Genomic DNA, 72,089 nt, shown 5'->3' on the forward strand with positions numbered 1-72,089 from the left:
CTTCACTTTGCGGAGATTTGGCACCATTGGTGCCGGCTCGTTTGGCGGGACGCCAGTTGCAGGCCGCTCTAGGTGGCCGGGTCGCTGATTCTCTAGCCCGGATTGGCCGATCAGCCTCTTTGAAAAGGCAGAATCCACCGCCGCCATCCACACCTGGTCGCAGCCGGAGGGACCTTTGCGTGCAGGGTTGGCGGGCAGCCTGTGGGGGGGGGGGAGGAGGGGGGGCTCCGACCCCGGAGGGAGCCACCGATGGCACCGGGGATGGTTTAGCTCACTGGGCTAAATCGCTGGCTTTTAAAGCAGACCAAGCAGGCCAGCAGCACGGTTCAATTCCCGGACCAGCCTCCCCGGACAGGCGCCGGAATGTGGCGACTAGGGGCTTTTCACAGTAACTTCATTGAAGCCTACTCGTGACAATAAGTGATTTTCATTTTTCATTTCATGGGGCCTGGCCCGTGATCAGGGCCCACCGATCGGCGGGCCGACCTCTCGCTCCCCGGTCCTATTTTCTTACGCGCCGGCCCCTGAAATCACGCGGCATGTTGCGATGGGGCCGGTACGTTGAGGGAGGCCACTGCGCATACGCGGGTTGGCACTGGCGCCACTGCACATGTCTTTGTTGACGCCGGTGCTACTGCGCATGCGCGGGTTGGCACAGCGCACATTTTGCGCCGGAATGGGAGGTTGGAGTGACGTGAACCGCTGCAGTGCCGTGCTGGCCCCCTGTAGGGGCCAGAATTGGTACTCCCAATGGCCCGTTCACGCCGTCATGAAACGCGACAGTGTTTCCGATTGCGTAGACACTCTGCCGCCGAATGGGAGAATCCCACCTCTTAACTGTCCCTCAAAGCTGAGTGACCTTTCTCACAATGGGCATAGTGGCAAGCTCGCTGCACGAGGTTGTAACTGCATTTCTGCAGCAATTCTGACAACTGGGATTTGAGATCAGGGTCAGGATTCTCCGCTAACCGACGGGGCGGGCTGTACCGATGCAATGGAGTGGCGTGAACCACTCCGGCGTCGGGCCACCCCGAAGGTGCAGAATACTCTGCAATTACGGGGGCTAGGCTGGCACTGGAAGGGTTGTCGCCACACCAACTGGTGCCGAAGGTCTCCGCTGTCCGGCGTGAGTTGGCACATGCGCGGGAGCACCAACGTGTTCTGGCGCATGCGCAAACTGCTGGCGTGATCCCAGCGCATGCGCAGGGGGTTTCGTCTCCGCGCCGGCCATCGTGGAACTTCACAGCGGCCGGCACGGAGGAAAAGAGTGCCCCACGGCATAGGCTTGCCCGCGGATCAGTGGGTCGCGATCGCCACCGTGGGGGCTCCTCCCGGGGCCGGATCACCCTGCACCCCACCCGAGGCTCCGCAGGCCGCCCGCAGAGCCAGGTCCCGCCGGTAAGAACCTTGCGTAATTTACGCCGGTGGGACTGGCCGAAAACGGGCGGCCGCTCGGCCCATCGTGGGGCGGAGAATCGCCCGGGGGGGACGCTGCCCAGCGGCCGCCGACCGGCACGGCGCGATTCCCGCCCCCACCAAAAGCCCGGCACCGGAGAATTCGGCAGCCGGTGATGGGGCAGGATTCACGCCACCCCCTGCCGATTCTCCGGCCCGGCAAGGGGTCGGAGAATCCCGCCCCAGGGTTATCACTGCATTTCTGCAGTCGATAACCCACTTCAAAACTCAGAGATTAATTCTGTCTTTTGGACATCATTGTAAGTTTAATGACCATGGTAAAACATATAAATTAAGCATTTACAGAAATTGATCAATTGGATTATATAAAGAAATTGAAGAATTAAATTGATTAAAATAATAAGGGAACACATGACTTTAAACGCGGTGGTCTTAACTGGTTTTCTAATTGGCAGTTGTAAATCGTTTACAGATCTTTCCGTGACCTTTTGCTGCTGATTATTCAAATGGCTATGTTCTGTAATCATACTGCTGGCGCCTGTCATATCTCAATCTGAAAACTGAAATAATTCCAGGTAACTGCATCACAAAAGTGTATGTTGACAACTTCCACACACACACAAAGAAATGACCTCTTTCGCTTCATTTTCTTTTAATCATTGCTCTCTCAAATTGCAGCTATTTCCGTGAAGAAGTGAACCCAGTTATATGGAAATAAGGCTTTTATTATTTTTAAAACTTGAATGTGTTTCTTTCAGTCACTACCCTTCTAAGTGATTTCCAATTGGCTCCATGCAGCCATGCATTGAAGCAATTGATGGAAGTATGTCGGGCGTGATATTCAATGTATTGTCCATCATAACACCAGAAGACATAGGAGCAGAATTTGGCCACTCGGCCCATCGAGTCTGCTCCGCCATTCAATCATGGCTGATATTTTTCTCATCCCCATTCTCCTGCATTCTCCCCATAACCTCCGATCCCCTTATTAATCAAGAAGCTACCTATCTCTGTCTTAAAGACACTCAGTGATTTGGCCTCCAAAGCCTTCTGCGGAGTTCAACAGATTCACCACCCTCTGGCTGAAGAAATTCCTCCTCATCTCTGTTTTAAAGGGTTGTCCCTTTAGTCTGAGATTGTGCCCTCTGGTTCTAGTTTCTCCTACAAGTGGAAACATCCTCTCCATGTCCACTCTATCAAGGCCTTGCAATATCCTGTAACTTTCAATAAGATCCACCATCTTAATGAGTTCAGACCCAGAGTCCTCAGCCGCTCCTCATATGACAAGCTCTTCATTCCAAGGATCATTCTGGTGAACCTCCTTGGAGGTTTACCTCCAGCGCATGTAGGTTTGCCTTGTGTGGTGTTCGGGTCTCAAAGTAGGGTCGAAGGTCCGCATACCAACTCATTTGTGAATGAATGGGCGCTACAATAAAGGTTGTGAAGAAAATTACAAATACAAATTGCATAGCAGAAAGATTGACTGTAAGTCAAAGGAGTCATGGGGGTTTAGGTTGGTGTGACATATCCAGCAGCTGCAGGGTCAGCGTTGTGAAGAATGGAAAGTTGTCCTGGCAGCCACTCACTGGTCATGGTGAACTGCACTGCATCTACATGCATTTGCTTGTTCCTTGGTCACCAACTGTAGCCATTTCCTGCAATCTTTACTGTCTCATGCCCAACACAATTGAGCTCACAGTGATTTGGTATGGCAGCTGGAAACCAGGCACTGAGTCATCAGATTGGATGATGAGGAAGGTGTTTTTTACAACAACAGAATCTAATCCCTATTACCTTCACCATAATGGAACGATGCCCACAGTGAAAGTGGTTGATAGTATCATCGAGATTGATCTGCTCATGAATCAATAATGAGAAGTCTGTCATAATATACACACACGTATATGATGGTGCACAGACAGACATTGATTGACGCACAGGGTGACCAATGAACACACGGACAATCACCAGACAGGACACGGCCACTATAAAGCCAGAGGGCACTAGTTTTCCCGCTCTCTTGGGGATGCAGCCTCTGAGACAGTCAGAGCCCGTGAGCAACAACTAGAACATCCACCATGTGGTAGTAAGATAGTCTGGTCAGGTTATCCTCAGGTCTCCAGTCAACTCAGCATAGTGTCAACCCACAGTTAAAGTATGTTTAATAGTTAAGAGTTCAATAAAATAGAGTTGCATTTCTCCAAGTGTTGGAAGCCTGTCTCTCTTACTGCTATGGTAAACACAGTCCTCGCAGACCCAGCATCATCACATCAGACCCAACACATCAAAGTCTATCGCCTATTTTTAAACATGTGGCAGGCGTGGTATCACCTGAATTTTCCTAAGGAGGTTCCTCGCTTTCAATATGATGCCTGATGTTAGGAGGGGACTGGTAGCCAGTTATTGTGAGCTGGGTCTTATAGTCCCTGTTATTACTCTCTTTGATTTTTGTGCGGGAAATGTTTAAGGGGAATATTCCCAAAATGGGCTGCAGTTAATGTCAAGCTACACAATCCTTGCAAATTAGCTGTCCAAATTGAACCTGAGTAAAGCAAATTTTCCACTTGAACTTCAGAGCTACTCTGGTGATGTTATTTTACAATCTCGAGCTGTTCTTTGACATACTGGCTTTGTGACATGAGCTAGACAATCTCCACACAAGAAGCTGCCAAACTCTGTGAAATGTTGGCATGATTAAAATGGGAACATGGAAATACAATCTTTGAGATACTGGGATTAAGACTTCACCTTTCATAATAATTACTGATGGCTGACAGGGTTTGTTTCAAGTTGTCCTCAAGCATACTGACGTCTCTTGAAGTCAGGCAGATGTCATCAACATGCTTGAATAATCTGGCGATAATTGGAGATAGATTATTAATTTGACCTCTACATAAACATTGTCACATTACACATCAGTGTGCTTCCATGCTTTCCATGAAGATTGTAATTTAGCATTTTATAGCCGACTGACAAGGACTGACATTTTTTTCTCAGAGATCAATATTATTGACTTCAAGACACAAGTTCTCTATTCCTGAGCAATTTGCAGCTGTCAGGCCCCCAATGTTGAATTGATGGATGAAGAGTACTCCAGTAGCAGTGTAACCAAGATCATGGTTGCCCAGATTTGGTTTGTTGCTTCCTGCTTTGATTTCCGCTGAAGAGTAATCATAGAAATATTATGAGAAAATAGCAGCAGTGTGCCCCATCTGCCAAGCCGCCAATCTCACCCAAACTCCCACAGAAACATGCCAAGTGGGCAGCCATCCAGAAATGTCCTTTTGACATTATTCTTTACAGTACGTCTGACCAGGGAAGCCATATCATTCACAACAGAAGGAAGCCACTCAGCCCACTGAATATATGATTGTTCCTTGTGAAGCAATCCAGTCAGTCCCACTGCCAATCCCTGTATCCCTGCAAGTTTATTTCCCTCAAGTGCCTCCCCAACTTCCATTTTAAACCCCATTGATTGTTTCCGCTTCCATCACCCTCATCGGCAGTGAGTTCTAGGCCGTCACAACATGCTGTGAAAAATAAATTGTTTGTCCTCGCTTTCCCCCTGCATCTCATGCCCAAAATCTTAAACCTTTGTCCCCTAGTTCTTTATACCATCAGCTAATGTGAAGATTTTTTTCCTTGTCTACTTTATCCAAGCCTATCATGATTTGGAATTGGATTTGAATTTGTTTATTGTCACGTGTACTGAGATACAGCGAAAAGTATTTTTCTGCGTGCCGCTCAAACAGATCATTTAGTGCATGAAAAGAAAATACATAACAGGGCAACACAAGGTACACAATGTAAATACATAGACACCTGCATCGGCTGAAGCATACAGGAGTCTGTAAGAGGGTCATTTAGGAGTCTGGTAACAACGCTGAAGAAGCTGTTTTTGAATCTGTTCGTGCATGCTCTCAGACTTTTATATCTCCTGCTTGGTGGAAAAAGTTGGAAGAGTGAGTAAGCCAGGTGGGAGGTGTTGTGTTCTGCTGCTTCGGATAACACAGGCTGCTATTTGATGCAGTCTTAATTAAAGGATGCTCCAGACTCTGAATTGAGTTCTACGTGTTTATTTAACTATTAACACAGTTCTCAAATGAGTTCGACTCTCTGCTAATCTAACTGTAGTAACTCAGTCTAACTGTACCAGCTTGCTCTAAGCCACGTGCTGGGGTGTGATGCTGCTGATCAACCCTGTCTAACTCTCTGGATGACTGTCTGTGGAAAGAGGCCGGGTGTGAGTGCCTCATTCCTTTTATAGTGTTTATGTCATGCCCCCTTGTGGTGATGCCACCTCTGAGTCTCCTGACTGCCCATTGGTTGTGTCCTATTCTGAGTGTTCATTGATTGCATGTTTGCATACCATGACAGGAAGGGTCTTTGATTATGCTGCCTACTTTTCCAAGGCAGCGGGAGGTGTGGATAGAGTCGATGGATGGGAGGCAAGTGTGATGGACTGGGCGGTGTTCACGACTCTCCGAAGTTACTTCCGGTCTTGTCCAAGCAGTTGCCATACCAGGCTGTGATGCGGCCAGGCAGGATACTTTCAATGGTGCACCTGCAAAAATTGATAAGAGTTGAATTCCCGGGGGGGGGGGGGGGGGGGGGGGGAAGGTCCGAATCCCTCCCAACCGCTGGCTCCCCTATTCTCCGGCGCTGTTTTTCATGTGCCGGCGGGATACCCGCTGTGTCGGTCGGGGGCAGTTGACAGCGGCCCCCCTGGCATTTCTCCAGGTCTGATGGGCCGAGTGGCCGACGTGTTTGGCCCAGTCCCGCCGGCGTGACTTACTCACCTCACACACAGCGGGACCTGGCAGGTAAGTGTGCGGGGCCGTCCTAGGGGGGAGGGGGGGGGGCCTGGCAGGTAAGTGTTCGGGGCCGTCCTGGGGGGGAGGGGGGGGACCTGGCAGGTAAGTGTGCGGGGCCGTCCTGGGGGGGAGGGGGGGGGGGGGGGGGACCTGGCAGGTAAGTGTGCGGGGCCGTCCTGGGGGGGAGGTGGGGGGGGGGGGGACCTGGCAGGTAAGTGTGCGGGGCCATCCTGGGGGGGAGGGGGGGGACCTGGCAGGTAAGTGTGCGGGGCCGTCCTGGGGGGGAGGGGGGGGGGGGGGGGGGGACCTGGCAGGTAAGTGTGCGGGGCCGTCCTGGGGGGGAGGTGGGGGGGGGGGGACCTGGCAGGTAAGTGTGCGGGGCCATCCTGGGGGGGAGGTGGGGGGGGGGACCTGGCAGGTAAGTGTGCGGGGCCATCCTGGGGGGGAGGGGGGGGGACCTGGCAGGTAAGTGTGCGGGGCTGTCCTGGGGGGGGTGGGGGGGGACCTAGCAGGGCCGTCCTGGGGGGGGGGGTGCTGGATCCAACCCCAGGGGGTGCCCCCATGGTGGCCTGGCCCGCGATCAGGGCCATCGATCAGCTGGTTCCGTGGGGGCCTACTTTACTCCGCACCGGGCCCCTGTAGGGCTTCGCAAGATTGCCTGAGGGCCAGCGTGGAGAAGGGAACCCCCGAGCGGAAGTATGCCAGGCGTTCCGTGCCCGCGCAAACTCGCGCCAGCCCTTCGGCGCCGGCTGGAGTTGCGAGAACCACTCCGGCGTCAACCAAGCCCCCTAGAAAGGGGAGAATTCCTCACTTTCAGGGGCTGTTGACACCAGAGTGCTGAGCGGCGGTTTTCACGCCGGCATGCGGACATAGCCCTATTATTGGAGAATCCTGCCCAATGTTTCCTGAGGAAGTATAGGCTCTGTTGTGCTTTCTTGGTGGTAGCACGACGTGGGTGGACCAGGACAGATTTTTGGTGATGTGCCCACCTAGGAATTTGATGCTGCTAATCATCTCCACCTCGGCCTTGTTGATGCTGACGGGGTGTGTGCAGTACCTTGCATCCTGAAATCAATGGCCAGCTCTTTAACTTTGCTGGCATTGAGAGAGAGATTGTTGTCGTTTGACCACTCCACTAGGTTCTCTATCTCCCTCCTGTATTCTGACTCGTTGTTGTCAGCAAACTTGTAGATGGAGTTGGAGCCAAATTTTTCCACGCAGTCATATTTGTATAGGGAGTATAGTAGGGGGCTAAATACGCAGCCTCACATGGCCCTGGTATTCAGGACTACCGTGGAGGAGGTGTTGTGGTTTATTCTTACTGATTGTGGTCTATGGATCAGAAAGTCGAGGATCCAGTTGCAGAGTGAGGAGCCAAGTCCTAGGTTTTGGAGCTTTGATATGAGCTTGGCTGTGATTATGGTGTTGGAGGCGGAGCTGTTGTCAATAAATAGGAGTCTGATGTAAGAGTCCTTGTTGTTGAGATCTTCCAGGGATGGGTGTTGGACCAGAGACATGGCGTCTGCTGTGGACCAGTTGCGGAGGTATGCGAATTGCAGTGTATCTCGGTATTCTGGGAATATGGTGTTGATGTGCCTCATGTCCAATCTCCCGAAGCACTACATTACAATCGTGTCAAGACCACCGGACGGTAGTCATTGAGGCACATTACCTGGTTCTTCTTTGGTACCGGTAGGATGGTGGTCTTCTTGAAGCAGGTGGGGACCTCGCAACAGAATAGGTAGAGGTTGAAGATGTCCGCGAACACATCTGCCAGCTGGTCTGCGCAGGATCTGAGTGCACAACCAGGGATCCCCTCAGGACCCGTCGCCTTCCAAGATTTCACTTTCAAGAAGGCCGATCTGACTTCGGAAGCTGTGACTTGGGCACCAGCACTCAAGATGCTGACGTAGGCTCCTGGTTTTCCACTGTGGTCGCCACCTAGCAGTGTTGGCCTTGGTGCCATACATTGTCGGCATTATCTCCAGCACTCGTAGCCTTTGGGATTCCTCCAATCAGCAATGCACTCATTGGAATGGGCCGGACATCCCCTCCAGATTGTCACAGCTCTGGCATCATCTGCCTCATCTCTGGGAGGACCTTGTCCAGAGGCTCGGCATCTGACTGGGACCCAGCTGAGTCTGGGATCCAGCAGACCTCCGACTGCTGGCTCCCCTGGATGTTCCTGCCCCCGCCTGATGTGCATCAGCGTCTGTGTGGAGCTCACCAGATAGTGCCCCAGAAACCTGTCCACTAATGTCAATCATCGAGGTGTGTGTCTCTCTGATGGTGGAAGGTGTGGGGGATAGCTGTGATGCATCACCAATGGTCTCCTCAGAGCTCTCCTCCAAGGTGGTTTCCTGGGTGCTGGGGGGGAAGCCTCCAGATGGCCCGGCCCCATCAGATGGCGATCCTGCGAGAGGCTGGACATGTGGTCGGTGAGAGGGAAGGGGCATTTTGTCTGACGGGAGTAACTCACTTGAGACAGGTCATCTGTGTGAAGGGGCAGTGGATCCTCACGTCTGTGGTGCAGGCCAACCTCGCTGTCGGTGACTTCTCTCTCCTTGGTCAACCCGTGATCTCCAGGGCCCGTTCCTCATATGGGTGAGGACTTGAATCTCTGGTACTCTGTCCCCCATCTTGGCCCTTTCCAGCTTATTACCGGCTACCTTCTCCTGTGTGGACAAAGAGAGGGCATTGTCAGCTTCAGGCTTGAAGGGCAAGGGGGGCCTACAGGTGGCATTTATGGGCATCGCACCTGGACATGAAGGGGCTGTATTGGTGGGCGTCAGTGGGTTCTGAGGAGCAAGTACAAAGATCGATGTGGAGAAGGTGGGAGGTGTCAGCCATTGATCTGTGGAGTGGGGGCTGGTAATTTGAGAGGTGGCAGGTGGAACTGATGCCAGGAGAGAGATGGTAACTTACCCTTGCAGCTTAGTGGAGGTCAGCGGTTTTCTTTCAACTTTGTACCATGGTCCTCCTTGTCGTGCTGCCCGCACTGGCTGCCACTGCCTCCCAGGCGGTATTGGCAACCGTGCTACTGGTCCTCTGACCCCTTCGGGAGAACAGGATATTCTGTCTTTCATCGGCGGCGTTAAGAAGCCTTGTGAGATCGCTAACCCCAAAGTGAGGAGCATGTCTGTGCGCAGCCATGCTTCTGTGTTGACTGGGAGTGTGGTGAGAGAGCGTTTAAAAGCAGCTCCCTCTTGTTAGCGGCGAGTCGCTGAGGCGCAAGTCAAGCGAATCAGACAGCAAGACAGTCAGTCATGGCAAGAGGCTCATGGGGGCTCATGGGGGCTCACTTCCAGCACTAAGTCCCGGTAAATATGGGCTGCAATCTCACCAACAGGGCCTTGGGGAAACACCCTGCCAATCATGTCCAAAATGCCACATAGAAATGTCCATTATCTTATTGTAGTATACCTTTTAGCTGCAGCTGGGACATAGTATTGAAAGGGTTAACACATTGCATATATTATTTGGTGTAAGCAAATGTACAAGTGAAATGAATGTAATGGTTTGCTTTAGATATAGGAGAGCTGTTGCAGGTTGACACTATAGGGACATTAATGTATCCCTCAACAAGACCAGGAAATAAAGACCATTGATTCGCTTATTCCTCCGTAAGAAACCCTGATGCGCAAATGTTTAATCGGGAAAGCTTCTTTATAACTCAGTTGATTAGGAATAAGCAAGGTTTCTAAGCTATGAAGGCAGATTTATTCAAAAAGTATGCCAAATTCCTATTTTAGATGCTGAAAGCTAAAATAAATCTGGCAACATGTATTTGTATAGTTTAGTATAAACACTGACCTTGATGAGCATCGGTTGACGAGTTTTAAAAATTTTTTAGTGTACCCAATTCACTTTTCCAATTAAGGGGCAATTTAGCGTGGCCAATCCACCCAGCTTGCACATCTTTTGGGTTGTGGGAGTGAAACCCACGCAAACACGGAGAATGTGCAAACTCCACACGGACAGTGACCCAGAGCCGGGATCGAACCTGGGACCTCAGTGCAGTGAGGCAACAGGGCTAACCCACTGTGCCACCGTGCTGCCCCTCGGTTGATGAGTTTGACTGCTTTATTGGACTCCTTGCAGAGACAATCAAGAAGACTGACCAGAGAAAGAAGGAAGGAGAAACAGTGTGCGAGACTCACCTTTGCAACGATGGACTAGAGAGACTCAAGAATCAGACCCAGAGTTCAATCAAGCCACTTTGCAGGTAGTATAACTAAGTCTTGGGTATTTTAATTTACGGGTTAATTGTGTGTTTAATAAAGATTGTTGAACTTGTATTTGTGTTTATCCTTTGTTCTCCTCGCTATTAAAAGATACCTTGCTAAAACCTTTGAGTAAGTGAACTGGTCGAAAGTATCTGAATTGGACAGATACAACATGACGCTTATATTATTGATCATTCCTTATACATTTTAGAACATACATCTAAGTTTCGATTTTTTAGCTCAACTATCAGTGGGCGGAATTCTCCGCTCCACCAGTAGCGTGTTTCTCGGTCACGCACCATTCGCTGGTGGTGGGATTCTATCTTCCCGCTGACTATCCATGGGATTTCCCATTGTAACCATCCCATGCCGCCAAAAAAGCTGCTGGTGGGGCTGCGCTGCATGCGGGAAAATGTAATCGCAATGACTGGAGAATTCTGGCCATGTTGAAACAAATAACTGTTATAAATTGCTTTTAGTTACGAGAGAGAGAGGTTGGAACATATGCCTAGAAGCAACATATCTGCTCGGTAACCCATTGTGATGTAGAACTAATAAACAAGTGTTAGCAGATACCGGCCTGTTTATTAATCATGCCCCATGCCTACAGACCAAGATAGAAAAATATATCTCAGAACATGCTGACAGCAATAGTAACATCAATGAAAAAAAAACACATTGGTGTTTCAAAGGAACCATAGAGTGATGAAACCATTGAAAGTGTTTCATAAAATAATCAGCGGGAGGAGGCACAGAGGAGAGAGGTAACAATAACCGTATCTGGTGAGCAGTCTCTGCCCTTTCCCCACCTGTTTGACTGCCTCGACGGCCCACAGACAGGTCAGCAGTGGGAGTTATGGAAACACTTTGTACAGTACCGAGCAGCATCTCAGGCTGGTTTAGCACAGGGCTAAATTGCTGGCTTTGAAAGCAGACCAAGGCAGGCCAGCAGCATGGTTCAATTCCCGTACCAGCCTCCCCGAACAGGCGCTGGAATGTGGCGACTAGGGGCTTTTCACAATAACTTCATTTGAAGCCTACTTGTGACAATAAGCGATTTTCATTTTTTTATTTCAGCATCAGGCCGCCACAAAAAGGAGCAAAAGCTGCAAGTCAGTTCCTTTCCTAATATGCTACGTCCTGTGGTAGATTATGATTTTCTAAGGTAGGGAATTGGGGCGTCCCTTGCAGACTTTAAGAATGTACACAAAGCTTTTGACACATATTTTAAGCCACCTCAGAAATCCAGTATTGAGCAAGCGGATTCAGTATGTGACACAGGCTGAATTTGGAGTGTTGAATCGGGCTATAATTCAACACAACTGCAAGACTTCACATGATTCTGTAGACTGGGTAGCCCCATAGGCGGGTAGCCCCACCCATACAAAAGCCCACTAAATCAGGCAAAAGGGTACAAAAGAAAAGCCAGTACAGATGCCATGACCGGCCAGTAGGGGAATACAGCAAAACTGGACATTTCAAGCATTTCTGCAAATCCAACTATTTTAATTAAAGCTGAAGACACTAAAGTATTTATGACACACCTTCCATCCACAATATGGAAACTAATGAAAAAGACAAAATTACAGAGTTCTTGGGTGAATTAGATAATCTTACTCCAGACTACTGATCGGTTTCAGTCCATATTTAAGTCTTTGATACTGCCTAAAAAAATTGTACTGGAGCGGCTGTTATTAACAGATAACCTTGACTGAGTTCAGAGGGCATCACGTGGCACATGGTTAGCACTGTTGTCTCATGGCGCCGAGGACCTGGGTTCGATCCCGGCCTTGAATCACTGTCCATGTGAAGTTGGCACATTCTCCCCATGCCTGGGTGGGTCTCACCCCCACAACCCAAAACGACGTGATGGGTAGGTGAATTGGCCAGGCTAAACTGCCCCTTAATTGACTGAGTTCAGTCAACGACTCCTTGTCCATCGAACATCAAATGACGAGGTCCAGGTGGCGTTGGGCTTCCAATCAAAGGCAGGATTATTGCTCCTCACAGACAAAAGGGGCAAAGGTTGTTGAGTCTCTCTATGTTCTTCACAATCTACATACATCCTTATTGAATGTCTTTGATGCAGCAAACTTAATCCTTTTATTTTGAACGAATAGAAATTCAGCCTTCAGAAGCCGAGGATATTCATCCAATCAATAGTAAATTCCTTTCTCTCACAGAGACACCATCCATGGGTTTCCAGTCAGAGACTGAAGTTACGAATCTCTGAGTTACTCACAGAGTAACTTGGGGGGGGGGGGGAGGTGGCATAGTGATGTGGTGCCACTGTCACTGGACTTGTATTCCAGAATACCAGGAAATTGCTCTGGGGATCTGATTAGTTACTTCAAAATTTCAAATATTTTGTTTTCTCTCAGGAGTTTTAAATGCGCCTTATCATTCATCTCCAATTTAACACAAAATTAAACACAATAATCGCTCCATTTTTATAATACTGGAAAGAGGTCTCCAGGCTTTCCTGGATTTGGAATCGTTGGTATTCAGATTTTAAAAAGTAATTATCAGTCATATACAAACAGAATCAATCCCACAATCTTATTCAAAGTATCCTCCTCTCCTGCTGCTAACCAATAGCAGGCGAAGGGAATAACTTGTACCGAGGGATTGAGGCAGCAATTAGCTATTAAACTTCTCTGTTACGGCACTTGAACTTCCCATTATAAACTTTGTTTAATTGGATTCCCTGGAAAATACATTAGCATTTTATAAAAGAATTATGCATGTAAATGTGCTTACAAAACTATTTTATGAAGCAATTTTTACAATTAAGCATACATTCATGTAGATATTTTTGGAAGTCATGGCATATTTAGGTCTACTATCACACATATTTCATGGTGGTCTCCATTACCATATGTAAATTATGCAATCATTGTCCATCCAGGTGGCAGAATATAGAATGGATTACCAAAACAAGCTGCTTGCACTGTAAGCAACATGGATCAGAGGGACATGACATTGCATTTGTCCCTGCTGTATTCTGTATTTAATAGTGTTTGGGTCGTGAGGGAAGATCCCTGAATATTATTGGTCATAGAGTGGACATTCACAGACTATTTCCTCGGGTGGATGTAGCTGTTACAAGAGAATTACATTCTAACTGGCAATTGATGAAGTTCCATGCTGGAAGATTCAAGGGCTAATTTAGACTTCATGTAAAAAGCCTTAAAAACAAACCTAAATTCCAGTGTATTATTCCAATGGGAAAGATTTGCTTCAGTGTTCAGTTGGTTACAAAACTTACTTTATTACACTTAAAAAACTAACACAGATAGATGTAGGGTGGCACGGTGGCAGTGTGGTTAACACTGCTGTCTCACAATGCCAGGGACCTGGGTTCAATTCCAGCCTTGGGTGACTGTGTGGAGTTTGCAATTATCCTCATGTCTGTGTGGGTTTCCTCGATGGGCCGAATGGCCTCCTTCTGCACTGTAGCGGTTCTATGTTTCATTAATTTCCAATTATTTGAATGCACCATATTTTTTTACCTAAAGTTGAAACTACTTCTGGTCATTTACCTGCCAAATGGAAAGATAAATGTATAATGCAGATATATATTCACATTGAGCCCTCTATGTTTCATCTTAATATTGATCTTTCACAGAAGCCAAGATTCCCTATGGTCAATCTCACCTCTGTCTAATGCTTATCCACACATGCAATGATTTTGAAAAGTTCAGCTCATTTAGATTACTTTGTCCTGGTTTGTTGCAATTTGTATTCATTTTTTAAAAAACTCTTTTTATTGGCGTTTCTCATATTTATAAACAGTTCCTGTGTATATACATTACATTTTTCTTGCCTACGCTAGTTTACTTTATTTTACAGAGGTTTGTTTTGTCCTTCATTTTACTAACTCTATGTACATTTTGTTGCCCTCTGGATCGGTCTATGATTCCCCCCATTCCTCCTCCCCCACTCACCTCATTGGCTTCAGCACCCTTCCTCTTCTCTTGTCGTTTCTCCACCTTCCTTCTGCCACCTCCCTCCCCCCCCCCCCCCCCACTCCCCCTCTGATGTGTTGGGTAAGCTGGGTCTACGAGGACTGCGTTGCTGCAGCAGTGAGAGAGACGGGCTTCCAACACTTGAAGAAATGCAACTCGATTTTATTGAACACTTAACTATAATACATACTTTAACTGTGGGTTGACACTATGCTGACTTGACTGGAGACCTGAGGCTAACCTGACCAGACTATAGAACATAGAACAGTACAGCACAGAACAGGCCCTTCAGCCCTCAATGTTGTGCCGAGCCATGATCACCCTACTCAAACCCACGTATCCACCCTATACCCGTAACCCAACAACCCCCCCTTAACCTTACTTTTATTAGGACACTACGGGCAATTTAGCATGGCCAATCCACCTAACCCGCACATCTTTGGACTGTGGGAGGAAACCGGAGCACCCGGAGGAAACCCACGCACACAGGGGGAGGACGTGCAGACTCCACACAGACAGTGACCCAGCCGGGAATCGAACCTGGGACCCTGGAGCTGTGAAGCATTTATGCTAACCACCATGCTACCCTGCTGCCCCAATCTTACGACTATCTTACTACCACATGGTGTATGTTACTACCACATAGTTGTTGCTCACGGGCTCTGACTGTCTCAGAGGCTGCATCCCGAGAGAGTGGGAAAACTAGTGTCCTCTGGCTTTATAGTGGTCGTGTCCTGTCTGGTGATTGGCTGCTGTGTTCTGTGTGTTCATTGGTCATCCTGTGTGTCAATCACTGCCTGTCTGTGCACCATCATATACCTGGATGTATATTATGACATCTCCCCCCCCTTTTTTTTTGTTAAAAAAATGTGTTCAGGTTAATAAATAATGAGTGTGTGTACAGGAGCCTGACTATATACAGAATATGCTAACGTATTTACATGGGAAGGTGTCTAGTGCAGATGGAGGGCAGATAACACATGAGAAAAAAACGATATGTACAGATGTGTAAACGATGAGATAACAAGGTAAATGCAACATTCAGTCTATAAATTCAGTCTCTGTGGCATGCAACGAATTCTGATTGACCGAATGGGCATTTGGCACTGTTGAGTCGGAGGCCATGCTCGTAGATCCTGTGGAACACCCACTTGAGGCGATCGATGTGCTCCTGAGGAGTTGTGGACCAGATAATAATATAATCGACGTACACTCGCACCCCCTTGATGCCCTCCATCATTTGTTCCATTATGCGGTGGAACACCTCTGAGGCGGAGATGATGCCAAAGGGCATTCGGTTGTAACAGTAACGACCGAACGGGGTGTTAAATGTGCACAGCTTTCGACTGGACGTGTCCAGCTGTATTTGCCAAAACCCCTTGGAGGCATCCAGCTTCATGAAGAATTTGGCATGAGCCATCTCACTGGTTAGCTCTTCTCGTTTAGGTATTGGGTCGTGTTCCCTCATGATGTTATGGTTCAAATCTTTGAGGTCGATACAGATTCGAAGTTCCCCCGACGGCTTTTTGACACAAACCATGGAGCTAACCCAGTCCGTGGCTTCCGTGACCTTAGAAATGACGCCCTGGTCCTGGAGGTCTTGCAGCTGCTGCTTGAGGCGATCCTTAAGGGATGCCGGCACCCGACGCGGTGCATGAACCACAGGTGTGGCATTCGGCTTCAGTAGTATCTTGTATCGGTAAGGGAGTGTGCCCATACCTTCGAACACGCTATGGTATTGCGCTATGATGTCATCGAGTTGGGCCTGGAAGTTGACATCTGGCGAGGCCGTTGCCTCTGCGGATGACATGGTGTGAACCCGCTGCACAAGGTTCGGGAGTTTGCAGGCCTGAGCACCGAGTAAGGAAGCTCTGTTGGTTCCTACAATTTCAAAACGCAGCGTTGCTTTTGAAGAACGATGGGACACTGCAATCTGGCATGAGCCACTGGCAGCAATGGCATTGCCATTGTAGCCAAGGAGTTGGCAGGCCGGTGGAAGAATACTGGGCTTGATGCGGATGGTGTCAAGGTCAGGCTTTAAAATGAGGTTCGCTGAAGCGCCGGTGTCCAGCCTGAAGCGTGTGCGAGCCTTGTTGACCGTAAGGGTGGCACATCACTCGTCATCCGGATAAATGCTCATTATTGGGAGTTATTTCACCATCGTTGAGAAAGGCAGCGTATGTTTGGTGATGCTGCCCATCCGGAATGGGGATGTGAGGCCCTCAGTGTCGGGATCTGGTAGACTGTTCGGGGTCGGAGTCTGTGACGGGCTGCTGTACAGACTGGATGCTCCTGCACTGTGGCTGGGATCGCTGTGTGTTGGGCAGTGGAGCTGATCTGCAAAGGGCTGCGTAGTAGCCAAGCTTGCCACACTGGAGACAGCATCGCGATTTCGCGGGACATTGCCGCTTTAAATGGGCGGAGCCACAGTTGGAACACGTCATGGCACCGCCGTCAGGACATTCCGTGCGTCACCGCGTATGCGCAGTGCGGTCGAACGACGTGCGCACTTGTGCGGTTTGGTCATCGGCCTCGCTGTCCGCTCGGTCGTGGCGAGCATGCGCTGGAGCCCGGGAAAAGCGCGCAAAATGGCCGCCCTCATCCAGACTCAGGCCCTGGAGCTGTTTTATGCCCTGCACCCGTTCCGCAACGTGGGGGCCTTGCCGCGCCGTTTCTGCCGCCTTGATATGGGAGTACCGGTTGTTAGCGGCTCGTGGAGGACGCAGGTCTCGATGGCGATGGTAAGAGTGAGCTGCTTAACTTTTAGGAGCTGCTGGTGATGGGGATTGGAGTGGACCCCGAAAACGATCTGATCCCGGATCATGGAATCAGAAGTGGAGCCATAGTTGCATGATTGCGCGAGGATGCGGAGATGGGTTAAGAAGGACTGAAAAGGTTCATCCTTACCCTGGAGCCTCTGCTGGAACACATAGCGTTCAAAGCTCTCATTGACTTCGATGTCACACTGGCTGTCGAACTTCAGCAGGACTGTTTTGAACTTTGTCTTGTCCTCACCTTCAGCAAAGGTGAGGGAGGTGAAGATGTGGATAGGGTAGTCCCCGGCTGTAGAGAGGAAAAGAGCAATCTTCCTGGCATCCGATGCGGCTTCGAGGTCGGTGGCTTCAAGATACGGCAGGAACTTCTGCTTGAAAATCTTCCAGTTAGCACCAAGGTTGCCGGCGATGCGGAGCTGCGGGGGAGGGCGGACGCTGTCCATGTTACCGGATGGCTGATCGCTGGTCAAAGGCAGACTATCACAAGGTAGGTCCGTCAAACCCGAGCATGACTCACTGGTACCATGATGTGTTGGGTAAGCTGGGTCTACGAGGACTGCGTTTACCGCAGTAGTGAGAGAGACAGGCTTCCAACACTTGAAGAAATGCAACTCGATTTTATTGAACTCTTAACTATAATACAAGCTTTAACTGTGGGTTGACACTGTGCTGACTTGACTGGAGACCTGAGGCTAACCTGACCAGACTATCTTACTACCACATGGTGTATGTTCTAGTTGCTGCTCACGAGCTCTGACTGTCTCAGAGGCTGGATCCCGAGAGAGCAGGAAAACTGGTGCCCTCTGGCTTTATAGTGGTCGTGTCCTGTCTGGTGATTGGCTGCTGTGTTCTGTGTATTAGTTGGTCATCCTGTGTGTCGATCACTGCCTGTCTGCACACCATTATATACCTGTGTGTATATTATGACACCCTCGGGTTGCGCAGCTCTTTGGTTCCCCATCTATCTTTTTTTTCCCCCTCAGCTTACTCCTCGCCGCTGGCCTCGAACAGGATTTGGAACAGGCCGACGACCTGCCCCCAAGTATCCAGGAAACCTTCCTCTGACCCTCGGATGGTGTACTTAATCTTCTCCAGCTGGAGAAATTCCGAGAGGTCAGCGAAACAGTCTGCTGCTGTGGATTGTGCTGCCGATCGCCAGCCGAGCAGGATTCCCCGGCGTGCGATCAGGGAAGCGAAAGTCAGGCGTCGGCCCCCTTCCCCATGTGTAGCCCTGGCTGCTCCAATAACCCGAAGACTGCCACTGTTGGACATGGCTTCACCCTAACCCCCATAACCTTGGACATTGCCTCGGAGAAGGCTGTCCAGAACCCAGCTAGTTTGGGACATGCCCAGAACATGTGGGTGTGGTTGGCCGGGCCCCTCTGGCACCGCTCACATTTGTCCTCCACCTCCGGGAAGAACCTGCTCATTCGGGTTCTGGTCAGGTGTGCTCTGTGCACCACTTTGAACTGCATGAGGCTGAGCCTTGCGCAGGAGGAGGTGGAGCTTACCCTGCTCAGTGCTTCGCTCCAGAGTCCCCATTCCAACTCTGTCCCCAGTTTGCCCTCCCATTTTTGTCTGGTCCCGTCAGGTGGTGTTCGGGCTCTGTCCAGTCGCTGTCCGTATATTTTCCCACATGGTCCCCCCTTTTCGCTGCTTGTGCTTATCAGGACCTCTAGTAGTGTGCTTTCTGGGGCCCCACCGTCTCTTTGCGGAGTTTTATTTGGAGGTGTCTCAGTTCCTGTCCTTTTGCGAGTTTCCACTTCCTCGTCAGTTCGTCCAGTGTCGCCACTCTGCGCCCTACGTAGAAGTCCTCGACCGTCAATATGCCCCCGTCCCGCCTCCACTTTTTGAAGGTGGGTAAATGTCACCACTTGTATAAAGGAATTTCATGTTCGATGACAACGTGAACAAATCTCATGTTTGTTGCATGGCTGGGGTTAATCTGTGACATTTTGGTTATCCTGAAGTGCTGTCTCAACTGGGTCCATGTTTTCAGCATGGCCGCTACCACTGGGCTCGTTGTGTACCTTGCTGAGGAGGATGGGAGTGCTGCTGTGGCCAGGGCCTGGAGGGTTGTTCCTTTCCAGGATGCCTCCTCCATTTGTATCCAATCTGTGTCGGGTTCTTGTACCCATCCCCTCACTCTGCAATTTGTATTCGAAAGATTACTTTCACCACAAATACGATACAGAGACATAACTGCTAACATGCATGTCTTTCCAATTGGTTACTCATGCCTAACATACTATTTTGCTGTAAATTTTAGAGTCATGCTCAACTCAGAGTAACTGATCCAATCTTTTCTCCCTACATTATAACTGGAAGGAAGAGCTTTTATAAAAAGTTCCAAAAACAAACTGAGTACAGAATTAGTATACTTGGAGTGAGCTGAAAATATATATTTACAATTAATAGTACACAGCGAAGATAAATAATGGGCGCAAATTAACCAAAATGTTTCTAAGTGTGGTAGTGAGCGGGAACTGACGACCGGCCAAGCGATGGCCGGATTGTTGGATGCGGTCGAGGTCAGACAGGGTGCCCTGTTCCCACAAGGGTCACGGAGGGTCAGCCACGGGTCAGCCACTGCCGCCTGAGAGGAATTGATAGCTGCAGTCAGTATGGGGATCATGGTCAGGAGGACCAGCACCCAGTGCCGCAAGATGGTAAATAAATAAATAAATAAAATTGCCCTCAGTGTCCAGGGATGTGCAGGATTGGTTACTGATATAGAGCAGAGCGGACCTGTGCAGACTCGATGAGCCAAATGGCCTCCATCTGCACGATAGAGATTCTATGATTCTGTAAGGTCAATGACCTCCACCGGGCCGCTCGGGTGCGTTTGCACCAGACCCCTGAACCCCACCTCTCCCTCCCCATACTCTCTCCCCTCATACTTCCCATTCCCCCTATCATACTCCCCCAGCCCTCATACTCCCCATATCCCCCAGACTTCCCTCCCCCAAACATCCTCCCTCCATACAGCCCCCTCCCCCATCCCCATGTCCCCCGCGTGTAACCTCATGTGCGGCTAACGATGTCCCTCTTGTGTCCCTACAGACGTGAGCCCACAACTGATCTGAGAGGGCCTAGACAGACGGTGTGTTGCCGGACATGAGAGTTCTCACCCCCTATGACAAATGGGCCCTCGAGGTCGCAGGGGTGGCCAAGGACTGAGCAGTGACCACTGTAGAGGATAGCGCAAGGTGCAGAGGTGAGGATCCACCTGTAACCCCACCCAGATCACCTGCCAAACGCGAGTTATTAATGCCATACAGACTGACCCATTCCTCCCACTGACCACATGTCCACTCTCCTGCAGGACCTGCAGCCAATGGCGACGGCCCATCCGGAGTGGCCCCCACCTCCCTCCCATGATAACACCTCAGAGGAGAGATCCGAGGATGCAAGCATAAAATTTGCCACCCAGCTAGCATCCCTTCCCTCCAGTAGCGCAGAGAGATGCACCTCAGTGGGCGACAGTAGTGGACAGGCATCTGGGGCACATTCTGGTGAGCACCACACAGTTGCCAATGCACATCAGGTGGAGGCAGGAACGGCCAGGCGAGGCAGCAGTCGGAGGTCTGCTGGATCCCAGGGCCCAGCTGGGTCCCAGTCAGGTGCTGAGCCTCTGGTACAGGGTTAGCCGGAGCTGACATAGACGATAGGGAGCAGCCATGAGATTCAGAGGGCAATGTCAGTGACACTCCAGCAGGTCTGTTGACGATTGGGGTATCCCAGAGTCTACGGGAGCAGTGGATGGTTCCATCAATGCGTGGCACCGAGGCCAACACTGCTAGGGTGCCGACCACAGTGGAGAGCCTAGTGCACAATGTCGGCAGCATGAGTAGAGGTGTCGAAGGAGTGGCTCAGTTAGTGACGGTCGCCATGGCTGAGCACGGGGCCCTGCACAGAGGCCGCCGCCTTCTCCAGTGTCTGGCACCACACAGCAGTGTTCTAGGCAGACTGTGCCTGTCAGCAGCACCACTAGAGCAAGTTCTGGGAGTCCAAGATATCGTCCTTCCCGTGCAATATCGGTGAGGAATTGGAGAGGGTGTGAGGCGAACAACCAGTGGTGTCTTCCACATTGGGACCCACCAATCTCCCCATTGCACCCCCCCCCCCCACCCCACCCCAACCTCCCCTCCGACCCGCTCGCACCCCAGGGCCCCCTGATCACCGGATTCCAGACTCTGTTCCCCAGACCCTGTACTCCAGATACCCGCGCGTAACGCTATCTGGGCCGGATGCACACACTCACCCTCTGGTTACTGAAATGGCCCCAGTGCTGGGACCCAGCCCCCAAGGTGTTCAGATGTTGGCCACTGCATCCTAGGTGTTCCCTCACACAGTGTTCATAGAATCATAGAATTTACAGTGCAGAAGGAGGCCATTCGGCCCATCGAGTCTGAGGTTCTCGTTTTTCGCCTCTCCCACGATTTAACGACCTCTTGCGCCAAACCCAGCCATTAAATTGCACCCTATAAATCTAACAGAGGAGGAGAATTTCATATGCAAAATCCATTAGTTAAGATTCTATATGGTGCACGAAATTTAAATAGGTTGGCCTTTTAACAATTATGGTGTGGCATTGCCAAGGTAACTAAATGTGTCAGGAGCAATATGCAGCCATCAGTTATCTGTTTCTCATGAGCATGGCAGCTGAAAATTGAGGCGACAGCACACCATTGCTTCGCATTAACACCCATGGCACATTACATGTTATTTTCATGCTGACCTGCAAATTGGTGAAGAGCAAACCCAGCTGTTATGTCATGTCACAGAATCATAGAATCGTAGAATTTAGTGTGCAGAAGGAGGCCACTCGGCCCATCGAATCTGCACTGGCCCTTGGAAAAAGCACCCCACTTAAGCGCACACCTCCACCCTATCCCCGTAACCCAATAACCCCACCTAACCTTTTTGGACACTAAGGGGCAATTTATCATGGCGAATCCAGCTAACCTGCACACCTTTGGACTGTGAGAGGAAACCGGAGCACCCGGAGGAAACCCACGCAGACACAGGGAAAAAGTGCAGACTCCGCACAGACAGTGACCCAAGCCGGGAATCGAACCTGCGAACCTGGAGTTGTGAAGCAACTGTGCTAACCACTGTGCTACCCTGCTGTCCTAATGTCAGGTTGTTTACATCTGCAAATCAGTGTTCTAGGCAGACTGTGCACTATGCACACTCTGACCAATTGCACCAAGTGGCGAACTGCGAACCAGGCCTCTGGTAGTCCTTCACAAAGGGACCTAAAGTTGTTTTGGTTGAACCCGGAGAGCAGGAATGCTCACCCAGCTCCAACAGGACGCGGTAGCCTTGTGCGGGCTCTTGCAGAGCCCAGCCGAGATTAGATCCCATTGTTGTTGCCTGCTCTGCCAGCCCTCTTGGCCAAAGGATCCAGCTAACCCCACCATCTCACAACCAGCAGGTTGCAGCAGAATACCCATTTTGTGCCCCGAGCTCAGCAGTTACGTTCAAATGAGACCTGGCCCTATGAATAGCTCTGGCCACCCAGCTGTGGGGAGGCAACACGGCTGTTCCGACACTTTTGGGGTCCTTGTGGACAAAAGTCAACACTCTCCCACCCTCAAAGCACACCTTTTCCTATTTACTGTGCATTCATTCCTCTCACTACTTGGATATGGAGGATTCATCACGTTACATTCGTTGGAATAAAATTATTTCTAAAATCTAATCTAAATCATTACAGCGAAATAATCCAATCGTACTGTGAAAATGTATTATGGCAATTATGATAATTGAGCACCGAGTTCTCAGAGATGGACTATTCTATACAACCTTTTTAACAGTGCTTTGAATGGTGCTGGTAATGAGAAGGGAAGAACATTCATGAATAGCAGTCTCAACAATGAACTCGGAATGATTTGAATTTATAAGGCGCTTTTAGAGGCCATGCAAGCTGGATACCACTAACTCCCTGCATGTCCTTCATTGCAAAATTATCATCTCACACTCCTGTGTGCTTCCTCTTTCAGTGGCACAGGGTGCATCTTAAAATTGAGTTGGAGTGAATTTTAAACGAACCGAGACAAATCCAGGAGTTAGTACACTAGAGACCAAAGTTTGTGCATCTTGTGGTTTTATTCCAATATTATTATCTTTTTAATTTAAATTAAAAATTGTGTTTGTATCTCCTAATGGCACAGGTTAAACTTAACGTCACCTGTTTAGCACAAACTCTATGTGACACATTCCCTTCTTAGTTGAGGAATCTGTTTTAAAAGGCAGCATAAATAGATGCAATAAATACTCTACTTTCTCTGTCAGGCTTCGTCTGCAAAGTGAAATGATGCCGTCATTGTTACTGGATTGCAAATGCAGGCAGTGCTGCAGAGTCCTGGCATAAATTTTGTGGTGCCTTGTGCCATTGACTGTTAACTGTGCAACCCACATGGCATTCTGTGAGGGAAAGGGCACACACGTGGATCTCCACAGCATGTATAGCAAAGCCGTGCATCAACGCTACCCTGATGTCAAGCAGCTAAAATAGCTGATGTGATGGGAAAATCCTTCATTTGGGCCTTGTGGATTAATTATTAAATAACAAGAATTCTGCAGCAAGATGGGCCTCACACTAAGGATATTTAAAGGCTAGTCAAATTACAGCAAAGGCGATTTTAAAAGAACTATTACTATTGCAAAGTGTCTGGAAGTACTTTGGGATGTTTTGGAGGTATTGTGGTGTGTTGCTGTATTTGCTAAGGATTTTTGCTGCATTCACGAATGGTTTTGGGGGGGAGGGGGGGTGTCATAATATACATCCATGTATATAATGGAGTGCAGACAGGCACTGATTGACACACAGGATGACCAGTAATCACACAGAACACAGCAGCCAATCACATGACAGGACACGACCACTATAAAGCCAGAGGGCACCAGTTTTCCCGCTCTCTCGGGATCCAGCCTCTGAGACAGTCAGAGCTCGTGAGCATAGCCAGTGCAGGTCTGGTCAGCTAACCACATTTCGAAATCCGATCTCTATAGGGGCACACTCCCATACCGATACAAGGTCCTGCTGAAATCAAACGCCACCCCTGTGGTTCACGCACCGCCTCAAGCAGGAGTTGCAAGACCTCCAGGGCCAGGGCATCATATCAAAGGTCACAGAACCCATGGACTGGGTTAGCTCCATGGTCTGCGTCAAGAAGCCGTCAGGGGAGCTTAGAATCTGTATCGACCCCACAGATTTAAACCGCAACATCATGAGGGAATATTACCCGATACCAAAACGAGAAGAGTTAACCAGCGAGATGGCTCATGCCAAATTCTTTACGAAGCTGGACGCCTCCAAGGGGTTCTGGTAAATACAGCTGGACGCATCCAGTCACAAGTTGTGCACATTCAATACCCTGTTTGGTCGCTACTGCTCCAGTTGAACGCCTTTTGGCATCATCTCTGCCTCAGAGGTATTTCACCGCATAATGGAACAAATGATGGAGGGCATCGAGGGGGTGCGAGTGTACGTCGACGATGTCATAATCTGGTCCACAACTCCTCAAGAACACATCGATCGCCTCAAGCAGGTATTCCACAGGATCTACAAGCATGGCCTCCGACTCAACAGGGCCAAATGCTCATTCGATCAATCAGAAACCAGATTCCATGGCGACAACATCTCGCAGCAAGGTGTGCAGCCAGATGCTGACAAGTTTCGGCGATCACCACCATGAAAACCCCAGAGGACAAGAAGGTGGTCCTCCGCTTTCTAGGGATGGTCAACTTCCTTGGGAAGTTCATTCCCAACATGGCGTCCCACACCACAGCCCTCCGCCACCTCATCAGAAAGTCGACGGAATTCCAGTGGCTACCCGCTCATGAGAAAGAATGGCGTGAGCTGAGGGCAAAACTCATCAAAGCCCCGGTGCTGGCATTTCCCAACCCCGCCAAGGAGACAAAAATATTCACTGGCGCGAGCCAGGACGGTATTGGGGCCGTGCTCCTCCAACGGGATGACTCCTCCTCCTGGGCCCCAGTTGCAGATGCCTCCAGAGCCATGACGCCCACTGAGCAACGGTATGCTCAGATTGAGAAGGAATGCCTGGACCTCCTAATGGGAATCGACAAGTTCCACGACTATGTGTATGGCCTCCCTAAATTCACGGTTGAGACGGACCACAGGCCATTGGTCCACATCATTCAAAAAGACCTCAATGACATGACGCCACGGCTACAACGAATCCTTATCAAGCAACGCCGCTACGATTTTGAACTGGTCTACACCCCAGGCAAAGAATTCATTGTTGCAGATGCCCTTTCCCGGTCTATCACCACACCGTGTGAGCAAACTGACATCGTATGTCAAATCGATGCACAGGTGCAATTCTGTGCCTCCAACTTTCCGGCCTCTGATGAGAGGGTCATTCAAATTCGTGAGGAAACGACCAGGGATCCTCTGCTCCAGCGGGTGATGCAGCACCTCATGAATGGCTGGCAGAAGTGACAGTGTCCCTAGTTTTACAACGTCAAGGACGATCTGACGGTGATAGACGGCATCCTCATGAAGCTTGACAGAATCGTGATCCCGCAGAGCATGCGAGCTATGGTGCGCGGCCAAATCCACGAGGGTCACCTGGGGGTCGAGAATTGTCGACGCAGAGCTCGGGAGGCAGTCTACTGGCCGGGCATCAGCCAGGACGTTGCCAACACAGTCCTCAACTGCCCTACATGTCAAAACATTCAGCCAGCTCAACCTAGAGAAACTCTGCAGCAACATGAGATAGCGACCTCCCCATGGTCCAAAGTCGGTGTTGACCTGTTGCATGCCAAGGGGCGTGACTATGTCCTCCTGGTCGACTACTTTTCCAATTACCCCGAAGTGGTGAGACTGTCTGACCTCACGTCGGCAGCGGTGTTTAAGGCATGCAAAGAAACATTTGCCAGACATGGGATACCACTCACGGTGATGAGTGAGAACGACCACTGTTTTTACAGCCAGGAGTGGTCTGATTTTACCCGGCTATACAACTTTCGTCACATCACATCCAGCCCCCACTACCCGCAGTCAAACGGGAAGGCAGAAAAAGGGGTCCACATCATCAAAAGATTACTAAGGCTCCGACTTCAACCTGGCGCTGTTGGCATACAGAGCGACCCCGCTGTCCACTGGGTTGTCTCCAGCGCGGATGCTCATGAACCGCACTCTGTAAACAACTCTTCCAGCCATCCACATTCCAGACCTTGACAACTTCCCGGTCATACAGAAGATGCAGCAGTCTCGGGCCCAACAGAAATCAGCATACGCGGACTTCCGGTGGCGCCCTCGAGGAGGCAGGTCGCAGGTCGGATCGCTCCCGCCCGAGATGGGCAAACGGACCTTTGTTTACGGACTTTTTAGGTACCTGGCAGCCTGAATCGGTGGAGGAGACGACAGGGAAGAGGCTTTCTTCCCGGGGTATGGGCAGCTGGACCAGAAGCGGTCGAGTGGAGCGGCAAGGATCGAAGCGGGAGCAGCGGGGAACCCAGGCCGGGCGGCCAAGCATGGCGGACGGCGGGGACCGAGGAGCGGAGGCTCACTGGCCAAGGGAGGAGCAGATGGAGTTTTTCAAGAACTGCTTCGCCGAGCTGAGGAGGGACACGCTGGACCCGATGAGAGCGGTGATGGACCGAATGGTCGAGACACAGGCGGCCCAAGGGAAGGCGCTCAGGGAGGTCGAGGCGAAGCTCTCCAGTCAGGAGGGCACGGTAACGGAGCTGGAGCACGAGGTGGAGGAGCTGAACGCCCGTCAGAGAAGGATGCAGGAGCAGCTTGAAGAGCTGGGGAACAGAGCCAGGAGGCAGAATTTAAGAATCGTTGGCCTCCCCGAGGGCTGCGAGGGGTCGGATGTGGGCGCATACGTGACGGGTATGCTTGAGGCGCTGATGGGACCGGAGGCCTTCCCTCGACCCCTGGAGTTGGATGGGGCACATAGAGCCCCTGCAAGGAAAGCCAGGATGGGCGACCGACCGAGGGCCTTGGTGGTCCGCTTTCACCGGCTTGCTGACAGGGAACGTGTGCTGCGATGGGCCAAGGCGGAGGGGAGCAGCAGATGGGAGAACTGCGAGGTGCACATTTACCAGGACTTGGGACCGGAGCTGGCCAGGAGGCGTGCAGGATTCATCAAGGTAAAGGCAGCCCTCTACAAAAAGGAGGTGAGGTTTGGAATGCTATATCCTGCAAAGCTTTGGGTTACGTTTGAGGAACTCCACTACTACTTTGAGACACCAGAACAGGTTTGGACCTTTATTAAAGGCAAGAAGCTGGACTTGAACTAATGGGCACTGAGTTCTTTCAGTGCTGTACAGTGGCGGCGGCCTGTTAACTTAAAGTTGCTCTGACTAGGACTTTTACTAAGAAAAAGAAGCTGGACTGGAACTAAAGGACTCGGGGCTTTCAGACATTTTGTGTGGCGGCGGTTTGTTAAACTATCCTGTACTGTAATGTTTTATCTAAGATTGTTTTCAGCCTGGACAGAGAGTGGGGGTTGGAGGGCGCACTGTTTAGGGTCCTTTGGGGGGATCGCAATGGGGGGGGGGGGGGGGGGGTCTGTGCTTGGTACCTTCTGGTGCGAGATCGGGGCCTCTGATGGGGGGATGGGCTAGGGGCTAGTCACGGGACTTGAAAGGGCTCGGTGGGATACAATTAGGTTAATGGGTCCCTGGTGGGTGGGGGGAGGGCCTGAGCGCTGGGACGGGAGACAGGTAGGCGCCAAGGGCAGGGGTCAGTGTGACTAGCGTAGGTCAGGGGGCACCAGGGAGATCGGAGGGGGGGCGGGGCGGGCTAGGGCCAAGCGCAGGGCTGACCTGGCAGGCCAGGCCTGGGGGAGTAGGGGAGACCAGGCGGCGGGGGGGGGGGGTGGGGGGGGGGGGGGCGGGGAGGGAGAAGAGGGTTAGGGCCACGTTAGCTTAGTGTAGTGGAACACGTGTGGCATGGGTAAACAGAGCTGGCAGGGAAAGTGCCGTATGGAAGGATTTTTGGTTTCAACATTTATTAACATGTTTATTCTTTCCCACTGTTCGTTTTCACTATGTTAAGGCTCTTTGCACAGGGCCATTTTTCGCTTTGTAACTGTTACAAATTTGTGTTAAATAAAAAACTTCAAAAAAAAAAAAAAAAAAAAAAAGAAATCAGCATACGCCGCTCATGCCACGGATCTCCCCGAGCTGGTCCCAGCTGATCGAGTTTGTATACAGCTGCCTGACAGCGGCTGGTCCGCCACAGCTGTGGCGGCCAAGCAAGTGGCCCCGAGATCGTTCCTCGTTCGCATGGCTGATGGCTCTTTCCTACGATGCAACAGGCAGGCATTGCGCAGACTTCCACGCCCGCCACCCAACCGTGATGCCCCACCTCACACACTGCTTCCTCCGAACGCGCCCTGCCACGAGGCCACCACGAATCTACCAGCAATCCTGCCAACCTCTGCGACAACCGCATTGGCGGCAGACCCGCCTATAGCACAGGGCTAAATCGCTGACTTTGAAAGCAGGCCAGCAGCACGGTTCAATTCCCGTACCAGCCTCCCCGAACAGGTGCCGGAATGTGGCGACTAGGGGCTTTTCACAGTAACTTCACTGAAGCCTACTCGTGGCAATAAGCAATTTTCATTTCATTTCATTTCAAGTGCAGGCGGCCCCTGCTCCACCCTTGAGGCGGTCAACCAGAATTTGTCGCCCGCCACAGAGACTAAACTTATAGACTGAATGTTTGCACAACTTTGTTACCTCATCGTTTTGACATCTGTAAATATTGTTTTTTTTTTACCATTTCATCTACCCTATATCTGCACTAGCGACACCTTCCTATGTATATAAGTCCATTTTAGCATATTCTGTATATAGTCATGTACATATACACATCCTCACGCACATGCACCTTAATATTTATTATCTGAACACAAACTTCAAAAAAAAAGGGGGGGAGATGTCATAATATACATCTATGTATGTAATGGAATGCAGACAGGCAGTGATTGACACACAGGATGACCAGTAAGCACACAGAACACAGCAGCCAATCACCAGACAGGACACGACCACTATAAAGCCAGAGGGCACCAGTTTTCCTGCTCTCTCGGGATCCAGCCTCTGAGACAGTCAGAGCTCGTGAGCTAGCCAGTGCAAACACCATGTGGTAGTCAATAAGTCTGGTCAGGCTGGCCTCAGGTCTCCAGTCAAGTCAGCATAGTGTCAACCCACAGTTGAACATGTAAAATAGTTAGATGTTAAATAAAATCGTGTTGCATCTCATCAAGTGTTGGAAGTCTGTCTCTCGCTACACTGCATCAAACGCAGCCCACATAGACCCAGCCTGCCCAACACATCAGGGGGTGCAGAGGAGTACGTTGCACAAAGGGTGCAACAGATATGGGGTTGCAATTATATTGCCTGGTTGGGGCGGGGGTTCTGCAATACAAGAGGGAGATTAAACAGAAGCGATGGAGAGGGTAACCCCTGCGCCATGCCCGCTTCTAAATTGGAACTGCACTCATCCGTGCTCCTTGACAGTGGCAGGTAGCTGCCTGATAGGCCAGCCAATCCACTCAGTCTCTCAGTGTACAGACTCAACACTACCCTGTCCAGATCCTCATCTGAGTCTGTTTGCCATCCAAATAGTGATAGTGTGAAAGGCCCACAAATGCACCCGACAAAAACTGAAATCATTTATTAAAACTTACTTATTGAACATATATTTTCTATATTTGTTAATCAGATAGATGTGAATGTATTTATTGATTTATTAATCAGCGAGTTAAATTCGGAAGTCGATGATACATTGAAATTCGTCATTAATTCATAATTGAGAAAAATCCAATTGTGATATAAAATTACAAAATCACGATTACTTATTTTTTGACTTTCTCAATTCCCTCTCTGTAAGTAGAGTGTCATTATTGCTTGTGGAGTGAATAATATATGGTCGATAGACCAAGCATTATTTTTAATACTGAAATGGTTTAATAAATTGTTGTTTAATCATTAGGCAAGGTATTTTAAAATCTTTGCCAGTATTGACAACATTTGCCAATGACAACAATTAGTATCCAGCAAGATTTCCACCATGTTGAGACTCCCATCACTTTGAAACCGCTGCGAGATATTTCTTCCAGCCATCAGAATCTTTAGCCTGTGTACATTTTTGTTTGTGGAATTCAGCCACGTCCAAGATCACTGTTTGTGCTTTTTCCAATTCTTTTGACTACAGCGAGTGTTCAATTGTTGATCAAGTCTCTGGTGAAATGTCCTTCCACCTAAAATTAAATATCATTGGATAATACCCAAGGTAGCCAGAAGTAGCACTATCTGTTTGTTGCGAGTACAATAATATTTAAACCAGCTAATGATCATCAAAAAACACTTTGTTTAAAATGTGGAACTTTTCCATTCATCAGGTATGTTAGTTATCAATATTAGGATATCCCCAATTTATGTACAAAGTATCTGCACTGAACATTCTCAGGTCAAATATTACCTGCAGGATATATCTCACTCTGCTTTTCAACAGCATATGTCTTAGCCTGATACAGCATCAGTGTAACATTATAACACAAAAGCAAACTACGTCCCATGCTGGAAATCTGAAATAAAAACAAAAAGTCCTGGGAATGCTTGATAGGTTAGGCTGCATCTGAGTTGATGAGTTGTTTCAGGTTGATGACCTTTCTGTTCTGACGAAAGGTCGTCTGCTCGAAACATAACTCTGTTTCACTCTCCACTGATGCAAGACCTGCTGAGCATTTCCAGCATTTTTTGTCTATATATCAATCTGATGAGGGGCAGAAGCCTCCATGGAGTGGGAGCCAGCGCCTGGCCTTTTGACTCAGGCCGGGTGAGAACTGTTTATTTCAGCATTCTCCTGAGGCCTTGTGTCAAGGGCTGGAGAGTCGGTGCCAAGGAAGGCCTCTTTCAAAAGCCAGGGAGAAGATTGGTTTGTAAGGTAAGTGGGCAAGAGTAAGTGGGGCTGTTCCCCAGCACAGCTTTGTGATGCCCTTAAAACGCCTTGCATCTCTGAAGTTACTGGCCATTAGCCTTTCAAGATCAAATTGTCTTTTTAGTGCTGATCTCCACACAGAATGGAGTTGATGTTACCTAATCTTGTTAGTTTGAAATGGTTTCAAATCCAATCCCAAAGGGAAAGAACAGTGTCAACCCACTGCACCTCGGTCTTCGTTGACATTTAATTCATTCATCAGACCTCTAACCAGCAGACTGGTACTTCCTTTAACAATTAGCTAAGGTCTCATAGTATCGTAGTTAATCATTTTAATTATTATTATGTTCATAACTGCAGTGGATTGAGGTGCCTGTCACTTTAAGATGTTACGACACCCTGGTCTAGTGCGCAGTCAATTCCTGTCCCACTTGACCCAGAGTCGCAACACAAGTGATTTAACAAATAATTCCTTGAAAAATACCCTGGGTTTTGGCCCTTGGCTGCCCAAAAATTACAGTCACCAGGTTTGTAAGTTTAAACACAGTTACTGTTTATTAGTAACAAGAACTATCATGAAATATGCAGCAAATACAACTGGTTAACGATTATCCAATTTTCCACTTAAACTTACCCCCACCTGTATACTGTATAAGAAGAGAATGCTGATTGGTTGACAAGTGGATTCTGATTGGTAGAGGTGTTGCCGTGGAGTATGCACCAGCTGATGGTAATTCAGCATCCACTTGCCAACCAATCAACACTCTCTTCTCATACAGTATAAATTGTTGTTTTCCCCTAATATTGGGATTCTTGCAGTGTCCTGGTGAGTGCAAGACAAAAAACTTTGGCGTGTCTCCTTTTTCAGCAATACACCAGTTGTGAACTACCAAATGACTATTAGCTTGGGTATCATTTGAACAGTACCTCTATGCAGGGAATACCTAGGTAACAGTGGCCACAATCCTACTTGATTTAACTTGATCAGCCAAACAAAAGTTAACAACATTTAAATGCATGTTCTGGATTTCTTGAGAGCTAAATTTGCATCGGTAACAGATAACTTTAATCTGATTGACAAACTACGAGGAGGAGAGGTTACCAATGGAATGCCTTTAAAACCACGTTAATTTTAACGGAAGACATGGATATTCCCAGTGCCAAAATTATGGGCCCTTCTTAAAGCATGATCCAGCCTCAAATTCCCATGCAATACTGTGGGAGGCCTTTTTCGCAAGAGGGATAAAATCCAAGACCCCTCTGCCCTCTTAAGTGGGTGTAAAAGGTCTCTTGGCACTATTTCAAAGAAGATAAAGAGTATTTCCCTGGTATCCTGGCCAATGTGTATTCCACAACCAACATCACTAAAAAGAAACAGCTTCTTCTGATCATTTATGATATTGTTGATGGTGGGTCCTTCTCATAGATGCTGCTTTACATACAGGACAACAGTGTCTACGCTTCAAAAAGTACTTAATTGGAATGTCCCAAGTAGGTAAAAGGCACAACATAAATTCAAGTCATTTTTTAAAGCAGGTTTCTGTGATCAGGGGCTGGATTCTCCGACCCCCCGCCGGGTCGGAGTATCGCCGGGGGCCGGTGTGAATCCTGCCCCTGCCGTCTCCCGAAGTCTCCGAACGCTGAAAAGTCGGCGAGGAGTCAATCGCGTCGCCCGCCTCGGAGAATGGTGCGGGCCGCCGCAACGTTATGGACCCCGGGGATGCCCGTATTCTCCCGGCCAGATGGGCCGAAGTCCCACGACATGGTTGACTCCATACAGCGTGGAGGTAGGTCACGGCGTGTGGGGTGGCTGCAGGAGAAGTGACGGCGTGGCTGCAGTCTGTGTGTGTGGGGAAGGGGGGTCTGTGGGGAGGGGTGGGGCTTTGGGGAGGCGTGGGGGCTGTGGGGGGGGTGGTCTGTGGGGGGGGGGCGCTGGGGGTGAGTGCCAGGGAGCAAGGGGTGAGAGCGAGTGCCGGGGAGGGGGGGGGGGGGGGGGGGAGAGTGCGGGGAGGGGGGGTGAGAGCAAGTGCCGGGGAGGGGTTGGGGGAGCGGACTTGGGGGGACGGGCTGGACATGGGCGGGCCCCACCATTACCGGCTGCTCCAGCGGGCATGGGACAGGCTGATAGCCGCCCGGTTCACTGACTAGGGAGCGTGGGAATCGGCGAGTATGGCCACATGCTGCACACCATGGCAACATCTGACCACCCTCAGCCCCCCTCACCCATCCAGTACCAATACCCTCACCCATCCACCCACCCACCAAGCACCAACTCTCTCACCCCCACCCACCCACCAACCACACCCATCCCACCCGCATGCACACCACCCCTCCATTGTCCATCCACCTGCGGCATGATGGGCCGGGCTCACACGGTCGCCGGTGGAAGCGGGTCTATTGCAGGCCATGGAGGATGATGACGATCTGCTCTGCGATGAGCTCCTGGCTCCACATCGTTGGACAATGTCTGACCCATGGCCACAGTACCACCATCCACCCAGACCATCCCTGCATGCGGCCGTGACACTGCAGCGCACGGTCCCGTCCTCTGCCCGGGGGGATGGAGAGGGCAGCCCAGGGGGAGGGGGGGGGCACACTCACCTGGGGCCGACGTAAGACCACCCCTCACACACACACTGGCGCTCACCGTACATGACACCCCTGCACTCTTCGGACAGAGCACAAAGGCAGCTTCTGTCGGTGTGAAAGTGATTTTAATAACAAACAGACCATACACGTGCCCTAGCCCCTAAAACCCGTCTGTGCCCTGCACCCGTGCCAACTTACTCAGTGTCTAATTGTTTGGCCTTACGGGCCCTTTGACTACGCCTAGGTGGTTCCCCAGACGGTACAGCAGAACTGGAGGTGGACTCCTGTGATTCCTGCCCTCTGACTCGGGATCCCTTTGGCAGCCGTTTCCTGGGGCGGCCCGGCCTAGATGGGCCAGGCTGCAGTTTGGGCGACTGCGATGGCGAGCTGCCAGCCTGTCCTGCCCGTTGCCCACCAGATGCACCTGGGACGGAAGGGGGGGGAGTCTGAATCTGCAGTGTTCCGGGACCTCCCCTACAAGGGGACCAGGGACAGGTCCCAGCACCTCCTCCTCCCTCGGGGTGCCCGATGGCCCCCGGGCCTCTACATGGGCCGGGGGTGCAAACAGACCGGCCATCCGACACCCCCCTAACACCTGGCGCTGCCAGTCCTGGAGGCCCGTGCTGGTATCGACAAGGGTCTGCGGGTTTGCAGCCATGGAACTCAGGGAGTTGTCAATCCTTGTCTGTGACCGTGCGACACCGGCTAGCACATGGGCAATGGCGCCGATGCCCTCAGCGATGGCCTGCTGAGACTAGGCCATTGCCTGCTGAGACTAGGCCATTGCCTGCTGAGACTGGGCCATGGCCTGCAGAGACTGGGCCATTGCCTGCTGGGACTGCGCCATGGCCTGCTGAAACTGGGCCCGGGCGTTGAGCGCCTCTGCCATATGCCGCTGGCTCTGGCTCAAGGCTGCCTGTGAGAGGAAAGCCATGTCCTGGGCCACACACGCCACCTTCACGGAAAGCCCCAGGCCTCGCATCCTGCTCCCCATGTCTGACACCGTCACCCCCATTGCCTCCAGGCGCCGGCTGAGGTGTGGGGCGACCCTGCGGCCATGTCCGGGGTACAGGGCCTCCCTGCTCTCCTCTACTGCGTCCAGGAGCGCCTCGATGTTGCGCTCCTGGAACCTCGGCGCTACGCGGCGGTCGGCCATCTTAGCGGGTCTTCCGGGGGGGGGGGGGGTTGCCGCGCCTTTTGTGCTGTGACGTCGCGCGTCAGTGATGCGGCCAATCCACAGCGGGTGACGCCGTCGCGAATAGCGTGTCACCCCGCTGCCGTTTGGGGGGGCCCGACGCCGGAGTGATCCACGCCGTTTTAGGCGCCGGGTTCCGGCCATCGCGCTCGTTTTCGGAGAATCCAGCCCCAGATTTCTTTTTCTTTTTTTTAATTTAGAGTACCCAATTAATTTTTTCCAATTAAGGGGCAATTTAGTGTGGCCAATTCACCTAGCCTGCACATCTTTGGGTTGTGGGGGTGAAACCCACGCAGACACGGGGAGAATGTGCAAACTCCACACGGACAATGATCCAGAGCCGGGATCGAACCTGAGACCTCGGCGCCGTGAGGCAGCAATGCTAACCACTGCGCCACCGTGCTGCCCTGTGATCAGATTTAAACCTGTAAGATTTTATAGACTAAAATAAAATTGTTTTCAGGAGAATGGCGCAGTGGCGCCGGTGCCAACGGTCGCATGCACAGTGACCTCCTTCAACGCGCCCGCCCCGACGCAACATGGCGCAGGACTACAGGGGGCGGCACGTAGGAAAGGAGGCCCCCAGCCACAGAGGCTGGCCCGCCGATTGGTGGCCCCCGATAGGGGGCCAGGCCACATCGGAGGCCCCCCCCCCGGGTCAGACCCCCCCCCCCCCCCCCCCCCCCCGGGGTCAGACCCCCCTCCCCCCACCCCCCCCCACAGTCCGCCACCTGACCGTTCCATGCCGAGATCCCGCCGGCCCAGGGCAGGTTAGAACAGCGCCGGCGTGACTCGCCTCTTTTCTTACAGCCGCTCGGCCCATTCGGGCCGGAAAATCGGCGGGCCGGCCGCACAGAGCGGCCCGCTCTACACGGAGAATCGCGTGCCGCCGTTGGAGCGGCTTGGCCCGTTCGAGGGGATTCTCTGGCCCGGCCCAGGGCTGGGAGAATCCCGCAGAGTGTCTTTCATGAAATTGTAAAAGTGGATGCGGATATAACCCTGGATCGAAGACAGGTTTATAACATAAAGACATCGACCATCCATGTTCTTGTTGAAGGCTGGAACAGGTTGGAGGGTCTGAATGGCCTAATCCTGTTCATATAATAGAATCAGTGGTCTCAAAACAGATTCCTAGAATTCATAGAATCCCTACAGTGCAGAAAAAGGCTATTCGGTCCATCAAATCTGTACCAATCTTGCGAAAGAGCACTCTACTTAAGCCCACTGCCCCACCCTATCCCCAACCCTGTGCATTCACCATGGCCAATCCACCTAGCCTGCACATCTTTGGACAGCTGCTGATCCTGTTGACACTCACACAAGGGTGTTCAAAGACTTGGGAACTGTGTTCATATAGCCCTTTGCTCATATATTTAGCACTTTGCTACAGTCCTGAACAGTTGTCATGGAGGGAGGAAGACCTGTGTGGTGACAATATTCAAGCAAGTCGACAAGGCAGAATCTAGTAATTATATAGAATAATTAGCTTGACTTTTATTGTGAGATGTTTACGAAGGGAGCATTATTGATCATCTGACTGACCATGAGAGAGAGAGTGGGTTATACCAATCTGATTACATTTTTGAGGATATTACTAGATTGGTAAATGCAAGTAGTCTTAATGCTCTTATATACATGGATTTTTAAAAAACGTTTTAGAGATGCTGCATAATGAACTACCATGAATCTTGGAGGATCAGCGTGGGTAATCTTGGGATGGTTAAAATCTTGGCCGCATATTCTTGTAAACTGAATATTGGTATTGATGGTAGAGGTTCTCTGTGGGGTCTGGTTACTCGTGGAGTTCTGCAGGGGCAATTTTGGAATCAGAAGAACATAAGAACTAGGATCAGGAGTAGGCCATGGCCCCTCGAGCCTGCTGCGCCATTCAATGAGATCATGGCTGATCTTTTGTGGACTCAGCTCCACTTTCCAGCCTGAACACCATAACCCTTAATCCCTTTATTCTTCAAAAAACTATCTACCTTTATCTTGAAAACATTTAATGAAGGAGCCTCAACTGGTTCACTGGGCAAGGAATTCCATAGATTAACAACCCTGTGGCTGAAGAAATTTCTCCTAAACTCAGTCCTAAATCTACTTCTCCTTATTTTGAGGCTATGCCCCCTAGTTCTGCTTTCACCCGCCAGTGGAAACAACCCCCCCCCCCCCCACCCCACATCTATCCTATCTATTGCCTTCATACTTTTATAGATCACTGCTATTCACAATTTTGGTTAATTGCATGGTAGCACAGTGGTTAGCATTGTTGCTTCACAGTGCCAGAGACCCTGGGTTCAATCCCTGGCTTGGGTCACTATCTGTGTGGAGTCTCCACGTTCACCCCCTGTCTGCGTGGGTTTCTTCCGGATGCTCCGGTTTCCTCCCACAAAGTCCTGAAAGACATGCTTGTTAGATGAATTGGACATTCTAAATTTTCCCTCAGTGTACCCGAACAGGCGCCAGAGTGTGGCGACAAGGGGATTTTTACAGAACTTCACTGCAGTGTTAATGTAAGCCTACTTGTGACACTAATAAAGATTATTATTATAATTTGGACAAAGGCTACAGGACTGCCGGCGATACAAAGATTCAAAGAGTCTTGGATGAGAAAAAAAAAATCAGATCTAGATGTATCTTGCAGATGTTATTCAATATAGATAATAGAAGTACTACGCATACAATGCCAGGTTCTGAGCCTAACACTATTGAGTGTGAATGCGAGCTTGATGTTTCAGTACAAGGATCTTTAAAGGCTTACGATCAATGCCATGGGACTATGACAAAAGAAAATAGATTAGGAGGATGAATAAAAGGCATTATATAGTCATTGTCCAAGAGCTTATAGGCCTCCTCTAGAATATTACGCCAAATGTTTGTTCTCTCATACATTAGATGATGTTGAAGATATTATAAAGTTTCAGATGAAAGCCAGCAGCTAAACATCAATCACCACTTTCAGCTTCTCGAGCTTTATTTCACTTTAGAAAAGGCGACAATGAGATTTGATTAAGGTCTATATTAGAGAATTAGACTATTCATGTGGATGCACTATTGGAGTTGGATAGGCCAGGGAGGGTGGTGAGCGTGTTTAAATTATGTAAGTATAAAGCTGGGATAGCTAGCCTGGTGGCTTTTCTTTTGATAGAGAATCATGGCCTGTGGAGCAAGTTGACAGCCAGTGCAGCAAGTATAGATTCACAGCACGGTTTAAAATGGGAGTTAACTTATGATCAATATTGCAGCCAAACATCAGGATCGCGAGGAAATGAGTGATGCGTCTTATTAACGTCAATCTATCGAAGCAGGAATTGTAATGAAAACAATTATTTCTCACTAGGCTTGGAGTAATTATGTTACAATTATTAACCCTACCGGATGGAGGCACCTTTCTATCAAAAAATGAGGAACAGCATGGAATATGCAGACAATCAATATCCACTAGGACAGAAGTTGCTGTCACGAAGGTAAGTACAGAACACACCAAAAACACTCATAAACTACTGTAATATGCATTCGAAGCAGTGAATACTATGTTGTGACTTCAAAGCTGCAATCTAATCTTGTTTTATGAACAAAGGCTTTAAAATGATGAACAATAGTCCATCCTGGGGATCAGTTGTTCTTTATCACTGCATGATAATAGAGTCCTATGAATTACAGAAGGATATAAAGCAACCCTGCTTTTCAATTGGTAGCAAAAATAAAAGACTGCTGTGACCATTAAAAGCTGTTCTGCATTGTCATTATTAGTCCTTTGAAATTGCCCGTGTTAAAAAGACAAGCTTTTCCTTGCTGCACCAATACACATGCAAAATAGACCAACTTGATCATTCTGCAGAAACAAGGGAAAGGATTCATGTGGTAAATAAGGTATGTGAGCTACAGTTGCAAATAGCCGAGTGGGAATATTATTCTGTGGTGATACAGTAATAGACACCGGGCCCAGAAATGGGCAGGTCTGGGTACTAGGATACAAGTTGTTCATGGAAGGTAAGGAACGAATGGTGTTAGCGTTTATTTATTAAAGTGCTGGAGATAGATAGGGTCAGATTTTCCAAGAGGAGTCAAGAAGCTGACACAGGGATGAATTCCAGGTCCCAACTCCCACATCTGAACTGCATCATTCTGCCAGTGGTATTTTAAAATGTAAATAGCCTGATTGAGCAGGTGACAAACTCAGAATCTAATTAGAGGTGGCAGTGCCTCCAGGAAATGGGAGCTGCCAGTCTGGTGCCAGCAGCAAAGGCAGGTGGCAGCCATGATGGGGAGCTGCTGCTGTCTTTCATAACAGATCCAGGAGGACAAAAGAGGCACACAGTGGCCATGGATGCAAAGTTGAGGTATAGCACTCAATCTGACACTGTTGACCGCTTACAAACTTTCTTTTCCCCGTGGTGATCCTGACAACTGTTGTGCTAAGATACACCAGAATGTTTGGCTTCACCTGCAAAACGTATGAAAATCCCCTTCTGTTTTGGACAGCCCCTTAGGAAGCTACTTAAAGAGCTTAAAGGGCTGTTAATTGGCAGCAAGTGAGTTTGCTAATCCCTGCCCTCTGCAGGCCCTTTGAAAACTGTAAACCATTCCGGAGACACAGAATCCAGTGCAGCCCTCCAGGAACATATCTTCAAATCACACTAACAACCATCCCTGCCTCCAATGTTATTTGAAAATTGAGCTCATGGTGTCCATGAGGGGTGAGCATAGCATCTATTTGGTTTGAGCTAAGGAAGAAAATATACACCATTACATTACTGGGACTATTATATTATAGGCCACTAACTAATGAGAAAGATATAGAGGGAAATATTTACAAAGTTATTGCAGAAAATGGGAAATATTTGTGGACTAGTTATAATGGGTGACTTTAAATATTCTAATAAAGACTGGAATAGTAATATTGAAAAGGACGGGGAGGGGTAAGAGGTATGTTCAGGAGATCAGTATGTTTTCAGACCATAGAAGAAAGAGGCATTGTTGGATCTGGTTCTGGGAAATGTGGTTGGTAAAATGAATCAAGTGGATCATAACCAACCTAAATCTTCTGAGACTATGGAAAAAAGATGAGGAGCAATCCTGAGTAAAATAATTAATTGGTGGAAGGCCAATTTCTGTGGGGTGAGAATGGTTAAGATTTAGACAAATTTGAATGAAAGACAGTCAGGCAAAACTGTAGCAGTACAATGGGCTATCTTTAAAGTGGGAATGTTTTGGGTACAGACAAAGAATATTCTCACAAGGGGTGGGGGGGGGGGGGGGGGGGGGGGGGAAGTAAGACAAACAAAGCCAGACTCCAAGGGTGACTAAAGAGACAAAAAGTAAGGTGAAACAGAAAAAGGTCCACATTACAGAAGCCAGATAGATAATACAGTGAGAACCAGGCTGAATGTTGAAAGTTCATAGGAGTGAAAAAAAGCAAAGAGAAAGTATGAGAAGAGACTGGCAGAAAACATAAAATGGAATCCAAAAGCTGATAATGGGAGGAGTGGGGCCAATTAAGGACCACAAAGGAAATATATACATGGAGACAGAGGGCATGGCTAAGGTAATAAGTGGGCAGCACAGTAGCATGGTGGTTAGCATAAATGCTTCACAGCTCCAGGGTCCCAGGTTCGATTCCCGGCTGGGTCACTGTCTGTGTGGAGTCTGCACGTCCTCCCCGTGTGTGCGTGGGTTTCCTCCGGGTGCTCCGGTTTCCTCCCACAGTCCAAAGATGTGCGGGTTAGGTGGATTGGCCATGCTAAATTGCCCGTCGTGTCCTAAAAAGTAAGGTTAAGGAGGGGGTTGTTGGGTTACGGGTATAGGGTGGATACGTGGGTTTGAGTAGGGTGATCATTGCTCGGCACAACATCGAGGGCCGAAGGGCCTGTTCTGTGCTGTACTGTTCTATGGTTCTATGGTTCTATTCTATGGTAAGTCAATACTTTGCATCTGTCTTTACTAAGGGCTGCACGGTAGCACCAGTGGATAGCACTGTGGCTTCATAGTGCCAGGGTGCCAGGTTGATTCCCTGCTGGGTCACTGTCTGTGCGGAGTCTGCACGTTCTCCCTGTGTCTGCGTGGGTTTCCTCCGGGTGCTCCGGTTTCCTCCCTGATGCGCAATCAATGGACACAGAAACGAAGGAGTAGTCTGAATCGAAGGTTTTAATCTACAAGAAGTGTGCCCAGCAGCAGGAGTACAGAAATGACCTGGCTGCTGGGAGACACGGGTTCTTATACCCCGCCTCGTAGGCTGAGCTACCTTCCTCTCGACCAATGAGAACACAGAGAATACAACACTTGGGCCAATGGGCAGCGAGCCTTCTGCACCAATGGCAGCTCACACTCCCAGGTACCGTAATACCCCTAGTCATACTACCACACTCTCACAGTCCAAAGACATGCAGGTTAGGTGGATTGGCCATGCTAAATTGCCCTTAGTGTCCGAAAAAAGGTTAGGAGGGGTTATTGGGTTACAGGGATAGAGTGGAAGTGAGGGCTCAAGTGGGTCGGTGCAGAGTTGATGGGCTGAATGGCCTCCTTCTGCACTGTATATTCTAAGGGAGGAGATAATGCCAAAGAGGAGGTAGTTTAATGGGGAAAACATTGCTGAAGAGGAGCTATTCAAAAGGCTGGCTGTGCCATGGCCAGATAAGGGCAGGTTTTAAATTGTACATCTGTGGTTTATGGAGGCAGCTGCCTCAACATGTAATTTTGGCGAGGTAGGTATCTGAAATTCAAAGTGTGCAATTGAAACCAGGAATGTCCTGACTCTGCGCTCCTGAACCCAGAATGCGAATTCAGGCCGTAGAGTACAAAAGCAAGGAGGTCAGAGCTTTAGAGAGGATGCAACAAAGAAAAAATTTAAAGAATGGTTCCAGAGATGAGGGACCGGAGAAGTTGAGGCTGCTTTCCTTGGAGAGGAGAAGGTTTAAAGGAAATTTGATTGAGGTGTTCAAAACCATGAGGTGTCTACAGAGTTGATAGGAGAAGTCATTTCCAGTGATGGAAGGATCAATAGCCAAACGATACCAAGCTGCACATGAGGAAAAAAGTCTGAGAATGAGCTGGGGGCAGCTTCAGTTTTGGCTTTCAAGAGAAAATATTTGCAGGGCTACAGGGAAAAATGTGGGGGACTGGCGTTAGCTGAGTTGCTCTTCTAGAGAGCCACCATTGATCCGACAGGCTGAATTGTAGACATTCTATGACGTTCCAATTACATTTGTGGATATCCTGTCTTTTTTTCTCTCTTTTTTTAACCATTTTATCTTTTGTTTTGACAGGTTTCAAAATCATAACCTAATTTTGTTTTACATAAAAATAAATGATCTCCCCTCTGACTGGCCTCGGATCATTTGCTCACCCTGTTTTCTATCCATTATTATCTTCTTGTCTGATGCAGCCCGTTTCCCACAGGAACATTTTCTTACTGGCAGGCATGGATTGCACTATTTGTATTGGAGTTGAATCAGAACAAAATAACCACAAAACAAACTTGAAGAGAAAACCACGTAAAAAGTGCCATTTTAGATCAATAAATACTCACATAGATTCCTTTTCGTAAAATACAGTTTAATATAGGCATGTCCACTTGCTTTCTTAGAAAATACAAAGAAGCTGAAAGCTCCCTGTAGGGAGATTTCCTTATAGCATTGGCCTGGAATTCTCTGAAGTCTCGTCCAATTTTAATGGCACACTTTTGACATAGGGGGCGTAATTCTGTTTCCCATCTGGGGGACTATGGGTGGGATTTTCCATTGCCCAACGCCAATATCATAATTGGCGATCGGGCGGAGAATCCCTTTTTACGACCGAATTGGCGCCTGTTTTTGGATGCTTTGCCCCCTCCAAAACGGTGTCATCGGGGAGTGTGCAGCACGCTATTGGGACGGCCTCAGGATGTCACCTGAAGTCCCTCCCCCAATGCTCCTCCCCCGATGGGCCGAGTTCCCGACGGGTTCACTTGTGCTCTCAGCTTTCGTTACCCCGGGTGGCGGCTGCGGACTGTGTCCAGAGCCACCGCAATCGTGCGGGGGGGGGGGGGGGGGGGGGGGACGGTGGAGCAGTACCGCTTCAACGGGGGCTGGGGGACTGGTGAGGGTGGTCCGGAGGAGGTGAGGGGTCTCCAGGGGGGCACTATCTGGCAGGTCGGGTCCGCGCAGGGCCGCGGCCATGTTGTATGCCGCAACCGCTGCAGGTCGTTGCAGGCGCGGCGACGGACCCGGCCCTTCTCCTGCTGTTTTTGGCGTGGGAGCCGGGAGTTTTACCCGGCGCCGCTGTTAGCCTGTCACCGGTCCCGGAATCGGTGAGGGATCGGTGCCACTTTTGGCATCATAAAACGCCACAGTTCCCACGCTGGCGTCGGCACTTAGCCGCAAAATTGGAGAATCCAGCTTATTCTCCCTCCAGATCTGAACCCCACCTGATTTGCGCTCTCGCTGGGATCAAATGAGGAGGCGATTCCCAATCCTTAGCCATGCAAGTTTATGCATGGTGAGGATTGCAAGAGATTCACCGGGGAATCCTGCAATTTGGCTGCCATTCTGAGTGGGCAACCCGATAGCGAGGTCCCGTGGCTGGTCACTTGCCCCGCTCTCCCCTCCACAGCGCAGATCAGTCCCCCACCCCTGGAGTCTCGAATGCACCTTCCCCAGTACGGAGTGATTTGACCCACCCTCCCCCCACCCATCCCTGAGATAAAGAGCTCCCCTCACAGAGACGCCCTAAATAAGGAGCCCATCCCCCAAAGACCCTGTCAGGACATCCCCAGAAAAGACAGCCCTGCCAGGACGCCCTCAGAAAATAGACCCTTGTCAGGAAGTCCCCAGAAAAGACAACCTTGTCAGGAAGCACAAAGAAGAGAGACTCCTGTCACAAAGCCTTCCAGAAAAGAGACCTTGGAAGCTCCCCCAATAAAAGAAGTCTTGTATTGCATTCTGGGAGAGGGGGTGGGGGGGACGGAGGGCTGACCCTCAGGTGGATTTTGGGGGTTAAATGGGTGTCACTGTAGCACAGTGGTTAGCACTGTTGCTTTACAGCGCCAACATCCCAGGTTCGATTCCAGCTTTGGTCACTGTCTGTGCGGATTCTGCACATTCTTTCCGTGTCTGCATGTATTTCCTCTGGGTGTTCCACTTTCCTCCCACAAGTCCCAAAAGACGTGCTGTTAGGTGAATTGGACATTCTGAATTCTCCATCTGTGTACCCGAGCAGGCGCCGGAATGTGACGACTCGGGGATTTTCACAGTAACTTCATTGCAGTGTTACTGTAAGCCTACTTGAGGCAATAAAGATTCTTATTATATTATTATAAAGAGTTAACCTTAGCCCACCACGTGGTTCACTGCATCAGGGCCACTTGTCAAAACCTGTAATGATTCTCGCCCACTTGATTCCCAGCCCAAAAGGACCAGGGAATCACACGGGCCTGGAGATATGATGCCCAGCTGTTAAGGAGATGCAAATGGGTCTTAACAACTCACCTGGCGTGGGGCGTGAACCTTGATCCTGACGGCAGCAAGGGGAGCGGAGAATCAGAAACGGCGATCCCATTTTCTTCACCATCGCTGGATTTTCCGCCTCTCCACTATCAACAGCGCAAGTCAGTGAAATTCGCCCAGGACCCCTTGAACAGTACAGAAAAATGGGGAAATCATGGAGTAAATGACTTGATAATACTCCATAATGTTTTATTACACTTCTGTAGTATGCTATGATATACTGCTGAATGTAAGATATGTTATTCAATACTGTTGTTGATGAGGTTTTCTGAATCTTGATGAAAAAGACTCAAAGTCGTCCAGTGGTAACAAAAGATTTATTGAGGAACTAAAACAATAATTTTGTGAGTTCTTTACTTTAATATTAATACTAGCAGTAAGGTTAACAAGATCTAAATACAGTACAAATAAATACAGCTGGGGCTGGTTTAGCACACTGAGCTAAATTGCTGGCCAGCAGCACGGTTCAATTCCCGTACCAGCCTCCACGAACAGGCTCCGGAATGTGGCGACTAGGGGCTTTTCACAGTCACATCATTTGAAGCCTACTTGTGACAATAAGCGATTTTCATTTCATTTCAGTAACTATGTTTACCTACACTAACACTCTGAGCTAATCTACACTCCTGCTCTCTCATCACAGAATACCCAAAAGAGGGAGAGGAGCAGAATGCAGTTACTTCTGTCCCTCTGTTGGTGCTGCCCTCTAGTGATCATCTGATTCTGTTGATTACACATTAACCCCTTATGTTCATGCACTTACAGAGATCACTACATCCCCCTTTTTTCTGTGTTACATATTTTCTGTATGCTGTAAAGAAAATTGAACAAACATAATTGATACAGTTTGCAAATGCATTAGGTAGAATAAATGACTTAATCAGTCCAATGGTCACAAGTTTAAATGATTGGGTTTGCGTCTTCTTCTACTTGATCTCCTGAGTGTACATGGAGTCACTGAAGTTTTAATGCCCTTCCGTCCGCTGACAGATGGTTTAAAGCATTGTCGAGTGAGTGAATCATATAGATGCAATGTTGGAAAGACAGGTTTAGGAAGTTGAAGCTTTAGTAAGTCTCGCCGATCATGTCTAAACAGCACACCCTCATCAGACTTTACAATATCAGAGTGTGGTGCTCTTTGACGTCTTATGATTGCAGTGTTTGTTGTCTGACCTGGTCTTTTCTTGTGCATGTGGTATCGATTCTGTATGTCATCTGCCTTGAAAACTGGTTTGCTTGTTTGTTTTGGAGCAAATATGAATTCATGAAATTCATTGGCATGACATTTGTTTTGTGTGACCAATGTCCATGTTATGTTTCTACTCTTGCCATTGTTTTGGGCTCTGCTGGTACATTGTCCTTCATGTGCAGAGTTGTACCATGTTGGACAAGTTGTAGTTTCATTGTTGTTGTTTATGTTGTTACTGTTGTTGTCTTTGTTGTTGTTTTCGTTGTTCTTCTTGTTGTTTTTGTTGTGCTCAATGACTGTGCCTTGTAGATCATATGAGTCGTTCTCAAGGTTATTGATATCAGTATCCTTTGTGGTATCTGATGTTTCATTGAGCTTTTTGAATTGAGGTTTATGTGAATGATCTGATGTTGCATTGATCTTGGTGACATCAGTCATTTCTGTTTGATCTGCTTCACCTTTGATCTCTTGGTGCTCCTCCTCTGGAGTCAACATCTTCAAGATTTTAGTTTCTTGTAGGTTGTCAAGAGTTGATGAGGTTTTAATTGACGTCCCACTGGGCTCATGTGTAGTTTTACTTTGATTGCCAAGTTCTTTTGTACACACGAGCTGAGATCTGTCAGTCTCATTGTAATCTTGCACATCTTGTATGATGATTGTGATCATATTGTCACTATTCACACATACAGTGGTTAGACATGCATTGTCTTCTTTTTGTTGATTAAATGAGCTGGGTAGACTTTCATAGTCTTCGTTGCCCAAATAACGTGGATAGACCTTCGTAGTCTTCTTCATGCATGGTTGTGGCTCCGGAGTCTTAAATTGCTTCCATTCAAGAGTCGGTCAACGATTTCTCTGTGGAGGCTTCCATCACACTCTCTGTGGAGTCTTTCATCACTCTCTGTGTGGTGTTGTGCAGTGTTCTCTCTGTGGAGACGATCAGCGCTCTCAGTCAGTATTCTCTGTGTGGTGTCACTTTCTTTTTGGCTATTTGGCAGGTGGCTGTCATCCAGTCTATCACCGATCTGCCATTTCATCATGGTATTGGATTCATCTACCATGAGTAGAGTCGTCTTGAGCTTTTCAACCATGTTGCTGATGCTATGATTATCATATCCGAATAGCTCAGCCATATCTAAGTAGTACTCTTCAATATACAAATCATCTTCTTTGGTTTCGGATTTGTTATTGCGCTCTTCATGTTTAATTAACAAATCATCATCTTTAATTTTGGATTTGTTAACATGCTCTTCATGTTGGATGCTGCAAATGGTTTGTTCCAGGGTCCTGCGAAAGTTATTTTCAATTGCTGGTTGAAATTCAGACAATGACCTGCCTTTTGAGGTTAAAAAAATTGGGTTTTGTAGCTTTAAAACTCTTATTTGTAATTTTCGGGCAGTTTCCTTTTAACTGGGCATGGCCTGAGTCTTCTGACATCATGACACTCGTGACGTAATGCATACGCAAATCGATCTTCATCCAGAATGCGCTCTTTTTTCAATTGCGCATGCGCAGCTTCTTGCATATGTGCAGAACGGAATTTTGCCGGTTTGCATCTTTCCGGGATGTGCCCATGTGCGTACTGGTTTGAATGCAAGCTGCCGCCGTGAAGAAGGTGCTTTGCTGCCTGCGACACCATTTTAACTACCTCAACCTTGTGGAGGATTTTCACACTGTTCTTTCTTTGTAAAAACTCAAGGTACTGGTATTTTTTTGTTCATGCAATAAGCACTGTTCTCTTGCAGCTTTTAGAGTTGGACCATTTTTTCTTAAAACTGATTCCCTTAAACCTTCATCACGTAGTCCATCAACTAATTGATCCCTGATCATTGAGTCTCCTAAATCAGCAAAATGACAGCCTTGTGCTAGTAACTTGAGGTCTGCAACAAAATCAGTGATTGTCTCGCCATTTCTCTGGAACCTATTACGAAAGTTCAATCTTTCCAGGATCTCATTGGACTGCATTTTGCAGTATTCTTCAAATGTTGCGATTGTCACTTCAAATTTAGTTCTGTCTTCATCTTCCAAGTAATTAAAGGAGTTATAGATCTCTACAGCTTGCTGATCTGCCAGAGACAGTAGCAGTGATATTCTTCTTTCTTCAGAGGCTGTGTTTAAATCATTAGCTGCCATATATATTTGGAACTGTTGTTTAAACATTTTCCAGTTACTACTTAAGTTACCGGTAGTTTTCAGCTGCCGTGGGACTTGAACATGGTCGATCGAATTGGTTGATCGTCAAGGATCCAAATGCTGTGAAGTCTTCCACAGTCGAACAGTCGGTACATCATTTTCTTTCTTTTTTTGCTAACCTAGTCTGACTAGTGCAGTTCCTTTGAAGCCAAAAATCCTGGTACCATGTTTTATTACACTTCTGTAGTATGTTATGATATACTACTGAATGTAATATATGTTACTCAATACTGTTGTTGATGAGGTTTTCTGAAGCTTGATGAAAAGGACTCTAAGTCGTCCAGTAGTAACAAAAGGTTTATTGAGTAACTAAAACAATAATTTTGTGAGTTCTTTACTTTAATATTAATACTAGCAATAAGGTTAACAAGATCTAAATACAGTAACTATGTTTAACTACACTAACACTCTGAGCCAATCTACACTCCTGCTCTCTCATCACAGAACACTCAAAAGAGGGAGAGGAGCAGAATGCGGTTGCTTTTATACCCCTGTTGGTACTGTCCTCTAGTGATCATCTGATTCTACTAATTATACATGAACCCCTTATGTACATGTACATGTACATGCACATGCGGAGATCACTACACATAATTTCATAGAATCCCTACAGTGCAGAGGGAGGCCATTCGGCGCATTGAGTCTGCACCAACTCACTGAAAGAGCACCCTACCTAGGCTCAATTCCCCACCCTATCCCGTAACCCCACCTAGAGGCAATTTAGCATAATCAATCCACCTAACCCACACATCTTTTGACTGTGGGAGGATACTGGAGCACCTGGAGGAAACCCACGCAGACATAGATCATAGAAGTTACAGTGCAGAAGGAGGCCATTCGGCCCATCGAGTCTGCACCGGCTCTTGGAAAGAGCACCTTACCCAAGTTCAACACCTCCACCCTATCCCAGTAACCCCACCCAACACTAAGGGCAATTTTGGACACTAAGGGCAATTTATCATGGCCAATCCACCTAACCTGCACATCTTTGGACTGTGGGAGGAAACCGGAGCACCCGGAGGAAACCCACGCACCCATGGGGAGGATGTGCAGACTCCGCACAGACAGTGACCCAGCCGGGAATCGAACCTGGGACCCTGGAGCTGTGAAGCCATTGTGCTATCCACAATGCTACCGTGCTGCCCTTAACATGGGTAGAATGTATAAACTCCAGACAGATAGTGACCCAAGGCTGCAATCTGACACATGTCCCTGGTGCTGTGAGGCAGCAATGCTAACCATGTGCCATCCTGTTGCCCAAGGGTTAGAGTGCTGCCCAGCATTTTACCACCACTGAAAAATGTTAGAAATTCATTATCAGCGCTCTACCTCTCTCCTGTTGAAATTGTGGTGGCGGCCAACTTACTCCATTTAAGCCAGTTTCCACAACACTGCTACCGCAATTGGAAGCAATGACTTGGCGATACTGACTTTATAACGTGCTCACTGAATCAGATTTTCACTTTGAAAATAAGCTGAAATAATTTTGAGCTAACGATTGTGCTTCCTCCCCGAGCACAAATAACAGCCTTTGTGCTGAAGGATTTGCTGAGAAGGTTGTGCAGCAAAATAGCTCAAGCATTGAGATTATGTTGTTCTGGGTAAAACAATAAATATACATGAAACACCAGCAGGCCGGTTTCACGAACTGGAGTATATTTTTACCCTCTGAGAATTCAAATAAAACCCAGCTTCAGAGAATATCATTTATTGGCCATTCTATTCAAGCTTGTTTATCTGAAAAAAACTGAGATTTCAATAGACTTTACAGTTCATATAAACTGGGCAGTTATTCAATGAAAGTGAAGCCAAATAGATTAAATACAGCATGAGGAACATGAGGTAGTTTATTGAAAATTAATTCTAAAGTAGCTTTTGTTTAAAAAATACATTTGGAGAGCAACACATTTGAGTTACTGTGGAAAATAGTGGATTCTTGTGGCTTTGTTTCAGTATAATTCTGTATTACTGATGTTTAAAGAAATCAGATCCAATTGAAGGAAAATAAAGATGGCAATTATTGGTTATTCACCATAAAGCCATTGATATAAACATCATTGTAATGATATGTATACATGTAGATAACTAAAGAGTTAATTATAACATCTAGCTGTAACACTACCACTAGAGGGCACCCCACTTGATCCCACTATAAGTATCAGCTCCCAGAGGATCTTGGTCTCTTTCAACCGAGGAGTGACTAGACAGTAGTAATGTATGATAAATAGATCACATCATAGTTAGCACATGTAGTTTTGAATCAGTTAACACATTAATATTTAATTACTTGATTACTAGTGATAGTTCTTTAGAGTGTCAAACACAATTATAGTTAATTGTTACTTAATAAATTAGTTTGCTTTAAGTTGAAGACTCGTGGTTTCTTCAGGATCACACCATCAGACCTTCTGCATATACAGCAAATAGTAACAATACGTACTACTAATCCCAGTAATACAACAATCATGAGTGAGGCTTGATGGACCAGCCTCAGAACAGGGAAAAGATGGCACTGCACAAGTAACCGTAGCCTTTTTGCCTCTGGCTCCTTGCAAATTGGAACAGAGAACATTTCCAATACCTCAGTTTGCCATCCTTTGTTGTTTGCGGGTGATCACTGGGAAATATACTGCAACTGCAAAAAGGTGCAACTCCTTCAATGTTGAGCTGATGTGCGACCAAATTATACACCTCAATATCCAAAATCCTGGCAGCTGTCATAGTCCACAATATCATCAGCATTTCCTGGTTTGTGACTCTGGAGTGCAACCATGTACGTGTGATGCAGCATGCATAAAGCAGTAACCATATTGCCACACATAGTGTAATTGACCAGACTATCGGGGTCCTTAAGCAATGCTTCCATCTGCCTAGATCACTCTGGGAAAGCCGAATAGTCCTTTCTTCATCATTGTCTGCTTAATGCTGTCCAACCTCACCATCATGAGGACACAGACCTTGCCACCAGCTGGACAATGAGCAGCTGAGGAGAAAGAGATTGAAGACAGGGGGAATGGGAAGAAGCAACAACACATTCTCTATACAGTCAGGTTGTCAGTGACCAGCTCATCTGACTGTGGTACCACTAAACACAAACCCAAATCTGCATTCAATGACCACCATTCTTTTACCTTCTCTCTAAATAACGAACATCACAGCATCCTTTTGGCCAGAATGTTGAAATAAAGGCTGCAACAAAACAACCGTTTCAAAGCAAATTTATAAAACAAACTATCCAATATTCTGTTGGAGGCCAGATTATTTTCCTCTGTGTGCCTCTGTTCCTCCCCCTGTGGCTGCAGCAAGGCTGGGGAAAGGCTGCTGACTTTCAGTGGAGGAGACTTAAGATAGTCTAAAGAATGCCCTTGAGCAGTTCTGGGCCAAGCATTACACCACTTCAGAACTGGCAGCAGCAGTGAGATCCCTAGCTCAATGAGCCACCGGAGAGGGGGTGAAAATTGCAACTCTCAACCAGGCCAGAGAGAACCGCGCTTTACCATTCTCTGGATTTTGAGCCGACGTCGCTTTTCTCATGGAGGGAGAGGGTGGTCTGAAAATCACCCCCAATTGTTAGCTCCTTCTCAGAGGAAAGTGGTCACTAAAATGAGTTGCAATATCTGCTCAAGTCAAAATTCACTCCTCTTTCAGAACTCTTTAAGCTGGCATTAAATACCACAGGCAAGTTTGAACTCATGCTAACATCTCATGATTTTGCATCACTTGCTGAAGTGTGCAGGTTCTCAACAGAATGCTTAATGCTGGCTGCACGCTGTAATAATGTGAGCAGGTATCACGGAAGTTTGCACGCTGCCTGCGCGGAAAGCAATGGGCTCTACATAGTTGCAAACCCTTGACCGTTTCCAAGTCTTATCAAATTTCCTAATAGATCCCAATAGATTATTCCCTCTATTGGTTGTTGTAACCTTGGCATAAATCCTAGAGAAGCAAGTTCTTGATTGATCTCCCGCTGTGTTCATAGCAGCTGACTGAGAGAGTGCTGAAGGAAATTCTATATATCTTCTATATGGGTTGCTCTAATATGAACTCTATGAAATTCATCAGTACATTTTTCATTTTTAATTGCTTTTGGCGAACATAAATCATTTCACAGTATCCTCCTGATTTGCCAAATTTTCCAATTCTACGCAGCCCACGCAAAGCATGCAATCAGAACTGTGACCTTAAACACCAAAATAACAGATTGCAGCGACTTTGTCAGGGAAAAGGCTAATTAATTCTTATGTGTCGTGTCATGTTTTAAAGGCAATCAAAAATAAGTAAACAGCATTTAAACTGCAGAGCACCAGGGCCCCACGAGTTTAATTCTGGCCTTGGGTGACTGTGTGGAGTTTGTACGCTCTCCCCGTGTCTGCATTGGTTATCTCCAGGTGCTGCGGTTTCCTCCCACAGTCCAAAGATGAGCAGGTTAGGTGGAATAGCCATGATAAATTGGCTTAGTGTCCAGTTATGTGCAGGTTAGGTTATGGCAATATTGGTACAGGGCAGAGTGGATCGGTGCAGACCCGATGGGCCGAATGGCTTCCTTCTGCACTGTAGGGATTCTATGATTCTATGATATTTTTTTAAGCAAGCAAAATATAGTGAGAAACGGAATGAGTTACTTTCCGTCTATCAGAATCTAATAATATTAAATCCCCATAAGTACTTTCCCATTTAAATGAAGAGAAAATGTTAAATTATGCAAAATCTGTGCAGCATGGCTACTACCAATGCAGCTCTGAATATTTGGTGAATAAGTTTTAATGAATATAAAAATTTACTACAGATAATCTTGCTGAAATAGCAGCTAATTAATTAATTGTCAGCACTGAAAGATCCATAATTCATATATACATGAGGCGGGATTCTCCATTGTCCGACGCCGATATTGTAATCGGTGATCGGGCGGAGAATCCCTTCCAACGCCCAAATCGGGGCTGGCGCTGGTTTGACGGCGGCATTAGAGTCTCCGCCCCCCCCCCCCCCCCCCATTTAAATGACGTCCTCGCATTACGGGCCTCACGCCGTTAAAATGGCGTGGGCGTGTCATCGGAAGGTCCACCTGCGATGCTCCACCCCGATGGGCAGAGTTACCGACCGCACGGTTGACGTGTGGTGTGAGTGGTCGGGAACCCGACGTGGTGGCTGCAGACTGTGTCAAGCGCAGCCACACTCCGCCAGGATCTGTGGTGCTGGCCGGGGGGGCTTCCACGAGGGCTGGGGAGACTGGTAGGGGGTGGCCATGGGGTGGCCAGGGGTGGCCTGTGGGGTTGCATTTGGCGGGTCGGGTCCGCGCATGGCTGCGCCATGTTGTATGGGCCGACCACTGCAGGACGTCGCCGTGCGCATTCGCGGCCACGGACCCGGCCATTCTCTGGCTATTTTTGGCGCGGGAGCCGGGAGTTTCAACCGCCGCCGCTGCTAGCCCCTCACCGATCCCGGAATCAGTGAGGGCTCGGTGCCGATTTTGAGCATCGCAAAACGCCCGCGAATTCTCCGTTTCAGCTGGCACTTAGCCGCTGAAACAGAGAATCTGTTTCACAGATATCAAAACCAGATGCTTAATCCTTTCACCAGCATCACTCAGACACCAAAAACAGCGGCTGTTAATGTTTTCTTAGTGTGGGCAACTCCATCTGACATAGGGGTGTTCTCAGGCTTCCTCGTGGCAAAGAAATGAGTCTGGTTTTATGGAATGATCTTGTTGAAAGGTTGTATTCAGTGAACTATAGTTATTAGCCAACCTTGAACAATTCCTAAACGGGGTCAGAATCTTCCCGTATAATTTGTCAGTGTCGCTTTCCTCAGGAAAACCAGTATGTAGCTCTCCAGCTGCACAGCCATGTTTTCTCTGCCACTCTAGCGGGGCAGGGCTGATAAAGCTGCCAACATCAGCTCCACGGGGATCAGAGCGCCATCTTTAAAGGCTGCCCTGATGTGCATTTTAAATAATCTCCCCCCACCCCACTCCCAAAGAAAATGGGGGGGGGGGGGGCTACACATGGATCGGGGCATACACACAGGCATCAGGGTGATCCCCTCCCACCCCCCCCTGCACACACACAGAAGGATAGGGGAAATTCCCTCCCTCCACACATATTCACATATGGGGCATCCCCCCAATGGGGCTCTCCAGAGGGTCAATCAGGTTGGAACTGCCAGGGCATGTCCCTTTCCCCCCTCCGTGGTGGCTATACTTATCTTTGCCCCCCCCCCCCCCCCCCCCCCCCCCCCCCGGGCGGGTTCCCCTCGACTACTTCAAGTTTTGAAATAAATATCTTGTATGTATTTTTAAATATATATTGCAAAGAAGCCCTTCAATTGCATCTAAATTTATTACAATTTGTTGAAATGAGGTTCCCGTTCCTTGTTACGTCCCCAGCGGGGGCCTGAAAAAAATCAGAAAACGAGATCTTGCCGGCGAGAATCTCATTTTCTGACTCCTGTGAGATTTTGCATCCACCGGGCAATTTGCACTCATGGCGAACGCATGCCGAAACCGCCCCGAAGGAGCGAAAAGAGGATCGACCAAAAATAGAGATAGCGGAGAAGCTAAATAACACTGACAGGTATCTTCTGGAAGTAGATAAAACGGCAGACTTTGCCTGCTTGAGCAGTGAACAATGAATCTTTTATAAGAAAACAAGCACTTGTATGATTTTGCATTGATACATTGAACTCATTTATTTCTTAGTGCAGTTTCTGCTTATCTGTAATTTGCTTTTGATTGCAGAATATTTTACCCTTGATTCAAAAGGAAACAAGTCTCAAATCAGATTTTTTTATCATTTGGATGTTCTATTATGGGAGAATTTAGTTTGAAGAGACTATTATATCTGGTTAAGCCTGTTTCTGATGTGGAGAAAACAGATCAGTTCTTATCAGACGTTTAAGGGGCATCTTGACAAATACGTGAATAGGAGGGGAATAGAGGGATACGGACCCCGGAAGTGTAGAAGATTTTAGTTCAGACGGGCAGCATGGTCGCCGCAGGCTTGGAGGGCCGAAGGGCCTGTTCCTGTGCTGTACTTTTCTTTGTTCAGAAGCAGAAGGTAATTTCTTACCGCTTCTTCTCTGGGGAATTGCCACTGGATCAATAATCCAGACCTCAGGGCAATACTCAAGGGACCCGAGTTCGAATCCCGCCACAGCAGATGGTGAAATTTGAATTCAATAACAAAAATCTGGAATTTAAAGATTGCCGTAAATTGCCGATTGCCGTAAAAAACCTATCTGTTTTACTTTCTTTCCTTTGAGGGAAGGAAATCTGCTGTCCTACATGTGATTCCAGATCCAGAGCAATGTGGTTGACTCTTGAATGGCCCTGCAGGCCACTCAGTTAAAAGGCAACTAAAGATGGTGTTATGTATTGTGGCACCCTTCTGGAATTGCCAAGAGACTTCAGACTTTGTTAGGAACAAGAAGGTATTTATTAATAAAGAGAAATTTGGTACAGGAAGTTTGCTGCACTAAGCTGCCATGAAGCACAGCTCCAAGTCCGAAAATGCTTACTACATGGCTGCTAGATGTATTCTGCCCAAGAGAAAACTCCACCCTCTGGGGTGATCGCTCTCTCTCGGTCCCCATTGATCCTTCACAGTTGACCTTCTTCAGCTGTACTGTCTTAGAGAATCAGTCACCATAATCATTACATTCCTCCCCTTTTACTTTTTCTATACAATCTTCAAATTGGGTTTACTCAAACCCACATTCTAAATAAACATTATACACACATCCTCCCACCAACCCTCAAACAACTGCCCGCATGTTAACATAAACAAATAATAAAAGGAAATCAGGAATCACCCATAGTCACCATTAACACAAACAGTCCCCCCTCCCCCCAACTAATGTTTGATCTTATCCAATTTTTGAAAGTGCAGAATGAATAACACCCATGAATTGTAGAATCCCTCCATCCTTCCCCTCAGTTCAAACTTAACCTTCTCAAGAGTCAAGAATTCCAACAGGTGCCCCCCCCCTCCTCCCCCCCCCCCCCCCCCCCCCGCCACGCCAGGGCACAAGGTGGAGAGGTTGCTCTCCATCCCAACAGGATCTGCCTTTGGGTGATCAACGAGGCGAAGGATACAACATCTGCCTCCGTACCCGTTTCCAACCCTGGCTGGTCCGACACCCCGAATATTGCCTCCCGAGGGCCCAGGTCCAGTTTCACGTGCACCACTTTAGAGATTACCCTAAAAACCTAACTCTATATACCACCTTCATCTGTTTCAGCCCCAACCCCGCGCACGAGATGGAGGTGCACACTCTCCGGAGAACCCACACCAGCTCCATACCCTCTCCCAAGTCTTCCTCCCACTTTATTTTGATCCTTCCAGTGGTGCGTTCTCCTCTTCCAAAATAGTCCCGTAAACTGCCGACATTACCCCTTTCTCCAGTTCCCTTGTCGTCAGCACCTCCTTGAACAATGTGGAGGCCAGCTCCATCGGGAAGCTCTGTATCTTCTTTCTGCCAAAATCTCGAACCTGCATGTATCTGAACATTTCCCCTTGTTCCAGCCTATATTTCGCTTCCAGCTCCTTCAATCCTGCAAATCGACCCCCAAGAAACAAATCTTTAAGTGTCTTAATCCCCTTCTCCTCTCATTTCCGAAACTTCCCGGCCCACTTCCCTAGCTCAAATCTGTGGTTCTCCCGAATCGACATTTCCCTTCAGCCTGTCCCCAACCCGAAGTGTTGGCGAAACTGCCTCCAAATTCTCAATGAAGCTATTATTACCGGACTCCCTGAGTATTTCCCTGGGGCTATCGGGAACGGCGCTGTTGCTAACGCCTTCAGTCCCGACCCCCTGCACAGACTCTCCTCCATTCTGACCCACTGGGAATCAACCCCTCTAATCCAGCTCAGCACCTTCTCAACATTCACCGTCCAGTAATAATACATCAGGTTTGGAAGACCCATACCTCCTGCCTGCCTTCCCCTCTGTAGCAGCACCTTTCTAACACTGGCCACCTGCCCTCCCATTTGAACGAGGTAATAATTCCTTCAATCTTTCTGAAAAATGCCTTTGGCAGGAAAATACGCAGGCATTGGAAAATAAACAGAAATCGCGGCAACCCATTGATTTTAACCGCCTGTACCCGACCCGCCAGTGACAGAGAGAGACCATCCCACCTTGCCAGATCAGCTTTCACTCTCCCTACCAAACTAGAAATGTTGTACCCGTAGAGACACCCCCCACCCCCCCCCCCCCCCCCCCCCCCCCCCCCACGCCCGTGCATCCTGCAGCCCCAGGTATCTAAAGTGAGTCCCTGCCCTACGGAATAGCAGCCCCCCCACCCCTGCCCCCACCCCCGGCCGAGGCACCACAACATACTCATTTTATTTGTACCCCGAGAAAGACCCAAACACCTCTCAACTCTTTTTATCTTTAATTCACATCTTTTTGTTCTAACTCCAGTTCCTTCACTACTTTCTGCTGAATGTTTTAATGTTTCTTACTGGCTTCAGTAGATTTCTTGGCCAATTCCAGCTTTAACATAGTGTTTGTTTTTTTAAATAGTAATAATCTTTATTAGTGTCACAATTAGACTTACATTAACACTGCAATGAAGTTACTGTGAAAATCCCCTAGTCGCTACACTCCGGCGCCTGTTCAGGTACACTGAGGGAGAATTCAGAATGCCCAATTCACCTAACAGCTGAATTGGTGTTTTTGGGACTAGGGAGGAAACCGGAGCACCCGGAGGAAACCGAAACAGACACGGGGAGAACGTGCAGACTCTACACAGACAGTGACCCAAGCCGGGAATTGAACCCAGGTCTCTGGCGCTGTGAAGAAATAGTGCGAGCTTTGATATAGCTGGACCACTTCTCATTTAGATTTAGGGTCACAAACTTTTATCTCATTTTCTATTTATTGTAGTTCTCAGTGAAGTTTATCCAACTCTTATCCAGCTGCTGTCTCTCACTCTTTCTCGCTGTGCTTTTCCCACGTTTTTCGGAATTTTGGCGGGAACTACAGCTCCTCCTTTTTGGATCCTTTAAAACTGTTTAACTTTGTTATTTTTGATGGTGGAAGATTTCTACATCAATTTCTACAGTTTTCCCAATTTTTTCTGGCTGGTTGGAAAGTCCGTTTTTCTCTCCTTGTTCTAATATCAATCTTTTTTGTCAATTTCCAGCATGTTCCATTTGGTGCCATTTTTTAAAAAAACTTTTTACTTTGTTTTGTTTAAAACAATTTGGGGACTTCATTTCTCCCCAAAACTCCGGAGCTTCTCTACTGGTCGTCCCTCAGGCAATGGCAAAGAATCCATGTCGATTCTGCAGGACCAGTCGAAGGACACGTGCTTTTGGTCCTGGTTGACGCACGTTTGAAGTGGCCGGAGATTGTCATCATGGAATCGACAACTATGGAATAGACCACAGAAAGGCTTAATGAGGTCATTGTAAAGGGCAGCACGGTAGCACAAGTGGATAGCACTGTGCCTTCACAGCGCCAGGGTCCCAGGTTCGATTCCCCGCTGGGTCACTGTCTGTGTGGAGTCTGCACGTTCTTCCCGTGTCTGCGTGGGTTTTCTCCGGGTGCTCCGGTTTCCTCCCACAGTCCAAAGACGTGCAGGTTAGGTGGATTGGCCATGATAAACAAATTGCCCTTAGTGACCAAAAAGGTTAGGAGGGGTTATTGTGTTACGGGGATGGGGTGGAAGTGAGGGCTTAAGTGGGTCGGTGCAGACTCGATGGGCCGAATGGCCTCCTTCTGCACTGTATGTTCTATGTTCTATGTTTGGGCGACCTGAACAAGGCGTGGGCGATAACGGTACGCAGTTTACATCAGCTGAATTTGAGGACCACCTGAAAGGGTGTGGCATCCGCCATATCAAATCTGCCCCCTAGCTACTAAGGGCTGAGTTGAATGTTTTGTACAATCGCTCAAGCATGCAGTGTAGGTTTTGAAGGATAAAGGCTCTCTATGTCAATACCTTTTTATGACATACAGAAACACTGTGCATTCAACATCAAAAAGCTCACCGGCTGTACTGATGTTCAAAAAGAAATTACACCTCAGGTGAAAAATAGATCCAGCTATTATATTAGTCAAAATGGGTCCTATTTCAAATACTTCACAACCTGATGCTGAAAAAATTTGGTGTTGGCCCGCTGACCAATTACTGTCTGTACATAATGTGGAGATGCCGGCGTTGGACTTGTGTGGGCACAGTAAGAAGTCTTACAACACCAGGTTAAAGTCCAACAGATTTGTTTTGAATCACTAGCTTTTGGAGTGCACCTCCTTCCTCAGGAAAAGAACAAGAACAAAGAACAAAGAAAATTTCTGCACAGGAACATGCCCTTCGGCCCTCCAAGCCTTCACCGACAATGCTGCCCTTCTGAACTAAATGTCCCTACCCATCCAGTGGCCATATCCCTTTATTCCCATCCTATTCATGCATTTGTCAAGACATCCCTTAAAAAACACTATCGTATCTGCTTCCACTACCTCCCCTAGCAGAGAGTTCCAGGGTCCCGCCACCCTCTGTGTAAAAGACGTGCCTCGTACATCTCCTTTAAACCTTGCACTTCACACCTTAAACCTATTCCCCCTAGTAATTGACTCTTCCACCCTAGGAAAAAGCTTCTGACTATCCACTCTGTCCATGCCCCTCATAATCTTGTAGACTTCTATCAGGTCGCCCCTCAACTTCTGTCTTGCCAGTGAGAACAAACCAAGTTTCTTCAACCTCTCCTCTTAGCTAATACCCTCCATACCAGGCAACATCCTGGGAAATCTCTTCTGCACCCTCTCCAAAGCCTCCACATTCTTCTGGTAGTGTGGCAACCAAAATCAAACACTATATTTCAAGTGCGGCCTAACTAAGGTTCTATAAAGCTGCAACATGACTTGCCAATTTTTAAACTCAATGCCCTGGCCGATGAAGGCAAGCATGCCGAATGCCTTCTTGACTATCCAAGGTTCTCCACCTGCGTTGCCACTTTCAGTGACCTGTACACCCAGATCCCTCTGCCTATCAATACTCTTAAGGGTTCTGCCATTTACTGTATATTTCCCATCTGTATTAGACCTTCCAAAATGCATTCTCTCACATTTGTCTGGATTAAGCTCCATTTGCCATCTCTCCACCCAAGTCTCCAACCAATCTATATCCTGCTGTATCTTTTGACGATCCTCATCGCTATCTGCAATTCCACCAACCTTTGTGTCGTCCACAAACTTACTAATCAGACCAGTTACATTTTCATCCAAATCATTTATATATATTACAAACAGCAAAGGTCCCAGCATTGATCCCTGCGGAACACCACTAGTCACAGCCCTCCATTCAGAAATATACCTTTCCACTGCTACCCTCTGTCTTCTATGACCAAGCCAGTTCTGTATCCATCTTGCCAGCTCACCTCTGATCCCATGCGACTTCACCTTCTGTACCAGTCTGCCATGAGGGACATTGTCAAAGGCCTTACTGAAGTCCATGTGAACAACATCCACTGCCCTACCCTCATCAATCATCCTCAACACTTCCTCGAAAAACTCAATCAAGTTAGTAAGACATGCCCTCGCCTTCACAAAACCATGTCACCTCTCGCTATTACGTCCACTTATTCCCAAGTGGGTATAAATCATGTTTCGAAGCATCCTCTCAAATAATTTCCCTACCACTGATGTAAGGCTCACCGGCCTGTAATTACCTGGATTATCCTTGCTATCCTTCTTAAACAAAGGAACAACATTGGGTATTCTCCTATCCTCTGGGACCTCCTCTGTAACCAGTGAGGATACAAAGATTTCTCTCAAGGCCCTAGCAATTTTCTTCCTTGCCTCTCTCAGTATTCTGGACTATATTCCATCAGGCCCTGGGAACTTGTCGCCCTTAAAGTTTTTCAACACCCCGATAGCTCCTCCTTTTTGACCCAAACTATCTACCCACCCTTCCCCAGATTCATCATCCACCAAGTCCTTCTCTTTAGTGAATACTGATGCAACGTACTCATTTAATACCTCACCCATTTCCTCTGGCTCCACGCATAGATTCCCTCCCCTGTCCTTGAGTGGGCCAACCCTCTCCCTGGCTATCCTCTTGCTGTTTATATAGGTATAAAAAGCCTTGGAATTTTCCTTAACTCTGCTGGCCAATTACTTTTTATGACCCCTTTTAGCCCTCCTGAATCCTTGCTTAGGTTTCTTGCTCCCTTCCTTGTATTTCACACTTGCTTCTTGTGTTCCCAGCCTCCTAGCCTTGACAAATGCTTCCTTTTTCTTTTTTTACCAGGCTCAAAATATCTCTCGTCATCCAAGGTTCCCAAAACTTGCCATACTTATCTAAGAAACAGCAAGGGGCAAAAACATTGGTGGGAGTTGCTAATAGTCCACAGTGATAACATAAATCACAGTATATATCAGGAAATTGGAGGTGAATGTATCATGGGTAATATAGTAATCATGGAGGTTTTCAATCCACAGATCAACTGGGTAAACCTAATTAGTACAAATATTGTGGAGGGCAAATTCTTGGAATCCAAGATGGATTTCTCGAATAGTATGTTGAGGAAGCAATGGGGGAATAGGTTATAATGAAATGAAATGAATGAAAATCGCTAGTTGTCACAAGTAGGCTTCAAATGAAGTTACTGTGAAAAACCCCTAGTCGCCACATTCCGGCGCCTGTTTGGGGAGGCTGTTACGGGATCTAGATCTAGTATTGTGCAATGAATAAGGGCTAATTAATAATCCACAATTAATAATACCTAAATTACATCTACAACTTTTAATATATCTGCAACTTTTTTTAAAAAGGCACCCCAGGAGCAGAGTCAGCAATGGCAAACACAGGACAAGTTCAATCACTGCCCCATTTTCGGTGTTGCAGTGATAGGAAATGATTCTAGTTTCTTGCTTTCCATTGAATTTTGAGAGTTTGTTTAATTGCTTCCTTCTGTTCTGGCTAGAATCTCATTAATGTTTCAGGGCTGACATTTGTTGGCACTTTCCCAAGGGTTATTCACATGTCTTTGTGTTTTATTTAAAGTGTTGAAGAGACAAGAGACTCTTCCTCAAAATAAAAGCGATACTGGGATGGTGCAGCTGAATCTGACTTTACATACTCAAGGATATTCTAGGGGATAGATGAATGAAAAGTCAGGAAAGAATTGAAAGAAATAATTTGTGACATGTCAGACACAGAAAAGTTACTGAAGGCCTGGGAGCCAGCTGATAAGAAGTCTGCAATAACACAGAAGTGACCACTTGAATCTATCAGACTTCATCCTATGAGGAAATTTATGTCTCTGGGAGGGAATTACAATCAATCAATCATCTTACGTGCAAGTTTAACATTTAAAGAGGAATACAGCACAGAGCACGTGTTCCCCCAGTTATCGGTGGCTCCTCCTTTTATTTTTGCTTAAAAACAAAATGCTTCACAGCTCCAGGGTCCCAGGTTCAATTCCCGGCTGGGTCACTGTCTGTGCGGAGTCTGCATGTCCTCCCCGTGTGTGCGTGGGTTTCCTCCGGGTGCTCCGGTTTCCTCCCACAGTCCAAAGATGTGCAGGTTAGGTGGATTGGCCATGCTAAATTGCCCGTAGTGTCCTAAAAAGTAAGGTTAAGGGGGGGGTTGTTGGGTTACGGGTATAGGGTGGATACGTGGGTTTGAGTAGGGTGATCATTGCTCGGCACAACATCGAGGGCCGAAGGGCCTGTTCTGTGCTGTAATGTTCTATGTTCTATGAAACATGGAAGAAAGAAGATTGTCCACCCCATATTCGCACACTCTTCAAGGTTGACAGTGATACCAGCTGATCAATTTTACCCATCTGGCTCACTGATGTCCTTCAGTGAAGGAAATCTGCCATCCTTGCCTGGTCTGGCCTAGATGTGACCCAGACCCTCAGCCATATGATCGACTCTTAACTGCCCTCTGAAATGGTCTAGCAAGCCAAACAGTTCAAGGGCAATTAGGGATGGGAAACAAATGCTGACAATGGCTATATCCCATGAAGGAATAGAAAAACACTGACGATATTGAGGATATTATGGCTGCACATGTTTGATCAAGTATCCTTGAGTTCGACCTCCGGTGGCGGCTATGAGGGAGTAGGTCACACATTTGGTGGTTCCCGTTTCGGTCGGACTTTGGACCTTTTCCCCTGATGTTTTTGCGCTTTTGAGCGCGGAACTGGAAAGCAATAGGACTCTGGCGCTGAACCCATACAGAGTTGTATGGACTTAAGAAGCCGGAGGTACCGTAAACAGCAGAAGAAGTGGTCAAGCAAGGGCACGGTGGAGGCTGTGAGAGAGACCAATATGGCCGATGTCCAGAGCAAGGCGCCGACAGCCAGCCTACATTGGAGCAGCTGCTACAGGCCATGCAGGAGGGCTTTTTAGCTCTGAAGCGCGATAATTTGGAACTGCTCCAGAAGTCGATGAACCGATTGGAAAAAAAGCTGGATGATCAGACTGAGAAGCTGAAGAAGACGGTGGAGGAGCAGGCCAACTTTCAAACGGTGTCGGACGTGGCGATTCAGAGGTTGAGGGATCAGCAAAAGATGCTCCTGGAAAGGCTGGAGGACCTGGACAACAGATCTCGCCGGCAGAATGTAAGAATTGTTGGCCTCCCGGAGGGACCTGAGGGGCTGGATGCTGCTGGGTAAGTGGAGGATATGTTTCAGAAGCTGCTGGGGAACGGGGTGTTTCCTCGCCTACCGGTGGTGGATAGGGCACACAGAGTGCAGGTGAGGCAGCCGCGATGAGGGAGTCCCGCACGGGCGATGGTGGTCCGGTTCCACAGGTACCTGGATAAGGAGCAGGTTCTGCAATAGGCCAAGAGCACAAGAAGCTGTACCTGGGACAATAGCACCCTGCGTGTTTACCAAGACCTGAGCACTGAGGTGGCCAGGAGGAGGGGAGGCTACAGGCAGGTGAAGGAGATTTTGGATAAGAACAAGGTGAAGTTCGGGCTGCTTTTTCCGGCGCGACTGTGGGTTACGTATGAGAGTCAGCACCACTATTTCGAGGAACCCGAGGAGGCGATGGACTTTGCTAAGAAGCATGTGCTGGCCCTGAGCTGAGGACTCTTGGACTCATGGCAGAACTTTGAAGTCTATTTTGTTTCTCTCTCACTGTGAGAAATGCCTATATGCTTGGGTCCGTCCTTTTTCATTTTTTTTCGACATTTCTAGGTTGATGTATTTTGGTTGCAATGTGTTTTTCTTGTTCTTTTTTGGGGTTCCCCTGAATGTTTTCTTTTTGGGTTTCTTGTTTGATTGGAGTTTTGGTAGGGGGAAAATATAAAAAAGAAAATAATTAAAAAGGTGTGGTTATGTTGGGGGTTTCGTGGGAATTTTTTTTGCAATCTTTTTCTGTGTGTGGAGAGGAAGGACTGAGAGTGCCTGGTACTTCTTATCTCTATTTGTTTGATTTAAATTGCACTATTGTTGGGGATGTGCCTGACTTGTATAGAGTATGTGTTTAAGCAGAGCTGGTTTGGGGAAGTGGGATGGATGGGCCAGGGGGAGGGGAGCCAGGGAACAATGGGTGAGAGACGCGCTGGCGCCGAAGCTAGGAGCCACCAGGCTAGCTGGGTGGGCTAGTCAACGGAAGCCAGGTGGGGAGTGTTCATATAGTTAGATTAGAGCAGGGGTTAGGTGGCAGGATGGTGTTGTTGGGGGTGGGGGGAAGGGGGGAGTTGATCTGCTGACAGGGATGGAAATTGGACATGGCAACAGTGAGGAGGTCATGGGTGAGCCGGCCAGGAGGTGGGCCAGAGGATGCGTGGCGCATGGCTGGGGGGCTGGATAACGGAAAGGGATGGCTGATCGGCAAGGTGGGGGGGGGGAGCGAAGTGCCCCCCAACCAGGCTGATCACCTGGAATGTTAGAGGGCGAAACGGGCCAGTGAAGAGGGTGCATATGTTCGCGCATTTGCGGGTTCTGAAGGCGGACGTAGTCATGCTGCAGGAGACGCACCTGAAAGTGGCAGACCAGGTTAGGCTAAGGAAGGGCTGAGTCAGTCAGGTCTTTCATTCGGGGCTCGACACTAAGACTAGGGGGGTTGTGATCCTGATTAATAAAAGGGTTCAATTTGAGGCGGAGGGTACAGTTGCGGATGGGGGCGGCAGATTTGTTATGGTTAGGGGTAAGCTCAAAGGGGTGAGAGCAGTCTTGGTTAGCGTGTATGTCCCTAATTGGGACGATGTGGATTTTATCAGGAGGTTGCTAGGGAAGATCCCTGAATTGGACTCGCGCAAACTGATCATGGGTGGGGACTTTAACACAGTCCTGGACCCGAGCCTGGATCGGTCGTGTTCAGGAACGGGCAGGTTGCCAGCAATGGCAAAGGAACTGAGCGGGCTCATGGAGCACATGGGGGGAGCTGATCTATGGAGATCTAGCCGGCCGTCAGCGAGGGAGTTTTCGTACTACTCCCACGTACACAAGGTGTATTCCCGAATAGATTTCTTTGTCATGGGTAGGGACTTGCTGGCCGGGATGGTGGAGGCAGAATATTCGGCAATTGCCACATCGGACAATGCTCTGCACTGGATAGACCTACGGATTTGTAAGGATAGCTTTCAGCACCCAGATTGGAGGTTGGAAGTTGGATTGCTTGCGGACGAGGCAGTGTGTGAGAGACTCAGAAGATGTATGCAGAATTACCTGCAGGCAAATGATACCGGAGACGTCTCAGCAGCAGTACTCTGGGAGGCACTGAAGGCAGTGGTGAGAGGGGAGCTGATTTCAATCCGGGCTCATAAGGACAGGACAGATAGGGCAGAAACGGACCAACTGGTTAAGGAAAGTTTACGGACAGGAACTACACGGGGTCCCCAAGGCCAGAATGACTCAGGAAACGACAGAGGCTGCCGGCCGAGTTCAGGGTGCTGACTACAGGCAAGGCTGTAGAGCAGCTTAGAAAGGTAAAAGGCGTGATTTATGAGCATGGGGAGAAGGCCAGCAGAATGCTCGCGCAACAACTAAGGAAGAGAGAAGCGGCTAGGGAGATAGGAAAGATAGCGGATGGGGAGGGAAATCCGGTGGGGGACCCGGCAGGGCTCAACAAGGTGTTTAGGGACTTTTATAGTAAGCTGTACACTTCGGAACCCCCCAGGGGACCGGAGGGGATGAGGCGATTCCTGGACGGACTGACCTTCCCAAGAGTGGGTAGGGGGTTGGTAGATGGACTGGAGGCCCTGGTCAGGATCAAAGATGTATTAGGGGCCTGAAGGTCATGCAGTCGGGTAAAGCCCCGGGGCCGGATGGGTATCCGGTGGAGTTTTATAAAACGTTTGCCGAGATAGTGGGGCCGGTGCAGGTCAGGGTTTTTAACGAGGCAAGAGACAGAGGGGTTCTACCCCAACATGTCGCAGGCCACTATTTCGCTTATTCTGAAATGGGGTAAAGACCGGGAAGCTTGTGGGTCCTACAGGCTGATATCTTTGATCAACGCAGACGCTAAGTTATTGACCAAGATCTTGGCGACTAGAATTGAGGACTGTGTACCGGACGTAATTGTGGAGGACCAAACCGGGTTCGTAAAGGGTAGGCAACTGGTGGCCAATCTAAGAAGGCTGCTTAATGTGATTATGATGCTCCTGGAGAGCAGGGAGGCAGAGATAGTGGTAGCTATGGATGTGGAAAAGGCTCTTGACCGGGTTGAGTGGGACTATCTGTGGGAGGTGCTGGGACGGTTTGGGTTCGGGGAGGGGTTCATTGACTGGGTTAGGCTGTTTTTTCAGGCCCCAGAGGCATAAGGACGACATCAGATTACTTCAGACTGCACCGCGGGACAAGACAGGGTTGCCCTCTCTCCCCACTGCTGTTCGCGCTAGCCATAGGGCTCCTGGCAATTGCTCTGAGAGCTTCAAGGGACTGGAAAGGGCTGGTCCGGGAGGGGGAGTGGAACATAAAGTCTCATTATACGCGGATGACCTGCTGTTATACATATCGGACCCAATGGCGGGGATGGACGGTATCATGGAAACCCTGAGGGAATTTGGCCGGTGAGGAAGATGATGCTTGAAAGGAACAGAGGGGAAGGGGGGTTGGCGTTGCCGAACATCAACAACTACTACTGGGCGGCCAACATAGCGATGATCAGGAAATGGATGGTGGATACGGGGTCGGTTTGGGAGCGGATGGAGGCTGCTTCATGCAGGGGCACCAGTTTGGCAGCCCTGGTTACGGCGCCTCTGCCGCTCCTGCCGGCATGGTACACCACCAGCCCGATAGTGGTAGCTGCTCTTCGGATCTGGGGCCAGTGGAGGAGCCACATTGGGGAAATGAGAGCATTAGTGTGGACCCCAATCTGCGGCAATCACCGATTTGCCCTAGGGAACATGGACGATGGATATAGACTGTGGCGGGGGGCGGGGATTGCGAGGGTGGGTGACCTGTTCTTGGAAGGGAGCTTCCCGAGCATGAGGGCGTTGAAGGAGAAGTTTGGGCTGGCGGGAAGGAATTACTTTAGATACTTACAGGTGCGGGATTTCGTGCGAAGGCTGGTGCCGTCCTTCCCACGCCTCCCGCCAAAGGGGAGGCAGGACAGGGTGGTATCGAGGGGAGAGGTAGGTGAGGGTAGAGTCTCAGATATTTACAAAGAACAAATGGGAGCAGAGGATACACAGACTGACGACCTGAAGCTTAAGTGGGAAGAGGTGCTCGGGGGGAGTGGGGGGGGGAGATGGAGGATGGTATTTGGGCAGACGCCCTGGGCAGAGTAAACACGACCACAACATATGCCAGGCTCAGCCTGATCCAGTTTAAGGTTGTGCACCGGGCCCACATGACGGTGGCCCGGGTCAGTAAATTCTTCGGGCTGGAGAACAAATGTGCCAGATGCGCCGGTGGGCCGACTAATCACGTGCACATGTTCTGGTTGTGCCCTAAACTCAGGGGGTACTGGCAGGGATTCACGGACATCATGTCCCGGGTTTTGAAAACTGGGGTGGTAATGAGTGCTGAGGTGGCAATCTTTGGGGTATTGGAGGACCCGGAAGTCCAGGAGGAGAAGGAGGCCAACGTCTTGGCCTTTGCTTCCCTGGTTGCCCGGCGACGAATTCTGTTGGAATGGAGGGACTCAAGACCCCCGAAGACCAAAGTATGGCTATCGGACATGGCGAGCTTTCTCGGTCTGGAGAAAGTTAAAATCGCCTTGAGAGGTTCACTATCGGAGTTCGCCCGGAGGCGGCAGCCATTTATTGACTTCTTCACGGAGAATTAATCATCAGCAGTGGGTGGGGAGGGAGGGAAGGGGGTAGGGTAGTGTAGAGTAGGGGGTGGTTTAGGGAGGTCCTTGCGAGAATGGAGTTGTGGTTTGCACTATGTGTTATTTGCTTTTCCTTCTGTACGGTACTATACAATGTCATTGTTTTATATGCCAAAATATCTCAATAAAATTGTTTATTAAAAAAAAAGTATCCTTGAGTTCTCTTGCGCTGATTCACTCTGCTGTGGTGGTAGAGTTGATTTTATCTTTGTGCTGATGGGTGTGTGATGGACTGGCACTCTAAAGTCTGAAGAAAGGGTCAATATTAGTAAAATACCAGCCGTGGCACTTCTGAGTCTGCAGCTATACTCCCAATTTCAGAAACACATATACTGGGCGGCATGTGGTGCAGTGGTTAGCACTGGGACTGCGGCGCTGAGGACCCGGGTTTGATTCCCAGCCCTGGGTCACTATCCATGTGGAGTTTGCACGTTCTCCCCGTGCCTGTGTAGGTTTCACCCCCACAACAAAAGCTGTGCAGATTAGGTGGATTGGCCGTGCTACAATTGCCCCTAATTGGAAAAAAAAAGTAATTGGGTACTCTAAAAAAAATTTTAAAGAAATACATATACTATGGCGTAGATGAGATACAGCCTGATGTAAAGGTTCCATTCACTGTTCTGGTGGATTTTGTTCATTATTGGTGAGACAACATCACCTGGAAAAGAAGACACTTACTAAAGTTGTTCGTGCATCAATCTTTTTTTTCATCTTTTGTCATTCCCACAGTTTCCAAGGCCAAATCAACTGTGTATTTTGTTTCACTTATTTACCCCTCATGGTCTGCCTCCTTCCCCGCCTGCCAATTGAAAGGGTGTTTTGAATTTGCGCCATTTTTCATATTATTTGAGTATTGGCACATTTCCAATGAGCCTCATTGGTCAGTGAATCGTATTTTGAACAAGTTGGTGTTCTTCTCTGGAACTCTCTGCCTGTCGCTCACCATGGTCGACTGCAGAGCTAAAAATTAGCTGGCTTCTTTTGTCATCCCTTCAGTTATCCAGGCCAAAGCATTTGACAACAGCATGTTCTTTGTTACTCAGTTTATTTACCTCTTGGGGACTGGACTGCCTCTTTCCCTGCCTGACAGTTTTAAAGGCTGCACTGTGAAGGTTATCTCAGCGAGTGTAAAATGATGCTTACCAGTTATTTTCTTTGACAATAGCCTCCAGTTTCCAATCATTACACCTTGATTTGGAACAGCTTGCTTTCTAATAGGTGTTATGAAGCTCATTTTCTACTTGTTAAGGTGCAAAATAGTGATTATTATGAATTGGCACTGAAACTTCACAAAAGTTGCTTCAACTTCAGAGATGACAGATCACTTGGCCAATGCTGTTTCAGTGCCCCAACCTGTTCAGTGATTGTTTATCCTGCATAAATAATTCTTCCATTAAAAAGCCCTGATGCGGGATACCAGGAAACTTCACTTCTCCTCCCTGCCACCGATCTTTCTAGATGGATGGTTGTTGAGGTTTATACCAAGATTTGCTGTAATAAATGGCCAAATTAAGGTTGAAATACAGTTATCTAGAGGGCTAGAAAATATTGCAGCGCTACCAGCTATATGAAAAAAACAGATCAAGAAATTAACACTTCGTACTTTTTAAAATAAAACTACCTTCCGGTTACAAATTAACACTTGCAGTTTAAGTAAATCTAATGTGTCATTTATCAGCAGCTTATAGGTTTTCTACTAAGACTGCTGCTATGTGAATAAGGTGGAAAATGAAAAAGATATTGGGAGCTAAATTGAATAACCCCTGGAAACATGTGCAAGGATTGTAATCAGTGTTTAACCCTGGCCTGTTTCACATGTAATGTAGACAGCACGCAAACTTGTTAGCTGCCCCTTCATCTGAATGATTGCTGAATACAGCCAGTGTTAACTAGGTGTCCGATTGACTGGTTACTAACCAGGCTGATGATTGGCTGGTTGCCATCGACATGGGACTAAAATAGTTCATTTCTCGTGCCACTTAGAGCTATCCTGCACTTGCAACATGACTGAAGCTGGAAAGAAGGAGAGTTATCCTGAGTTCACAAGGAGTCAGGGGTCCCTGCTGGACCACATTACAAAGTAAGAAGTCTTAAACACCAGGTTAAAGTCAACAGGTTTGTTTCAAATCACTAGCTTCGGAGCACAGCTCCTGAAGGAGCAGCCTCCCATTTACCTACAGCGGATGCATGCCTGATACAAATTCGCCGCGAGACAGCGGCTGAACCCCTACTACAGCGTGTCATGCGCCACATGATAGACGGGTGGCTCAAGGGCCAATGCCCACAGTTTTATAACGTTCAAGACGATCTGGCAGTCGTTGATGGGGTTCTCCTGAAGCTAGACCGCATTGTGATCCCGCACAGCATGCGCCAGCTGGTCCTAGAACAGTTACATGAGGGCCATCTGGGCGTTGAAAAATGTCGCCGATGGGCCCAGGAAGCTGTGTATTGGTCGTGTATCAATGACGACATTGCCAACGCAGTACTCAACTGCCCCACCTGCCAGCGTTTTCAGCCGGCCCAACCACGGAAGACTCTAATGCCCCATGAGTTGGTCACATCGCCTTGGATCAAGGTGGGCATTGACCTGTTCCACGCATTGGGTAGGGACTATGTCCTGATTGCAGATTACTTTTCAAACTACCCGGAGGTAATCAGGTTGTACGACCTCACTTCGTCCGCTGTCATTCAGGCGTGCAAAGAGACATTTGCTCGGCACGGCATCCCGCTCAAGGTGATGTCGGCCAATGGCCCCTGCTTCACCAGCCAGGAATGGGCCAGTTTCGCCCGGCGGTACAATTTTGCCCACATTACATCCAGTCCCTTGTACCCTCAGTCCAATGGCAAAGCAGAAAAGGGGGTTCACATCGTCAAGAGGCTCCTCTGCAAGGCTGCCGATGCTGGGTCTAACTTCTATCTCACCCTGTTGGCCTATCGCTCCGCCCCACTCTCCACTGGTCTGTCGCCCGCACAGTTGTTAATGAATCGCACCCTGAGGACGACGGTGCCGTCCATCCATGTGCCAAATCTCGACCATGTTCCAGTGCTTTGCAAGATTCAGACGTCTCAGGCGCAGCAAAAGACGACACATGACTCACATGCTGCTGATCTCCCCACTATCAAGCTGAACGACAATGTTCGCGTCCATCTCCGGATGGTGGCTGGTCTGCAACTGCTGTTGTCCTCAGGCAGGTGGCCCTCCCGCTCCTTCCTGGTTCAGCTACCAGATGGATCCATTCTGCACCGCAATCGGCGTGCCCTTCGCCTTGTTCCACAATCGTCATGGGATCCTCCGAGCAGCTCCTCTGCTGACCCTGCCATGGACTGTGCAGAGCTTCCGGTCACTCTGCCTCCCCCTGACTATGTTACAGCCCACCCAGCTCCTCTGCTGACCCTGCCATGGACTGTGCAGAGTTTCCGGTCACTCTGCCTCCCCCTGACTGTGTTGCAGCCCACCCAGCTCCTCTGCTGACCCTGCCATGGACTATGCAGAGCTTCCGGTCACTCTGCCTCCCCCTGACTGTGTTGCAGCCCACCCAGCTCCTGACCTGGCGGCTATCGACTCACCCTTGAGGCGGTCAACCAGAATTCATCGCCCACCTCAGAGACTGAATTTATGAACTTTGCAAATTTATGGACTCTCTGAGATGTTTCTCTGCCTTGTTTAATCATTTTCTCTTGGTTTGTACATAGCACTGTTCTTGTTCAATTTGTTGCATACTAACTATCTGCACCAGGCACCTTCCCTTGTATATAGCTTAGTTTTCCTGTACATAGTTCTGTAAATACGTCTTTGCACCACACATGTAGTTAGGAACATTCTTCACGCACTCACACTATTTATTGTCACATACACACAACATTTTTTAAAAGGGGGAGATGTCATAATACACCAGTATATGGTGCACACACACTGGTGGACATACACTAGGACCAATCAACATGCACAAACACCACAGCCAATCACCAGTTAGAATCATCTGTAATGATTTGATTACCTGCAAATGCTCGCATTCCAAGCATTGTCCAGCATCTCTGACTTTGTCTATATAAACGTTTCTGG

The sequence above is a fragment of the Scyliorhinus canicula genome, chromosome 9, assembly GCF_902713615.1.
Source record: "Scyliorhinus canicula chromosome 9, sScyCan1.1, whole genome shotgun sequence".
Classification (NCBI taxonomy): domain Eukaryota; kingdom Metazoa; phylum Chordata; class Chondrichthyes; order Carcharhiniformes; family Scyliorhinidae; genus Scyliorhinus; species Scyliorhinus canicula.